At 36.0% G+C, this 72,089-nt stretch overlaps 4 protein-coding genes across 15 annotated transcripts in view; all 4 read right to left on the bottom strand.

Moving 5' to 3' along the window:
* LOC116162715 (carboxypeptidase N subunit 2-like) overlaps nt 1–88 on the bottom strand; it is a 9,516-nt gene extending 9,428 nt beyond the window's left edge. The window contains exon 1 of the mRNA XM_031476405.1: nt 1–88. This exon is cut by the window's left edge and continues 47 nt beyond it. The gene's annotated coding sequence lies outside the window, so the exon portion shown is untranslated.
* Nucleotides 89–13,541: 13,453 nt separating this feature from the next.
* LOC116162713 (protein artichoke-like) lies at nt 13,542–50,904 on the bottom strand. Of its 12 annotated transcripts, none has more exons than XM_031476392.1 (3): nt 50,779–50,902; nt 38,007–38,091; nt 13,542–16,607 (listed from the first exon to the last, which is right to left on the bottom strand). In XM_031476392.1, the coding sequence occupies exons 2-3, from the start codon at nt 38,058–38,060 to the stop codon at nt 13,674–13,676; spliced, it is 2,988 nt and encodes a 995-aa protein (XP_031332252.1). In that variant the 5' UTR covers nt 38,061–38,091; nt 50,779–50,902; the 3' UTR covers nt 13,542–13,673. The 12 variants fall into 12 exon arrangements, with proteins under 12 accessions (XP_031332252.1, XP_031332255.1, XP_031332254.1 ...); XM_031476395.1 differs by having other exon boundaries at nt 50,804–50,877; XM_031476394.1 differs by lacking the exon at nt 50,779–50,902 and adding an exon at nt 48,392–48,438.
* An 8,945-nt stretch (nt 50,905–59,849) lies between these two features.
* LOC116164246 (toll-like receptor 6) lies at nt 59,850–66,559 on the bottom strand. Its single transcript, XM_031478392.1, has 2 exons — nt 66,371–66,559; nt 59,850–61,841 (listed from the first exon to the last, which is right to left on the bottom strand). Exons 1-2 carry the CDS (start codon nt 66,398–66,400, stop codon nt 59,871–59,873), a joined length of 2,001 nt encoding a protein of 666 aa, XP_031334252.1. The 5' UTR covers nt 66,401–66,559; the 3' UTR covers nt 59,850–59,870.
* Nucleotides 66,560–68,765: 2,206 nt separating this feature from the next.
* Nucleotides 68,766–72,089, bottom strand: part of LOC116165001 (receptor like protein 23-like) — a 9,940-nt gene continuing 6,616 nt past the window's right edge. The window contains exon 2 of the mRNA XM_031479265.1: nt 68,766–70,816. Coding sequence (XP_031335125.1) covers nt 68,825–70,816 — 1,992 coding nt within the window. The 3' untranslated portion in view covers nt 68,766–68,824. The remainder of the gene's footprint in view (nt 70,817–72,089) is intronic.

The following is a 72,089-nucleotide window of genomic DNA, read 5'->3' as shown; positions in this document are numbered from 1 at the left end:
CAAGAATAAAGTTCATAAGATAGTCAGCATTTAGCGCGTTTCTTCATTTGCTTACAATATTATCTGTATATAAAACAGTTGAGCTTGCAAGAAGGAAGTGATATAAATAAGTAAGTAATATGAATGAACAAAATGCGTGTGTTCAGGAAAACGGAAATGCCTACCAATTGCACGATTAAAATGTACGCACCTACAAAATACATAGTTCGAAATTTTGTCTATTGGGCCAATAAGTTCCTCTTTGTCTGATTTAAATAGTACCTGCTTCCTATTGTTCTCAAAATCACCCCCCGATTTTGACTTTTAGCACAACTTGTTCATTTTAAGTTGGGTTTATCTATGAATAAGTGATCCATACTATGAAACTGAACTTCAGTTGTTGAAAAGCGTAAAAGGGACCGATGCATCATGCGTGGGAAACTGTCCGTCTCACTTTATAGGGTTTATCGATCCAATTCTACATGCTTTTCGCGAAGTCATTTATGACAATTCAAAGCCATTTCGTTGCCCAATTAGTCATTTGAATGGCCCTCAAGTTCGAGAAGTTAGTCCCTCGTTTATAAAATTTTGCAATTGTACTTAGAGTTCTGGAGGCCCCCATAAAGCTCTAAAGTTTTTGATAATTCTTACAAAGAGTTCCGACAGTCACGTCAAAAGCGGAGTTTTTTTCGAGTTCTGATAAAAAGATCATCAATTGTTTTAAAATCCTTGGTAAGTCCTTAAAACAGTTCCACCATTCGTCAAATTTACAACGTTAAAAATCCTTTTAACAAAATTCGATTACGGAAAATTCTTAGTTTCCAACCAAAACCTTATTAGACAAATTTTCCAAATTTTGTGGTGCTATCCGGAAGTCTAATCGAACTCAAAAATTCTAATCAGAAACAATCACGAATAATCCTTTAGCACTTGAAATGCGAAAAAAGGGTCACCACAATTCTTTAGTGAAGGTTTCAAAACTGTCCAGGATTCTAATAAACAATCTAACGCTTCACCAGCAGAACATTTTTTTTAATGGCAAAATTAAAATCCTCCATCTTTCTTATTATAGGTCAGAAGTCTTGAGGCAAAACCTTCTTAGAAAAACTTTCAGGACTCTTGGGGAGCTACCAGGAACTCGAATGAAAAGATTTTACGAAAAATGGTTAAGAATATGGATTTGACACTTAGAATACGAAAGGCCTTTTAATTTTTTTACATAAGGTGGCCCATTAGTGCGTCCCCATGAATTATTTCCTGAGATGCTGTTTTTAAAAGTAAAACGTGCATAACCTTTACATGCAACACCCAATTGGTTTCGGATTTTGCATACGTATGCCTATAGTGGTGCCAAGTAACAGTAACAGAAAATTGGGGGCGGGGGGAGGGGGGGATAAACACACGGTTTATCCTTCATGGTATTCTAATGAAACGTCTAATGAAGCGACTTTTTTTCAAGATCAGTGGTTGAAGAGGCGGGGGGGGGGGGGGTTATATACATTAATTTTATTTTTCATGGTATTCTCATGAAAGGTCTCAACGAAAGGAACTTGATATATTCCTTTATATATCCAGAACAGATTGTCGGAAGAGGGTACTACTCACAAAGGGCAGTTGGAACGTCTAGAATCCATTGGTGATATCAAAAATTTAAGAGCGAATATCTGGAAAACGGTTTGTCGGAGGAAAGTACTCTCAAAGGCAAAATAAATAGACTGGACGCGACATATCTATTGGTGAAGTTGAAGCAAATACATTCACAACGAAGTGGCGGAAGAGGGAACTCATAAAAGGCAAGTTACCTACTTCAATTGCGTGTTAATCGTGGACTGGCATTGGACGGGATAGCCAAAAAACAAATATTTTATTAAATCAAGACATTTTACTTTTCATGAAAAACATTTTTTTATGAAATTCACCCTATTTTTGATGTTTCAACGTTTATTGTTGTGCGCGAATAAAAGCAAACGACTAATTAAGTGGACTGTATGGAAAGCAAATCTTTCTTGTGCCTTTTCTAATGAGGAAATTGAAGAGAAATGTACGCAAATAAACAATGTATTAATTATGTACAAACGAAATGCAATCACAATGATAAAACTAATACTCTGTATTTTCTTGGATGAATAACGATTTTGATATGTTTTGATCAAAATACATGTGACCCCAGAAAAAAATTTAACATCTTTGAATCTCACACACGCGGTTATCATGCGCCAAATTTCAAAATGATCAACCACTTTTAAATGGAAACGGAGGGATGGACGGACGGACGGACAACAACACAAAAAAGGATCTAATCGATGAACGAACTAACGACACAAGTTGGTTGCTTGGGTGGATTTCTAGCGCGCAATTATATTACAACGAGATGCAACATACCGCCTCAATAATATCAAAAGCCAATTCTAAATTATTGTGATGGGAAAGCGCATAATTTAACTAGTGGACGGCTGAGGTTTGATTGAGGCTTTTATTAATCGGTTAAATTCTCGATTGGCACCAACAAAATTTGTGCCACAATTACTAAAGATTTGTACACACCGACCACGACGAGCTGCAGTAATCAGTAGATAACGAAGTAGCACTTCCTCAATGGACCACCTTCGTAGTGAAACAAACGAACACGCATAAATAATTCGTCGGAACGTTTCCTCCGCGAATCCTCTCGCACAAGTAACGTTAAATGGAGCAGCAGTCACAACCTACGACACTGAATGGCTTTATTTAACTTACCCTGAGAAAGGGCAGATTTCCAGTTGGGGGCGATAACGAATGGGATTAATGCGAAAACAGCGGATATAATCCAAAAATTTTGCTGAAACAGATATATCGTTGTGGTAATACTACAGCAATAGCATGATAGTAGCGATTTGGCGCACCACCAAATTCGTAAGACGATGTAAGCGCGGTAATAGCGCAGGTTGCTTGGACTCAAAAGGCAATGATGAGTTATCTAACCAACAACCTGCACGATTATTTGGCGAGTTTGAAATTGCCAATGGCGTAAAGGGACGGAATCTAACACTTCCATAAGATTACATGTCTATTTACGAAGCTCAAAATAACCCAGAGCGAAAAGATTTACTAATTCTACAACGACGTTTCTAGCATCATCTATTGATGAAAGGCCACATAGCAAATTATCAACATAAAGGCTAGTGCGAATGCCTTGAGTGGCCAAAGGGAATTGTTCTTGACCAAGGTCTGCGACTTCTAACAAAGTTTTAATGGCCAAAAAGGTGCAGAACAAACACCATACGAGACAGTGTTTAACTGGTATGTGGTTATGGGATGCGTAGGTGAGAGTCTCCATCGAATGAGGTATTTACGATCCTCAGGGCGAATAAGAATTTAATTGACGATACTTTTGGCGAGCGTCACAGGCACAGGCCCAACGAGAAGGGTATCTGTGATTTCTGATTCTGACCCAAAATCCAAACTGATTTAAATTCAGCCGAAACTTAGTGAACACCAAGACCAGCGCCCTTCCCCTCGTGAGATGCAAAGAATTAAAATCTTGGTGCAGTGCAAGCCTCAGGACACTTCCAATTTTGGAAAAAAATGTACCAACATGTCGTTTTTATCTAAAAGATCAATCGTGGATTGATAAAATGAACGGTTCAATATTCAACTTTTGGAGGGGTTATTACACATCGTAGCAGTTTTAAATGACTGAATAAATTCGTAAGCACTAGAAAAATGCGAAAATAAATGAATTGGTATTTTCTTCCACTACACGGATGTTGTAGGTAAGTACAAAGCATCAACACACCCTTTTTATAAAAATATATATTTGCTAGATCATGCAACAGTAGTAATGTTAATATAATGCACTTTTTCGTAATTGTAGCAGAGCTAGACATTGATTTTATTGTGTGATTAACCTTATTGTAAAATATTTAAGATTCGGCAAAACTGTAAATGGGTTTAATGTTCGAATTAAGAATAAGCACTTTTCAATTTACAGTAAAGAGAAATGAAAAGTTAATTCGCCTATAGGGTGTATTAATGATTTTTTTAAATTAAAATTCGTTTTGTTTTAGACGAAATGCGTTTGGCATACATTAATCAGTTAATTTACACAATTGCTATCGCTTTGAAAATTTCGTTCCAAATAGGTAGAGGAAAATTAAGAAAAATTCGTTAATCCGCTTGTGAGCAAGAGGCGAAGAGTGCACTTTTCATTTTAGGTACTTTAGAGTTTAGAAGACGTTACAGGTCTGAAAATGAGTGACCAGTTTTTACAGGCTTTAGAACCGTTCTGATCTATCGGTTATTTAGCTCATTGATATTCCCCTTTCAAGATCTTGACCTATTTATGAACAGCGTTGAAACGAACAAACAATTGTGACCAACTGGAAAAATGCGGGAAGAACGGGATTAATTGCTTATTGAAGTACATTGGGAAACTATTTTATAGGGTGTACTCGTACTTTAAAAGTGGGTAAAAAAGTTGAGTGATCGAAAGGACCCATACACAAAAATTTTTCAAATAAACCAAAGGGTTCAAAATTCTTAACAAATACAAAGTCTGAATGTGTTTCCTAATGTTTTTGTTAAATCAAACCCAACTAATAGGGAATATGCATGTAATTTTTTTAATTTTTTAATCGCTTTTTTACATCGTTCTAACATAGTAAAAAGAGTAAACACTGTTAGAACAATTCAATTTAACTTGTAAAATAATATTTAAAACGTTGACTTTATTCGATGTGTCCTTGGATGACGTCACAAGCCACGACCAGTATTTAAGTGTTGATTTATTTAAACAGATTTTCAGTTGTAATAGCTATTCAGACCATGGAAAAAGCTAAAAAATCATTTTATAGGTATTGTCTTGTACAAAAGTGCAAAAACACTATTAGAAATATTGCCGATAAAGTGTATTTTGCAGTTCCAAAAGGACGACTCCCAGAGCGTTCTCAATTTTTTTTACAGTTAGTGAACCCTAAAACAACCTTTTTCAACAATTATGCCGTTGATTCTTGCAAATCTACGGACTATGCAATTTTGTTTCAAAATCCGATGAATTTTCTAAGTTAACAAATGGAATAATTTCCAAAATACTAGTCCAGTAAGAATAGATCAAAAAATGGCAAATAGAGGAACTAAATCATGTATTACTAATTCCTTCGGAAATGTGTAGCAGAAGGTTCCCTGATCAACATATAATAAAGTCCCCCCGACTTCCGGGTGTGCTAGAGGGGTGAGGAGGAAGACCGTGGTTTTGATGGTCACATTGTATAGTTTTTTACTTACAATTCGAAAACGCTGCGTCATAGAAAAAAATTCTTTTCAATATAAATACAAGCTCATTAAATTTGCTATAACTTTGATTCTATACACTTTCTTAAAAAAACCACCGTTTTTAAGTTTTTGATCCACCAAGATTGAATATGTGGATTATACACATGCATGACCGTACTAGCCACCTCGATACGTATAGCGTGATTCACCCTCAACAGCGGTGGGGTTGTATGAGAGGAGAGGATCGAATGCTCCACCTCATCAAGACTAGCGACCCGCCAGCACTGGCCAATGTCCTGAGTTGCATCTTCTGGCACTGAACAACTAGAACTGGATGGGGTCCGAGGTGTGGGTGTGGTAAGACGGGCATCAACTGCACTTCAGCTTGTGGATGTGAAAGTGCGTCCTTTAACGGCCCACCGGTCCTCCAGGACGGCGATGAAGAAGACATCACTTTTTCGAACAGCGAAAATTAGTCTTAGGTATTCTTAATACGTGTTACACATTGTATAAAGCACGATCCACTTTCGAATTACTACCCCTCTTTTATGCAGTAGTTATGATGAGGTTTCTTGGAGGGAAAAAACCAAAGGAAATCAAGATGTAGTAGGTGTTGGTCATATACTACATTGATTGTATCCACATATGAAAATATTCAACCTTGGATAATCAATAACATGAAAACGATGCGTTTTTTCCGTTTTTTTTTAGGTACAAAATTTTTTGCTATAGCGTACCTTTTCTACGTTGTAAGCAAAACACTATAAAATTGGACCTCTCACTCTCCTCTTGCCTTTAGCACAGCCGGTAGTCGGGGGGCCTTTACTTTATGTTGATTAGGGAAACGTCCCTTACACACTTCTGAAAGAACTGGTAATACATGAATTAGTTCCTCTATTTTTCCTATTCTGACTGGGCTATACCACAAGAAATGTAAATCTATAGTAGGCGAATGGAAAGCTCTCGGAAAGACCTACATTAAAAAAATACGTCCAAATCCGAGTTCCCGAGAAATCAGCTTTTAACTTCGGACTTTTTTTTTTTTTTTTTTTTAGGGGGGGAAATGCTCCTTATGCACACTCCAGGTTGAAAGGTCTGGAGTAGTGTGGGGCTCTCCCTTACTCGGGTATACCCACTAAAACCCTACCTAAGGCTTCGGCTTCTATGGCAATTTGCCTATTTGCTCAAAATATCACAGACTTCGTTCTAATAGAATATTACATACAGGTAGGTCGACTCACATACAATACAATATTTTCGATATGACAAAGTTGGTAACTGACAGACAACAATAAATAACAATTAAATAGACAGCAATTATATCACAGTTTGTGCAACATTTCCACACTTTGGAAAAATCTTATCACCCTTCGACACCGTTCATCGCTGTTAAAGTTACCTTCCCATATCGGGCATATCCCGAAGTTGTCCCGTATATCTTTGTATCGTGGACAGTTACAAAGTATGTGCTCTAGTGTTAAATTAACCTCACAGTTCGCACATAGGGGTCTAGGTTTACCTTCCAGCAAGGCGCTATGGGTTAATGCGGTGTGCCCAAGTCTAATTCGAAACATCTTCACGAATACAAACCGACCCTCGCCAAGAAGAAATAGCGGCCCCAAATCGGGTTTGACCCTTTTCAAAAATGAATCGGACCTCGCCCATAAGTCGCCCCAACGCTCATACACCCGAGCCCTGACGAGTGTACGTCGGGTTACTGTTGTCTCATTTGCAACATCAAGGTCATTTAGTTGTAGATACGTTAGATCCTCTCTAGCCCTTTGGCTCAGCGTTCTGCACCTATTCAGCCGTCGACGCGCAACTGCGCCTGCCATCGATACGTGATTCGGATGTTGTTCATCCGAAATTACTTTAAGATAATAGTTTACAGCAGCCTGTTTACGACGGAGGACTAGAGGAAGGATGTTCGCCTCGACGTGAAGCGCAGCGACCGGACTCGTTGGAAAAGCTCCGAGGGAATACCGTATGGCGAGGTTTTGGATTTTATCGAGATTCCCAAGCATCGCACTGTTGTCACATGTCAGATAAGCACAGCACCCATAATCAATTCTCGATAAAATTAAGGCCTTGTAGATGTCGAGTAACGTCTTTGGGTGAGCTCCCCACTTATGGTGGGCCAGGACCCTAATGACATTTAATGATTTCCTACACTTTGTGACAACATTCTGTAGATGCTTGGACCACCGCAGCTCCCTGTCAAAGGTAAGTCCCAAAAATTTCATATCTTGGGACACAGCTATTATACGGTCTTTCATAAATAGAACGGGGTCATAGTGTGGTCTTCGGAGTCGACAAAAATGAACCACCTTCGTCTTTTCCTCAGACAAAACGTACCCCACTGCATCCGCATTATCAGAAATTTTATTGATAGCCATTTGTAGTATACGCACAGCGGAACCAACGGTTTTTCCGGCACAATGAATCATTAAGTCATCGACGTATAGGGATTTATCGACTGTGTCGGCAACACCCAGGGCTATTCCGTTTATGGCAATTGCAAACAGTGAACAGCTTAAAGTCGAGCCCTGCGGGACCCCGTTTTCTAATACGCGCTCGTTTGAATACGCCTCTCCAATTCTAACAATAAACTTTCTGTCTCTTAAAAAAGATCTAATAAATTTGGGCATGTTTCCGCGTAAATTGTATTCAAACATTTTTTTAAGTATACCATACCGCCATGTCATGTCATATGCGCTCTTGATATCAAAGAAGACCCCAATCAAATGCTCGCCACCATCAAACGACTTTAGGATGTTATCAGTTAATTTAACCAAATGATCGACCGTCGACCGACCTCTCCGAAAACCGGCCTGATAAGGGACGATGATCTCGTTTTCTTCCAGAAAGACCCGCAATCTCCCATCAACAATTTTTTCCAAGAGTTTGCCTAGGCATGAAGTCAAACTAATTGGACGGTAGTGCTGCGCCAACAACGGATCTTTCCCCGTTTTAAGTATGGGAACGACTATGGCCCGTTTCCACTCATCGGGGTAGATACTATTTTCCCAACAAAAATTAAAGAAATCTAAAATCACTTGTTTCATCGGGTTGCTACAATGACGAAGCATCTGATTGTGGATACTATCGTGACCTTGTTTTCGACACAACAAAAAATGATTTTGCAAATCGGGTCGCATCGAACGATTCTTTTGGGTGAGCTTTTTAATGCTTCTATTTTACCAAAATGTATGCCTTTTATTAATCAGAACGCCAAGGGCCTATTATAGAGTTACCTTCCTTGTTATATTTCGGGAGTTATTCAAGTTAACTAAAAAAAATTCCACAGTCCATCAATTTGCAAGAATCATCGGGACAATTTTTGGAAATGGTTGTCTTAGGATTCCACCATCTGTAAACAAATGTAGAACGCTCTGGGAGTCGCCCAGTTTAAAAGACCAAGTAACGTTTTGTAAATTTGTTTATTTAATTATGCAATAACTATCAAATTTACGGTGATCGGGTTTGTCATATTGTTTTGTTATCAAAAGAAGTCACCAAATACGGATTTTCAAAAAGATCGGATGAATTTTACATAGTAATAACCAATTGATCATCTTCGGGATTGCTTTTTTATATTTTTCCATAAAAAAACAATAACATTTGAAAATGAACGTTTCATACCCATTGTATCTTATAGAAAATTCAATTCTAAACCAATTCATTTCTCTTCATTTTTTCCCTTAGAGGAATAGTTAACGAGATAATTGAAGTCAAATGCGAAAAGAAACGACATCTTGCCATTTTTTCATCGTTTTTTGTTTATACATAACAATATATTCCGGGAGTTTTCGGCTAGGGGGACTATGGTTTTCGGATTCAGGGGATCTTTTTACATAGAAGACACTTGATTTCGTTGAGTGAAATGCGACAACACCCAGCTCAATCTGCCCAAACTGTAATTTGACTGCACTAAGTACTTATGAATATTGACACAACAAATGCAATCGCGTGGCATTTGACGTCATTTTCATTCGTCCAATAGTGAAGCGTTTCGCAAATTTGAATTTCGTTCGCTTATTTTGCACTTTTGAATTACCATTTTTAGCAATTAAAAACAAACTAAATAAGAAACTAATGGTTTAAGTATAATGTCAGGACAATAAATATTTGCTGGAGAAAGAATCAAGTAAATTTAAACCACATGCATATTCCCTATTATTAAAAATGCACAGACTAGGTATAGCTTTTGTAAACAAACAAATTGGATTTACTAAAATAAAAAAGGTTTTCGCATTTTCAAAGCTGTGAAATTTGGTACGATTTCTGAACACCCACTTTACTCAAGCAAATATTGAAAGTACTGGGTCTATACCTTGTGCTTGCAAAGCGTAATTCATTTTAAGTATGAGCCAGTTTTGACAAAATCCAAATAATTCAAACACCATTCGACTTTTAAACAAATTATATTCGTATTTTGTCTTCGAAATCTGGTAAAAAGCTAGTTTGTTATTATTCTGCAAGTGATTTGTGATATTTACAATTGTAACCCAGGACCAAGCTTTTAAAACTGTACCTGCTCGTTAAAACATAGTATTGATATCTACCAATAATAGTATCTCCCGTGAAAGACTAGCGGAGAAATACACCTCTCCGCGGCAACTTCTGAAATCGCAGTTCGGCATCCTCGCCCCTTGAGCAAGGGCTTACTGTATCGTATAACATTCCGAACACGAGCTTAAGAAACCACGCTAGTGCTAGCTAAGGAATGAGAACACCCCAGCTTCCTTGGACGCTGAGCCGAGGAGAGCTTCTCGCCCCACCGCAGTGGGTGCATCGAGTCCCCCAATCATCTGATTCGTACAAATCCCTCTTACACATTTGGCAGTACCGAATCGAGGCACCAACACCCACAAAAGACAAATATGACGACAAAGTATTTGTACCCCGAGGAAGCATCGGCAGATCGCCACCTAAGGAGAGAGATGAGGCAGCCCGTGTAAGAAACCAGCTACGCCGGAAATGAAAACCACCGATACGGCGCCTTAACCACCTCCGAAATCGAAAAGAATATCTTCACAAAAGCACAACCCACCCAAACGAGACCAAGAGACCGACGACCAGGTGCCTCTGTACCTGATGGAGTCGATGTCCAAGAGTCCGAAAGAGCTGCTGGCACAAGCTAGTACTTGCCTTATGCCTAGACCGAATTGCGAAAGCCTCTTCCAAAGAGCCCAACTCAGTTTTACTACACAAGATCAAGCTACTATCAGAAAGCAAGTTGATGATATCGACAAGATCATGATATCTCTTACAACAATGGTGTGAGAGTCGAATCAGGTAAATTATAAACAGGCTATCCAGGCGATGTGCCAAAGTCCCCAAGCAACGTTTGCAAAGAAACCAGCGGCAAGTCATGGCACACACTCTCTCTGAGTATACAATCTGCGGGGAGTGCCCAGATCAAGATCCAAAAACGCCCGAATCCACGCCAAAGGTGGGACTCAGCTTTGCTGATCGACAAGACTCCTAAACCAACAGTTTGGAAAGATATTTTTATCACAAGGGTAGAAGTTGAAGAGGCGAAGGATACCAACGCAGCATTAAAGCGGCTAAGGGAACACGTAAGCGCAAAATAGGTGGGTGGTGCGTACGACCTTTTTAACGCTGTCATGTGACTCATCCTCATGGAAAGCTGGCCGAGTACGATGAGTGAAGTGAGCTCCGAACAATGCGAAACAACCATTATCTCTTTCGCAGCCGACCAAGTTTTAACCGTAGCAGGACCGTCTGTTAAAGCTTTCCAAAATACGTGGCGAGGGATGTGGACAGGGTGTCTCAAGTGGGCGGCGAGGCACAAAGCGGAGTACAATTCTGCTAAATCTGAAATCCTATTCTGCAGTGCAAGTAAAGTAACATCACTAGAACACCTGAACTGCAAATGACTGATACGAAGACAAACGCACAAGCCACAATCAAATACGTTTGGTTTAGGATGGACTCTAAATTGATTTTCCTGGAACACATAAAGGAAGTGAGAGGAAGATGGATAAAATATCTACCAAATTAAATTACATTGGTTGACAAACATAGACAAAGGTATATAGAAGAAGTTCATTAGAACCCTTTACCTACAGGCTCTGCGACCAGCCGTACTGTATGAGGTCGAGGTGTGGGGTCGTAAGGCCCACTATTCCAGAGTGAGAAACCAGTTGAATGCCATACAACGACAATTCCTCCTACGATTAAAAGAGCATACAGAACCACACCAATTAGTATTAGTAGTCGTTTTTTGTTATACGTACGTGGTATAGTGCCGGTAATAGTTTGAGGAGCGTAAGATTACATTATTATTACATTATATTATGTGTTGATCACTTTAAATCAATGCTTTTTTAAATGCCATCCACTTAAGACACCCTAAACAAACCTCAATTTTAACGAAAGATGTGAAACTAAATGTTTAAATTTTTGTGGAAGAGAATCCCATAAGAAACTTAAGGGAAATGGTCGAATTTAATATCTCTTCATCATAACTTAAACGCATGTCGTTTCTAGAATTAGAGCAAAATGCGTTCGCATGTTATTTCGGTTGCATAAAATTAGGCGTCTTTTATAAAGAATTTTTGTCGTTTAAAAGTAGACATAGGAAATCCCTATGTCTACTTCTAAATGAATAGCACTGTATATGCAGCCATCTTATAATTATTATTTCCGGAAATCGGTGTCGCTCTATTATTCGGGATTTTCATTGGATTCGGTTTTCTTCTTCTATAGGGCTACGTGATTAAAACTGCCATTTAAGCAATAGATTATCCCCATATCGTGGGATTTGGAAAATTTGCATTACATTCAGCTAGCGATAGTATTCATTTCGGGAGGTACCGCCAATCAGATTTGCTCTTAACAAAAACTGGTTTACTTGATCACTAGCAGCCATCTTGGAAAAGGCGTTCATTCACTAGTAAGGGGTTATTCCAGAAGATTTGAAAGTAGTTCGCGTTGGAGCCACCGATGCGAGTAGTGCTGGGTCCATAGTAAAATTTGGTATTCATTCGGGTCTGGGTTACCAGAGCAAGCAGTGTTTAGAAAAAAAGTAAATTTGTTTGAGAGATTTTCAGCGGGAAATTAATCCGAGAAAATTTTGGAAATGAATCCTTTGATCGCGCGAGTATTCATTCGCAGTTCCAAAGAAAAAGTTAAAAAATTATTCGCTTTTGGATAACGGGTTTGTTAACGTGCAGTAAAAAATACTATTGCACATCCGAAAACTTTACCAGTTGGATAAATTAATATACAGAAGAGAGTACTTGAATGTGTCAGTTTGTTATACTACAAGAATTGATTATTGTGCCATCGGATGAAATGAAGACTACCGTGAAATACGATCGTTTTAGTGGCATAAATTAAACGACCGCATTTCTACCAAGGACAAATTAATTAAGCGCGCCGGTATATTTTAGTTCGCATAGAGAGCTATTGTTTAAAAATTCAGTGTAGTTATTGATTGCTAGTGAAACCAAAAAGGGGACTAACCTGTATAGTTCGCATTCGTAATACTAAAATTGTTCTAAACATCTGTATCCGATCAACATTTATGAAAAAATAATGTGTACAATTTGGATACCGGGAAAATCCTTCTATTTGGTGATGGAAAAGCTTCAAAATAAATTTATAAAAACCCATTAATAACAAAAACTTTAATATTAATAACAGCCTAGCAAGCTTGCTTATAATTTAATCACAGAAGGTCACCGCTCGAAAAGATTACGTCCAAAGAACAATTGATTCGCCTAAGAATTCAAGCAGTGTTATTGTCTGACGGGAATGTAGGGCTCCATTATTTGATTTTTCCGAAATATTGTCGATGTATAAGGACCGCCCGTTCTTGTTCATGTAATTCACAAAGACCGTGGCCACGAAATTGATCTAGTTACCTAAATATTCTGAAATTTATGGTGAAAGTTAGAAATAGGAAATCCTGTAAAGGTAAATGTAAATTTGAACCATTTTTTCTTCTTTAATATATTCAAAACTGTGTGATCAGTGATCACTTTACTCATTATGATCACTTTGAAAGTCATAATTTTATTTCCGACAAGGCCTACTCGGGAAAAATGAGCAAAATCTGTCCAATTTGGTGGAAGTGCCAACCTTCGAATCATCAGTCTTTTAGACTTAGATGTATGTACAGTTCAATAGAACCTTAATTCTTGCTGGTAAGGCTTATCAAGTCTTTATTGTAACTTTGAGGATTATTGCAATTAATTGTTCAGTCATGATTTAAACTAAGTCGATGGTTAACAATTGTTACTACAACCGTCATTGTCCATAATTGCATCAAGTTTCATGACTTAAGTTACCAATCATCAAGATTTATTAATTCAGTCTAATTAATACAGTATACATTTACTTATTTCGTACAAAGAACTTCTACTGTTCTACTGTTAAGGTTACAACAAAACATGTGTTCAAACGATTTTTAATTATTTTACATGCCTAACACAAATTAAAAACAATATCACAAAAATAATTACTATGATTATTGCATTCAGTATCACGATTTCTTGTTTAAAGTTGTTAAATAGTCGAACTAAATCGGAATATCGCCTTTGATGAGCCTCTTCAAAATCTCTTAGTAATTGACTGAAAACGGTGCTGTCGCTGAAGTTATTGCCATTGTGTACATCTTTGTCGGGTTTAAATGGGCGGAAATTAGCATTTTGATTCGATGAAGAGCTTACTATCGTATCCGTGCTAAAGTCTCGCATCGCCTTGGTTTTGGAAGCTTTTCGATCACAGCGCACGTTGACGTAAAAATCATCTGTTGAGTCTCGCGCCATTTCTCGCAACAGGGTGCAATTCCACAAATTCCCATGGAACTTAAAATTTATAGTATAGTGGTGGGAATAGGTTATAATTTCGCATGGATCTATGCACGTCAATTGGTTACTGTGAAGGTCTAAAAATACCAAATTCTTCTGCGTGGCAAATGTCGATTCTTCTAATTCCGTCAGATGGTTGTGTGATAAGTCGATATCTGCCAAATTGGTTAAATTGTAAAAAATCGACTCGTCTAAGCTTTTGATGTCGTTAGAAGAAAGGCCCAAGAGAACGAGTTCTTCTAGATCACGGAAAGAAGTTGGCGATAGTTTATGTATGCGATTCTTTCTTAAGTAGAGAGAATTCAGAGAAGAAAGACCCTTAAAGTCACTAATTTCCTCAATTGCGTTATCAGTTAAATTCAGCAACTGCAAGCTGCTGAGGCCCTCAAAGCATCCATTAGTTATATTGCTTAAAAAGTTGTTTTGCAGATGTAGGAGTGTAAGTTGGGGCAAATTTTGAAATAGTTTCGGTTGTAAATCATCAATCAAATTTGTAGAAAGATCTAAACCGACTAGCTTTGTGCATCCACTAAATGCACTTTCTGATAACTTTGCAATGGAGTTATTCGATAAATCTAACATTACTAACGACCCAAGGTTTTGAAATGCATCAGAGGATACATTTGAAATACCGTTGCTTTGCAAATATAAATTGGTAAGGCTCGTTAGACCTGCAATTGTTTCGGTTTTTATTGTTGTAATTAGATTATTGGAAAGGTCGAGATGCTTTAAGGATTGCAAGCTGGTGAAGCTACCTTTATCCATGCGTTGTATTCTGTTGCTTTGCATATGGAGCTCGATCAAATTTGACAAACCAAGGAAGTCGATTTCCTGAATCGATGTGAGTAAATTGTTTGACAGATTCAAATTTGCTAATCCGCTAGAGGACTTAGTTAAATTAGTCCCGTACGTATTAGAAAAAATTCCCTGACCAAGGCTTGTGAGATGATTCTCTGAAATGTCAAGCTTGGTCAGTGAAGAAAGCGTTTTAAAGGGCACATCTGCAAGAGAGGGTAGCTCGTTATTTCTCAAAATTAAATTTTTTAATTTCTTGGTCCCCACAAAAGTTTGCTCACTGAGATGAATAATTCGGTTATTTGCCAGGTTCAGGCTGATTACGCTCGACAGTCCGTTGAAATCCCCATCAGTAATTTGACTTAAATTGTTGTACTCCAAATTTAATTCTGTTACAAGCGGCAAAAACATGAACGAATCTTTACCTAAATCTGGCAATCTGTTGTGCGACAAATCTAATCTAAAAAGTGCCCGAAGCGCTCGAAATGTTCTCGGCCGTATTTCGTAAATGTGATTGTTTTGTAAGTGCAAATGATTAACTTTAATTAATCCCGAAAAATGTGTATCTTTCAATCGCACCAGTTCATTTTCAGATAGATCTAATACTAGTAGAGATTCTAAATCTTTAAAACAGGAAGCTGATAAATTCTTTATTTTGTTTTTGGCTAAATGCAATTGTGACAATTTAGAAAGACCTGTAAAATCAGTTTGCTTAACTTGAGTTAGTGAATTGTTTGACAGGTACAACTGTTCTAAGGCACTAACATGAGTAAAGCTGCCGGGAATAATGTCAGTAATGCTATTCGATTGCAATTTCAAAACCCGAAGTTTACTCATACCATTAAAAAAATCACCCTTAAGCTCCGCCAAATAATTGTTCTCCAAATTTAGCTCAATTAGGTTTTCGGCTAAATGTATGCTTTGAATTGGTGCACCACTATTGAATGGCTGAAAAATTGAAAATATTTCAGTGATTGTGACGACTACGCGAATATGATTCCCTTGTAAATTAAGGTAAAACACGTTCTTCATAGAGGGCCAACTAGTGACCGTTACTATTTCGTTACTAGCCAAATCCAGTACTTGCAAACTCGATGGAAAAATTGACAAATCGATTTTGGTTATTTTATTAAATGCGAGATTTAGGTTCAAGAGCGAGTTGTTCAGTTTTGAGAACATTTCCGAAGAAATGACTTCAAACGAATTTCCCAGCAGGTTAAGGGATTTTAAGTTCGGTACAAAAGTGAACGTTCTCGGATCCAAAGTATTGAGCTTGTTCCTATCCAATAATAACAATCTCAAATCGATTAAACCCAAAAATGCATCCCCTTCCACAGTTTCAATTTCGTTCTCCGAAAGCTGCAACAACTTCAACGACTCCAAGCCGAAGAAGGTATTATTCTCAAGTGTGGTTAAGCTATTCTGCTCCAAATATAATTCTTCCAGTACAGTTAAATTGGAGAAAGCATCAAACATGATTTGGTTTAGACCGCTGTTATTTATGTATAGCTGTTGTAGATTTGGAAACTTTGAAAAAACGTTTCGGGGTAATATATTGAGGTTACTATTTTCAAAAATGATCGATTTTATCGCTAATTTGTTGATTGAGGTTGTATCCAATACGTCTCCAGTTTTGAACTCTACACTTTCGCATATGAAATTTCGGTCCACTTGGTTGCAATCCTGACTTATGACTTCATGTCCAAGGAGTAAGATGATGATGGCAACGAAGTTTTCTTTCTGAAAAACAATAAGTATCGTTAATAGAAAATGCGCTTTTTTCATCTTTAAACTAAGGAGCATGTGGGGAAAAAGTGTTGAAGGTAATTGCTGTGATTATCCCTAGGGGGAAACAAGTACCATTTTTGGTGTACACCAAAAATTCAAATTTAAATTAATTCGTGTTAATTCATAATAATTCACGTAAATTCATGTTAATTCACGTTTATTCGAGTTAATTCCTGTAAATTCAAATTAATTCACGTTAATTCTAAATAATTCACGTTAATTCTAAATAATTCACGTTAATTCTAAATAATTCATGTTAATTCAAATTACTTTACGTTAATTCAAATTGAATCACGTTAATTGACATTAATTCTCGTTAATTCTAATTAATCCACGTTGATTCTAATTAATTCAAGTTAGTTCAAACTTCAAATTAACACAGGGGGGTGTACACCAAACATTCAAAGTTGTTTCCATCTAGAATTCTTCCAAGGCAAATTTTTACCAGGACTAGAGTTTACGAGTAAAATATTTCAACGGCGGATTTTTTCTGATGACAAATTTTTTACACACGTATACCAGGTAAAAATTTTCCAAGAGCAATTTTATCAATCTTGAATTTTCAAGACGAGAATTTCCTTAAGGCGAATTTTTCGGAGATGAGATTTTAAGTGCCAAATATTGCAAGGCCTATTTTGTTGGAGGCTAAATTTTCCGTATGCGAATTTTCTGGAAATGAATTTTTCCATGACAAATATTCCCAAGACGAATTTTGAGGGGACAATTTTTGTGGGTCAAACATTAATTCAAGGGCGATTTTTTACGTTTCTGGAGACAAGTTTTCCACGCAAGTTTCTGGGGCGAGTATCCCAGAGCATAAACTTCCGACGCAAATTTTTCTTTTACGATTTTTTGGGGACCAAATATTCGAAAGATGATTTTTTCAACATTTTCTGTAAAATGAATTTCCTTTTCTGGACGAATGTTTTAAGGGCAATTTTGGGAGCCTACATTTTCCGTGGGTAAATTTTTCGGAAGACAATTTTTCCATAGCGAATGTTCCCAGAACAATTTTCTTTGTAGTTTTTGGGAGTCAAATATTCCAAGGACGACTTTATTCGGTAGGCGGATTTTTTAGGAAAGAAGTTTTCCAGGAAGAACCCTCCCGAAAATTGTTGGGGGTGAAATTTTCACGCAAATATTACGGGAGGAAAATTCGTAAGAGGCGAATATTCCCTGTATGAATTTACGGGTTGAATCTTGCACGGAAGCATTTTAAAAAGGCGATTTCTTCATAGCGAATTTGTCTCGTATATTTTTTTCGAGTTTTGGGGGGTCAAATATTCCAGTGGCGATTTTTACGAGTCTTTTTTTTATGAGAGCGGTTTTTCCTAGCGAATTTTCAGGAGATTTCTAAGGGCGATTTTTTTACAGGAATCGCCGATTTTCGAGAAACGAATTATCCATGGCAAATGTTGTGAGGACGAGTGTTTGTGGGTCAAATATTCCAACGGAGATTTTTACGAGCCTTTTTTTATGAGAGCGATTTTTCCTAGCGAATTTTCAGGACATTTCCAAGGGCGATTTTTTACAGGAATCGGCAATTTTCGAGAAACGAATTTTCCAGGGCAAATTTTGTCAGGACGAGTGTTTGTGTGTCAAATATTCCAACGGAGATTTTTTCGAGACTAAATTTTCTGGGGGCAAATTTTTCACGCAAGTATTCCAGGGAAAAGTTTTCCAACAATGATTTTATCGTGTTTACATTTTCAGGACAAGAATTTTTCAATAGCGAATTGTTCCAGGGCGAGACGTGTCAAATATTCCAAGGGCGATTTTTTGGAGGCTAAATTTCCAAGACAAAAATTGTTTATACAATTATTCCAGGAAAGAATTTTTCAATGCGCATATCCTCAAGGCGACTTTTTCAAGCCTACATTTTCCGGAAGCGAATTTTTCCATAGGGAATTTTCCCAGAAGACATTTTCCGGGAAAAAGTCTGAAGATCAAACACAATAGTGATTTTTTCGAGGCTACACTTTCAGGATGAGAATTTTTCTATAGCGAATATCTCCAGTGAGAAATTTTTCGGGAACAAGCCTTTAAGGATGAAACATATCAAGGGCGATTTTTTAAGCGCAACCAAATTTTCTGAAGTGAATTTTCTGGGGATTTATATGGGCAATTTTTTCAGGAATAAATGATTTTTTAGAAACGAATTTTTCTTAAGGAGAACAAGTACCATTTTTGGTGTAAACGAAACATTCAAATTCAAATTAATTTACGTTAATTCATGTTAATTCACGCTAATTCAAATTAATTCAAATTAATTAACGTTAATTCAAATGAATTCACGATAATTCAAATGAATTCACGATAATTCAAATGAATTCACGATAATTCAAATTAATTCACGATAATTCAAATTAATTCACGTTAATTGTAATTAATTCACGTTAATTCAAATTAATTCAGAGGGGTGTACACCAAAAATTCAAAGTTGTTTCTCCCTAGGATTATCCTTAGTATGTTGACAATGAGAACTAAGCCAAATTTGAGATAAGTGGTCATTGACAAAAGTAATGATCTCCTAATAGGGTAAGCTCTGCAACATTAGCAACCACCATACCTACCTTAATTTGTTGGTTCGCATTTGATTTCCAAGTTGCACAATACATTCAAATGATGGTTATTGTGTATGCTACCTGATTTACATATTCGGCGATCATTACTTTTGTCAATGACTGTACATACAACTGCAAGGGGTTTGGTCGGTCCAGTTACAAGTATGTTGCCGAAATTAGGTAGCACCTGTAAGATTTACATTGCCGCCAATATTACTATAAATGCGCTTACAGTGACGAGTCGCATCCCGAATGTGTAGGGACATTCGTGACACATGTATAAGGGACAAGTAGGTAATTAGGAAATTACTTTGGTTTTGGACAGTAAGTTTATGACAATGATAAAAAAAATAAAATTCAAATTATAGTAATGTCTTTCACAGATACCAGTATGGCTTTCTTTGCGGTTCCCGCTAACTCAAAGTGATTAAAATTCAACATTTCCGTAAGTTTATGATAAGGTATGTTTTTGATCACTGAATTGTGTTGGAAGTTTCATACGCTCTTAAGAAAGTCGGCATTGCACAGTCTGCCGTTGTGCACTTCTGATTTTTACAATATACGATACGCTTATTTTTATTAGAAGCAACTGTGGTTAAAATTTCAAAAGCACATCTCCATAAATAAGAAGGTTGTACATTGAGCAGTTCACGTATGCGCATATTAATCGTCAAGATTTTTCTTGGTTGTGGTGCCAGAGATATAACATATCGAGTGCAAAAAGAACGAACTAAATATCTTGAAAACTGTAGGAGTATTTAAGATGGGCGGACGGACGGAGAAAGTGGCCATAATAGCGCTTTTCATCATGAGTTGGAAAACGCGCCAAAAATTTAAAACATGTGTATACCATTTAAGTGTCCAAGTTATAGAGCTAATGGGGGTATATCATTTTGAGCATTTACTATATGCGAAATGTTTGCCTTTACTAGAAGTAGGTATCTGTGATTTCAATATATTAATAAATACAGTAATCGTCAAAATTTTTCTTGGTTGAGATGACAGCTATAAGCTACCGAATGCAAAAAAAAGCAACTAAATATCTTCAAAACTGTAGGACTCGGGCGCACGGACGGGCGGACAAAGAAAGTTGGAAAATGCGCTTAAAACGCTATTTAATTATGTAAAAATCTCGTTCGCCCTCATTAGTCAAACTGCAAATTCCTGAAAAAAAGTATCACTTTCAAAACTAGTTGTACAAATAACTACACTCATTTTATTTTTATTTTAATTCAATTTGTTGATCAGCTAAAGCTGTGAATACTTATAAGTTATATGGAATATGAATATCGTTTATTTTTGGTTGTACTTCTTATCAGATTTTGTGTATTTTCGGTTTGCAACATTTGCGATTAAACCGAATTTATTTTTACATATTTTAAGATGTATTTAAATTTTTGTTAAAGTCCGTTTCAGATGTCCGTGCAGTAAAGGAATGTGCATATAGCGAAAAATTTTAAAGAGCCGCAACGCAATTTCCTTTTGAGAACCAGTATTTAAAAGCGGACAAATAGGAAAAGTACGTTCCATAGCAATAAGGGTTTGAAAGGATCGCCTAGACAATAGTTAATGAGCTTATAATGGTTTTATTTACACCTTTAAAATGTTCATGGGCGTGCAAATGGGTAAAACAATTGCTCAGGCACATTAAGTACAAATTATTCAGAATGCATTCCAAAAATATATGCAATTAAACCAAGTGTAATTACCATGTATAATCATTAAACATTAAAATGTATATAGATATCATATTAGTAGAATCGTATTAGATCCTAGCTGAAACCCTAAAGTATGTTGAAATGGTGCGCTACTGGAAAATAGCCGCAGGCGCATTCCTTTACTGCACGGACATCTGAAACGGACTATAGATTTAATCGATTTTAATTTGAATTTTTAATACATTTTTGCGAATTTTTATAACGTTTTCGTAAATTTAGTTTGAAAACCGTATCGTATTTAAATCATCGATCTTTTGTCTTTGCCGTTAAGCCACAGGGCCGTAGTCAGAGGCTCCGAGTGAGGGGGGGTGTATGCAATAAAAAATGCCGACTTCAATAAAAATTCAAAATAATACACCGTACAACATTAAACGACGGCATTTTAACGCTGCCCGTTGTGACACTATTTTTTTCCAAATGTATACTGTCTGCTATATCTTTTTCTGTCACCTCTATGTTGAGAGCGCGATCATTCCTATTAAATGAGTAATTTTTTTTTAATATAATTTGTAAAACCACAATGATTCAACTTTTTTTTTTCTCTCATGTTTCATAATTATCTTCATATTTTTATTTTTTTGTTAAATTGTTTTCGTTAAAGTATTACGCACTGTTTTAGCACGTTTGTACCCTTGTAATAGGAAATTATAATCCTTTAGATACAATAAAAGAAATAATAAATAATAATAAAAATATATCTTTTTCTGATTACTTAGAACCAGTAAAGCAGTTAGCCAATTATCCGCCATAGAGGAACGCAAATGATTTTTAATTAAACTATATAATAAATACCAAAGTAATAATAATAATTATCATTTTATGATTTGTCATTATACAGAGTGCTCTTTTTTCGCGGCTGTCATGGATATGGATTCTATTTTATTTCTATTTGCACGAAAACCGAGTCGAAGTGGGACGTTTAGAAGACTTTTACAGAGGAATTTGATAAATATGGCCAGAATGGCAGAACTTTTTTTTTGCTTTAGGGTCGCCAAATTTCATCTTATGATCTTTCATCAGAGTTATTTTTCTCCTCGTTTTTCTCTGTCGTGCCATAGCTTTTAATTTACTACTTTGATTTTACCAAAATACCTTATTATTCAATTTTCCCGACAGTGCTTTAGAAATTGCAGTCAAACTCATTTGCTGATTTGCTTTGGTAGTTTACATTTATAATCAAAATAATTAATAAAAATGTTGTTTTAAATGTAGTAAAGCGTTCTTTTGGCAAGATTTTATTATATATTATTATTAAGTTAAAAGTAGTAATCTATCCGAAACCGATTTTTGTCTAAAAGACACTCTCGTGACAATTGAATAATTAAGTGTTATATTTAAAATGTAATATAGAAATCCATAGTAAATTCTTTATTAAAAAAAATCTAAAAATTCAATGTGACTCCTACGTTCAAAACAAATTCAAAAAATAATGTCCTAGTCTAAACCGCCCATTTCTCAAGTAGGTATACTCGTTTTTTTAAGACAGAATTATTAAAACGCAGAATTCAGTTCTTTTTAGCGCATTTCCACAAAAATAAAAAAAAAATGCGCTATTGTGGCCACTTTGTCCGTCCGTCCGTCCGTCCGTCCGCTAACTTTGCGACGCTACTAGTTTTTTATCTTAAGAGCTATTGCTCTACTTTTTTCGCTATTTGGTTCGTTATGGTGTCGAGTCTTGTACCAAGGAAGGAATTTTTTCTGTACCGCTTACAAAAAAAGTTATTGTAAAAAAAAAAAACCGTTTTTTACATGTTCCATAATTTTACACTTTTGCCGTTTATTAACGATCCTAGAGATCGTTTATAATTTTGCATTGATATCTGTCGCCTGCCGGTTGGTCTCTCCGTCTGTTCCTTTGTCTGTCTGTCCATCTATCTGTCCGTGTGAACGATAACTTTGTTTAGAAATGTCCGATCGCTTTAACATCTCCGTTAGTTATGAACTGAATTGCATGAAATTCAATATGGGCATAGCCTTAGCCATATAATACGCAATGCCAAAAGTTGAGTCGAATCGATTCAAAATTCACAGTGCCCTTTTCGCATCTCGACCATTTATAAACCGAATTGCAAACTTTTTTACTTATAAAAGTATTTGAATGAAATTTGATACATAGGCACTTGGGATAAAGGAAAATCAAACGCCAATTTCAAAATTTGGTTTTGCGCATGCGCAGTGCCAACTTTTTTATTTATGGAAGAATTTAAACGAAATTTGATACATAGGCACTTGGGATAAAGGAAAATCAAACGCCAATTTCAAAATTTGGTTTTGCGCATGCGCAGTGCCAACTTTTTTATTTATGGAAGAATTTAAACGAAATTTGATACATAGGCACTTCGAATAAAGGAAAATCAAACGCCAATTTCAAAATTTGGTTTTGCGCATGCGCAGTGCCAACTTTTTTATTTATGGAAGAATTTAAACGAAATTTGATACATAGGCACTTGGGATAAAGGAAAATCAAACGCCAATTTCAAAATTTGGTTTTGCGCATGCGCAGTGCCAACTTTTTTATTTATGGAAGAATTTAAACGAAATTTGATACATAGGCACTTGGGATAAAGGAAAATCAAACGCCAATTTCAAAATTTGGTTTTGCGCATGCGCAGTGCCACCTTTTTTATTTATGGAAGAATTTAAACGAAATTTGATACATAGGCACTTGGGATAAAGGAAAATCAAACGCCAATTTCAAAATTTGGTTTTGCGCATACGCAGTGGCAACTTTTTTATTTATGGAAGAATTTAAACGAAATTTATCCATAGGCACTTGGGATAAAGGAAAATCAAACGCCAATTTCAAAATTTGGTTTTGCGCATGCGCAGTGCCAACTTTTTTATTTGTGGAAGAATTTAAATGAAATGTGATACATAGGCACTTGGAATAAAGGAAAATCTAGCGCCAGTTTCAAAATTTTATTTTGCGCATGCGCCGTGCCAACTTTTTTATCTAATCTATGGAACTATTTAAGTGAAATTTGATACTTAGGCGCTTGGAACAAAGGAAAATCTTAGTTTATTAGTTATGTAAGAACCATATTTTAGGGTAGTCCTTAATAACGAAAAAGTAAAATGTCAACGCAACCCCTATTTGATAAATGTGGCAAGCTGACTGGTCAAGTATGCGCGATTCTGCACATATGGGTGCAAGGGTCTTAAGGGATCGTGTTAAGGCAGTTAAGTTGCGTACACGCTCTGGTCACGATCGTATAAGGGATGCTAGGTAGAGCATCGGACGTTAGTGAGTTTGGTGTAATAGCTCTTTATTGTGAGTGTCTCCCACGCGTAGGTGGTGAGTGTCTCCCACGTGTAGGTGGTGAGTGTCTCCCACGTGTAGGTGGTGAGTGTGTTGTGCAGGCCATCGAGCTGGTCGTGCTTTGTTGTTGGGCTATGGTAAAACCCCTGGCAGATATCCGGATATATTCCTAGGCTTTTAGAGTGCATTATGTGCATGTGCCTATGACGCGGTCCCGCGGGTAGCTCCCGTTGATTATACCGCTGAGTGATCTACTCGCTCGAGTAGATCATGGTGTCGACCCAATACGAAACATAAAGGCTTCATTGTTAACACAAACAGTTCGGGGGTGAGCTCGACCTGGATGTCGTTCCCAGGTAGGGCAATGAGTGACATAGATCGACGTTACTGATCTATTGGCCGAGGGTCCTAGTCAGAGGACCAAGGCGGGATGTGTATCCTAAATAATACACGTGCGCGCGGCGTAACCCTTTCCCAAATAGGTATGAGCTCCATCTTAACCCTTCAGGAAGCCATCTTCAACGACGCATTCAACTCCAATCGCCAACCGGAGTGTTCGGAGATCCAGGAGCGCTTAGTGCCAGTTCGGGGCTAACGCCCCCCGGTGAGTTACTTAATTAATTGGCGAGGATTGCGGTTAAGCAGTCGCGATATTTGTTTACATGACCCTTGAGCGCGGGAGACGACCAGTCAGACTGAATGCTGCCATACCAACCCCTTACGCGTAGATTACAGAGGGACGTTTCTAATGAAAGGTGAGTTTACAGTAGATTTGTCGCATCTTAATAATGAGTTCTGACCAACAATTGGCTCCAATTTAATTAGTGACTTCCCTTGTTGACATATAACATACCCCCCCTCTTACAGTTAGTTATAGTAAATTAGTTTTAAAATTTAGGTTTGCGCATGCGCAGTTCCAACTTTCTTATTTAGAAAAGCATTGAAATGAAATTCTTCTCATAAACTGAAATTGAAGTAGCACGTCAACAATGGATTGCCCATGTGCAACGCTTTCATATTTGTGGCCGGATTTTTACGATTTTAACAGAAGTTGCATCTTACAAATGGGAAATGAATGCAAGTGGAAATACGCTTTATGTAAATCGTTTACGATTACTTTTTAACTTGTTAATTATTGAAACTAAAAGAGTTATCCCACAAGTGGCTTCAATTATTGATTCGCATTGTAAATTTAACTTTATCCCAATTTGAGCATTAGTTTTCAACGTAAGAGATCCCATCGTCAGGCGCTAAAAATGACCACCCTGTATACTTATGTACCATCTATCCCTATCGCAACTTTTAGATCCATGCAAACATAACGGCTAGAAAAATTTGCGGAACATTTTTAAGCGACCTTTAACCATGAAAGGTAATATATTTACAGCAAGTGAGTGTGAGGGGGTAATAACCAATATTTCTTCATTTTGCGTGGCAGCGGCGGCTACAAAACGGTTTTCCGGCCTACCGATGTATTTCACGCAATTTTTAATTTAATTAATTTAATTTGAATAGCGATTTGCCGAGTGCCGACTAACTGAAGTTTTGCCGACTATGGTCACGCGGTCATTTGATGGTGTCACTCCCCCCCCCCCCCCCCCCCATCAATCCGGCTCTGTTAAGCCAGTTACATTTGTAAGTACCATATTAAATTTTGATACTTTCAGTAAATGGATTCATTAGTGCCATACAAGATTGTTTTCTTGGAACATTCAGTTTACCATCTCGTATTTGAATTTGATTTTGATATTTCCTTAAATTTAGTTTGCATTCTGCTTTACAATTAGGTATAAATCACCGCACCGCATTTTCGCGTTTGTAAACTTGTAAACTTGAGTCAAGTTTCTTGACCAATGTAAACGGAAATCGAAAGTCGGAAGAATAGGGGATTACGTAACGTTTTGATTAAAGCGAAAGTTTGCGCTTTTATAAATGTAAATGCTATATTTCTCGGTTATTCTTATTTAATTAACATACTCTGTGAAAAATAATCCTATAATATTTTCCTATAATATACACCATGACCATGGTAACCTGTCTAGCAGTTTTTGTTTCAATTAAAACCAAGGCTACACTTGTAATAAGTCCAAACCAAAGTGTATTGTGCGATATTAGTAATTTAAAATTATTTATTTTTAAAATGGATATAAAACAAAGTTCGGCAAAAATTATCGAGTTAATTATACGTAAATTTACTAACAGACCCAGAACGAGAATACTTTTAACTTATTTGAAAGAATAAAACAGTAATTATTACTATGATTTTTACTACTAAACGTACATACCATTAGGAACATACTGCGGATGTCAATATCTCGGCTACCACCACAGATAAAACAGCGAAATTATCTGCGCTACTACTAAATAACCTACGTAAACTAATATGACATGAATGAATGTACCAGTGATATTGGACTTGTGGAAAAACCACTCAGTGGGATTATTCTACGGTGACTTCGAGCACACGATTAATTCCTATAATAAATTTATAAATAATTTATAGACTGCTTTTTAACATACACAATGAAAACAAATTTTAACTATAAATATAAAAGAAAATATTGTTCTCATGATTATTTTTGTATAGGTGGGGAAATGCACCTTATGCACACTCTGCAAGGAAGTTCCAGAGTAGTGTGGGGCTCTCCCGTTTGCTGGGAATACCCACCAAAAACCCCACCTAAGGCTTCGGCTGCTGAGGCCATTTGCCTATCGCCCTATAGACAAAGATATAGACGTACAAGACGAAAGAAGAACTAGGCAACATTTACGTACATACTAATATCACAGATTATCACAGTTCATTCAAAATTCCGATACCCCGTATGAATCTTAATATTTTTTGACAGCAATCCTGACTAGAAAAATTGGTTTCCCATATCACATTAATTTTAAAGAGATCGCGCTCGTTTCGATACGCTGCACAGGTACAGAGTATGTGCTCAGGTGTTAAGTTGGCACCACATCTATTACACAAGGGTGGTACTTCACCCTTCAGTAAATAACTATGCGTTAGAGCAGTGTGTCCCAACCGGAGCCGATACAACTTTGTTGAGTGCAATCGTTCCACGTCTAGTAAAAATAGTGGCCCAACTTTAACTCTTTTCAATGATGTGGTCCGCGTCCACTGCTTCTGCCAGCCAGCGCTCATACACACAACCCGCTGGACCTAGCCCCCCCACCATTGTGAATCAATTTAAGAATGGTATCCAATTTATGAGCTATTTAGGAGCTTTTCATATCGCAAGCTTAAAATTTTAGAGCTCGCTTTAATCACTAGGAATCGAACATATCTTATGGGGTGGCCGAGTCTACTTGGACTCAGCCCCCCCACTGATCAGAATTACTTTTTTCAAATTAAATTTTGTACTGGAATTACGAGCTATTTAAGAGCTTTCATTTACAATCAATTTCGATTTTTGAGCGCCACTCCTAAAAGAACAAATAGATATAATCGATGGGGCGGCCAGTTCCACTTGTGACTGTGTTAGAGCTTCCTAGTGCGTTTAGTACCTCTGTGTGCATCCAAGGAAAAGTCCTGAATCGACTACATATGAGTCTAATTCTGCACTCGGTGCTTTAATTGTTGTCTGTTACTCTAAAGATTTTCCTTTTAGTAAGGTTTTCTGTTAATATAATTGAGCAACTGCAGTCAGGATTGCGTATACCTCGGCTTGGAGCACGGTTGCTTTTTGTCCTAGATTCTGAAGCCCTGTCAATTGCTTCCGTACACTCCACAGCCGGTGCCCTCCGTAGTTTTTGAGCCATTTGTGTAATGCACGATTCCATTCAGCTTTACCATACTGGTATAACCCTCCCATTCGTATCAAGCGGGGATTATCATCTTAAACAGGTTTTTTTATCACAAACTGTTTTGGTTATCCTCTCAGTTATCCTACCCTTGACGATTCCTCCTCTCCATTGACTCTCAGCCAGTATGCCTGTCTGAATGCCTCTGCTATAATTACCAGGTGTAGTGACGGTCAGTTCATATAGTCTCTATAGCTACTGTCAGGGACGTTATCATTGTCCTCATAATTCTAAGGCAAGCTTTGCGCTGCAGCTTGATCAGTATCTGTATGTTCTTCTGGGCGAAGGTCTGATTCTACCACACACATACGTAATAACTGGTATTATATTAGTGTATATCCAGGGACCTTGTGTTGTGACATTGTTCGCTATTTTTTCCATTTGTGATTTGAAGTTAGGCGCTTGGCCAAACGCAATGCCCAAGTATTTACCTTCTCTCACTACCTGTAGCTTGGTGCCCTACATTGCAACGTCCTTTAGCTTTGTCGGCCCTTATGCACGTGAGAAAAGCTAATGAAGTTTTTTTTCTGTTGAATTAACAGACAAGCCCTCTTCTTCGCACTATGTTCCCACTAGATTTAAAGCTCCTTGCCTCTTAACTGATACGGTCTCCTCAAATCCCCTACGTACTACAATCACTATGTCATCGGTAAAGGCAACACTGTGGTGTAGCCCGCATCATTTAATCCCCAGCATTTTGGCTTTCGATCCTTTTCGGGATCTTCTCAGGTTCCACTTGAGGATCCAGGCGTGTGTCCTTACGGTCTTCGTTTCGAAGAATCAAAAATCTCGCCCCCCCCCCCCTGGAGCTGCTCTCGCTAGCTCTGACCTCAAGCTGTCCACCGAAACCTGGTTTGCGCATGTGATCAACAGCGCTCTCCCTCGTGCCGACATTCAGTAAATTGGGGAAAAGCGTCGACTCTGTCAAGGATCCAGGCTTTGATCTTACCGAGAGCCTCCTCCTATTAGCTTTCGGTGCGCCGCTCCGGAGAGTTTTTTAGGCTCTTTAATGCCGGTGCTCTCGGAGTAGTTTGTTGTGTTTTCTGTTTTTTCTTGGGCCATAAGAGTGCCACGAGTATGGGGGAAAGAAATGTCCACAAGCGTCGAGCCCCCTGCACACGTCTAAGGCGACTTAATACAACGGTGTGGCGCCCGGTGCTCCGAAGTTGGAGCCAGTAGTTGGTGATCATCTATTCAGCCACGCATCTACTTCGGCCCTCTGACTCTTGGAATTTAGGTTTTTGCGATCCAAAAGAAACACTTCTGGATTCCGCAATAGTTCAAAAGAAGACATAGATCGGTCCGATTAGCTGCTAACACTGATGAGAAAACATTCAAAACCACCCCAAGTTTTCACTTTTAACACAAACAAATTCACTCAAAACTCACAGAGAGTACGTGCTGATGCAACTAACCGGTAGCTCAGAGGTAAGGCTACTGTGAAATGGACCTGGCCGCCCTCAAAGATTGACTATTTGACCTATTGAGGGTTGAGCTCCAAAATTAAACTTACTTATATAATTATACTCGTCATTCATGGACAAAGATTAATTTGTAATAAATAAAGAAAAACAGATTAGGGGCTACGCCAGAATAGACCTGGCCGCTCCCAGGATGACATCTATTTGCTCTTTTTAAGAGTGACGCTTAAAAATTGCAATTACTTGTAAATGAAAGCTCTTAAATAACTCGTAATTCATGCATAAAAATTAATTTGAAATAAGTAAACCATAACACAGGAGGGGCTACGTCCAACTGGAGCTGGCCGCCCCATCGATTATATCTATTTGCTCTTTTAGGAGTGGCGCTCAAAAATCGAAATTGGTTGTAAATGAAAGCTCTTAAATAGCTCGTAATTCCAGTACAAAATTTAATTTGAAAAAAGTAATTCTGATCAGTGGGGGGGCTGAGTCCAAGTAGACTCGGCCACCCCATAAGAAATGTTCGATTCCTAGTGATTAAAGCGAGCTCTAAAATTTTAAGCTTGTGATATGAAAAGCTCCTAAATAGCTCATAAATTGGATACCATTCTTAAATTAATTCACAATGGTGGGGGGGCTAGGTCCAGCGGGGTCATACACACTTCGCTTCACAGCCACCTTCGTGAGGTCTACAATGTTACCGTCCTGCAAATGTAACTCCTCTATACATTGGGAATCCTTGACTTCGATCTCAGTTTGTGGATAACTCCTATATTATATACCAATCGTTCACTCAACGCTCTAATCCAAATCCATCACCTCTAAATTGAAATATGTACAAGTTTCTAATTGTTGGACCTCCGAAGTCAGTTCGGTTCTCAAATATGAATAAACATATTTTAACATATAAACCACTCCCAATTAATTGTTGATAATAATAAGTCATGAAAAAATGGTCACAATATAGCTAATGTTAACTTTAAATATACATGGTGTTGTTGCGAAGCAACATCGAGCGTATATTTATCCAATTAATGCTTATTCTGAAGTACTTCCTGGACCATTAAATTTGTGACATCCTGTATATGTATATGGTATATAATGGGGTTTCTGAACATAAAGAACTGACGAGGAACCATATCAAAACTTTCATTTCGTTGAACTAAGTTAACCAAATCTTAAACGGTTCTTCAAGTTTTATTATTTAAACGGGTATTTATTTTTTTCATCCCCCATCCTTCGAACCCTCTCTTCTTTGGCGTAGCTTAAGAACGATGCTATTTGTGCGTTCGTTTTATGGTCCCCTCGTTGCAAAAAAATTAACATTTTTAGGGGATCCAATTTAATGTTACACTTATTATACTTACTCGGAAAGCTTACGTTATACATTTTATTGACGTATTGCTCCATATGTAAATTATTTAGGATATATTAATGTAGCAGGTAAGTAGAGACAAATAATTTAGTTTTTTTATTTTCTTATAGGTTATCGATTTCATCATCAGACCTTGCTGAAATATAAATGACTAGTTTTACATAGAAAATTGAATAATATAGCTTACCGTCATTTAAAATATTGAATGAAAATGGGTACATCTGTATGAAGGATCGTATGAGTTACATTATATTCTGATGGTAGTTGTGAATGATATACAAATTTGGAACATAGTGAACAATTTTATATAATTTTAGATCTCGTCCATAATAACTTCCAAATTTGTATATCATTCACAACTACCATCAGAATATAATGTAACTCATACGATCCTTCATACAGATGTACCCATTTTCCCCCTCTTTCCTGATATAGCGTTGGCTATTGTGCCCATCAATAGGTATGTTGGTAAGTATGAATTAAATACTATCCCTAGATTTCCAATGTACGTGTGTGAATTTTTATTTTATTTTTGAATTTTTATTTATTTATTTTTTTTAGGACCCTACAGAACTTCACCAGACACAGACACTAATCGTTACTTGATTTTAATCCGTGCGATTAGTTAACCAGGCTAGACCTGAGTTCTCACAAGAAACACCGACCATAATAATAATGTTTATTAATCCAATAGATCACAATTTCTGGATATAGGACAAGTCAAATTAAACCAAATGTAACCAATAAAATACGTACATATAACGGTAAAAGACAATAATATTCTATAAGTAAGTAACAAACACATAAAGAAATCACAAGAGTTAAAATGAATGATTGAAATACTCTTCGATGGAATAAAATGCATGGTTGACTAGAAAGTTTTTTACTGTGTTTTTAAAATGGCGTCCGGCATGCGGTTTTATTTCCATGGGGAAGTTTGTTGTATATTATCGCGCCCATATAATACGGGTTCTGCCTAAATAAATTAGTGTGATGGTTGTTTATAGCTAGATCATTGCCGTGCCTTGTGTTATAAGAATGAAATTTAGCTCATTGAAATCTCGGATACTGTTTTTAACAAATTTCAATACTTCCAATTTGTATATGCACGGGAAAGTAAGTATCTTCTCTTTGATAAAAGTCTCTCTGCATGACTCACGAAAGCTTAGATTGAACATTAGCCTTACTGCTCTTTTCTGTAGAATAAATATTGAAATATTCGTCTAACGTTTGTTGAATTACCCCAAAGAACTACATATCTCAGTAATGATTCAAAATTTGAGGAATAAAAAGTTTTGACTACGTGCAAGTCAGTGATTTCCTTTAACCTTTTCAAAACATAACAATTCTTAGCACAATTTTGTGCAACAGTACACACTTGTTGTTTCCAATTTAGAGACATATCAAGTTCAATACCCAGTAATCTCATTGAGGCTACTTGCTCTATAGATTTGTTATTTTTCCTGATTAATGTTCTTTCCGTATAAAGATGTTGACGCATAAGGAATTGCATTGTGTAGGTTTTATCAATATTTAAAATTAGTTTATTTTCGCTAAGGAAAGCATCTAATGTTTCAAGATATGGTGATATCGAATCTGTCAGGGATTCTAAATCGTTTTCCGAAAACAACAAAGTTATATCGTCCGCAAAAGCTGTGTAATGGGAACTAATACATTGACCTAAATCGTTGCAATAGAGTATAAACAGCAGGGGCCCTAAGATGCTACCCTGGGGCACACCAACATCAAATTCACGCAATGCAGATGTAGCTTTTAAATATTCTACAAATTGTTTTCTCCCGTTTAAATAGCTTTTTAACAAATTATTTATTTTGCCTCGCAGCCCATACCGTTCAATTTTTTGCAGCAATATTGTGTGATCCACACAATCGAATGCTTTTTGCAGGTCAACAAATAGTGCGAACACTTTGTTACCGGAATCAAGTTCGGTGTAAATTTTGTCCAAAATTTTGCAGAGAGCAAGTGATGTAGATCTAGATTTTCTAAAACCGTCTTGCTGCGGTGAAAATAGATTGTTTGTCTCTAAGAAGTTAGTGATCTGTTGAGTCAAGAGTTTTTCAAAAACTTTAGAAAAAACAGATAACCTTATAGTTACTCATCGAGTATGGGTTGCCTTTTTTGAAAAGACAAATTACTTTAGAAATTTTTAGTTCATTTGGAAAGTAGTCATTTTCAAAACATTCATTTATTAACAGTTAGTGGTTTTACTATTAGAAGTGCGCTCTTTTTTAAAATTGAGACAGGAACTAAATATGGACCAGAAGAGTGCGTATTTTTAAAATTATTAATTACATTTAAGACTTCTGTTTCGCTAACCGGTCTAACGAAGAAAGATTTCGGGTTTATGGAATGTAAGTACTTTTGCTCAATATCCAGTGAAGAGTGACAAAGGTCAGTTCTGTTGTTTTGTTGTGACGAAAATAGTTCTTTCGGTAAATTGATAAAATAGTTATTAAATTCATTAGATATGAGAGTCTTGTTTGTAACTTCGATTCTGTCGATAGTTATGCTGGAGACATTATTTATTTTAGATGGTTTACTATTTTTATTAATGATTTTCCACAGAGTCTTAGATTTGCAATTTGAATTTAAGATTTGTTTGTTAAATGACAGTTTCTTCGCAGTTCTTATTGTTTTTCTATACATATATTGACTTATATTTCCGGTAATAATCAGCATCAATTAAACCATACTTACTTCTTAGATGTAATTCCTTTAAATTGGTTGCTGAGATTATTAAACCTTTTGTAAGCCAGTTCTTATTGCAATCATTACTAATTTGAGGTTTGCGAGTGACTTTAAAGCTCGTTTTGAAGTAATCTTTGACTTTATTGTAGAAAAAGCAAAACTTTTTGTCAATCTCATGATTTGGATTAGGTATACACAGGTAACCACGTTTTCTGCTTTAACAAATTCAAAAATATCTCGATATTTTTATTTGAAAAAGATCGATATTCATAGTTAGTGTTTTGGTGGGGGTGAATATTCGTGAGTAATTCAACTAACTGTAACGTGTGATCTGATAATCCGTTCTCCACAACAGCTTTATTCGTAATTTGAATATCTGGATTTGCAAAAATGTAATCGATTGCAGTAGCGCTTCGTTTTGTAAATCTGGTTGCTTCAGTGAAAATGGTTTCTAAGCAGTATGAATTTGTAAGATCAAATAGAGCTGTTTTGTAAACGATTTACTGAAAGCATGATGATACACCACTGCAATTAAATAAATGATCATCAGTTAGTACCAACTTCATAATTTTTTTGATTTGCGGGAACTTCAAACTGTAATCACTTCTAATGAATCATTCGGTATAATGTTACATACTCGTACAAAACACAAACCAATTATAAAGAAATTCAAAGATTACTACCTGCAGTAAAGCTTAAGCTGCACGACGTTTTCGTGGCGAAAGTTAAAACGAAGATGTCGTTACGTGGCTAGCATTCGCAACCCTACGAATCTGAAGAATCCGACCAATCGGACAAATCAGAAGAAGAAGAAATGGAATTAACTTGAAACATCCAAGGACGAAGAATTTGAAACTGAAGCATGGGATTAATATCCATGAAATGAATGATTTTAAAGAATCTTACGAACCGATAGAAAGAAATGCGAATAATCCTATAAATTCGAAGCATCCGAAGTCGTGTTCGAAGGGTTGTAGAAATCTGTAAAATCTAGAGCGCTGGTCTAACGTTGGTGTTGCACGCCCTCTACTAACAGTCACATAAAGTAACAGACGGAATTTTGGGACCTTCGAGAACCTCTCGAACGAAACATTTTGTTCCTTGAATAATGGATTATTTAGAAAGAGTGCTTATTTTGGTCTGCTTTTCTATCCAGTTTATCATACAATGCATTTGTGTCAACATTTCCCATTGCTGTGGTCGAATTTGATACCGAGGGTAACATGTATTGTATAGTGTCATACACAAAATACAATCGTAGGCATGAGAACCCATACAAGAATTCATATAATGTCCTACACAGTTTCTGGTACAAAAACGTTAAAACATTATAAAACAGTGTTATACCGCCCTAATAAGTTTATAGGTTGGAAATTTTCAAATAATTATATACCACGGCAATTACATTTACAACTTTTCGAGTGTATCTAATTGGTTAATTTTGTATGTCGAATTTTAGGTTTGGGCTTTGGTTTGGGGTAACTGCAATTGGAAAGAAAAAACTATAATCCGTTTATTCAAGGTTCCACAATTCTATTAATCTTTAGGAAAGAGACAATCAGAATTACATTTGTAAGAACACATTTATTAGATTCGTTTTTAACAATTGATGTAGTGGTTTCCACAATATTAGTCTTGTTCCCAACTGCCGTGTCGTAGTCATAATCAAAATGAAATTTTTTGCCACTTTCAGTAGTTTGCGTCTTTTGGATCACATATGAATCGCAGTCCACATGTCTCGTCCTCTCGGCATTCTGCATGAAAATGCATTCCCATGGGTTTCCATCATGAGTCACAAAAATACCGCGTCCTAAGTGTTGAGCGATATGGCAGGGATTGAGACATTGTAGTTTATTATGTGACAAATCCAACACTTCCAACTTCTCGATGCCAGCAAATACGTGTTCGTCTACTTTCGTTAAAGTATTATTTCCCAAATACAAATGTGTCACTGAGTGTAGATCGTCGAAAAGTCCAATCTCCAGTGAGCTAATTAGATTGTTGGTTACATTCAAATATCGTAATGAGGCGAGATTGTCAAAGATGGTTAATGGGAGAGCTTTAATTTCGTTATCATTTAGTAGTAACCAAGTTAAGGATCGCAGTAGGACAAAGGCGTTAGTTGAGAGCAGTTCTACGGAATTATTAGACAGTTGGAGTACCGATAGAAATTGAAGATCACGGAAATGATCACCTATTGTTCTTAAGTGATTATTTTGAAGGTATAAATATCTTAAATTGGCCAAATTATTAAAAGTACCGGGATCTATGGAATCGATGAGATTATCGGCTAGATTTAGCGATGACAAGGATGTGGTATTCTGGAATAGACTACCCGGTATGGATCGAAGAAAATTTCTTGACACGTCAATTAAAACTACGGACACTAGGTTGTTAAAAATCATAGGTGGTAGGGTCGTCAATCGGTTGGCTTCCAGAAACAACTTTTGAAGCAACATTAAATCGTCAAAGACGTAATCTGGTATACGCTCGATAAGATTTTGAGTCAAATCCAACTGGACTAGAAGGCTGAGTTTGTTAAAGGCATCCGAAGATATGTTTCTGATCTTATTACCACCTAAATAAAGATGCTCTAGCTTTCGCATACCCTCAAAGCTCCCACTCTTGATAACTTCAATGGAATTGTTCAGCAAATACAAGTACGCAACGTTTTCCAAGTATGTCATGTTTGGTGCATACCCGATTGCATTACCATAGAGATGCACTTTGGTTAATGAATGCAAATTAATAAACGCGCTATCACTAATGTGACTAATTGAATTGTGCGACAAATCTAAAATTGAAAGGGAAGGGGTGTGTTCGAAATGTTGACCGATCGTACTAAGGGAGTTATTCTTTAAGGACAGATAAGTAAGCTTCGACAATCCCGAAAATGAAGCCTCGCTTAAATTGAGTATGCCATTATTATTCATGTCTAACGTTTCTAAATTAACAACGAATTGTAAAAATCCATCCCCAATAATTCGCAATTGATTGTTTGCAAGGTCTAGGTACTGAATGGACGGAATATTAAACTGTTCTTTAAAGATGAATTTGATCGAATTCTTCTGCAAGTGCAAAGTGGTCAGGGATGGAAGGTTTCTAACCCATCCCACTTGCAGTTCTTTAATGTTGTTCCCTTCCAAATTCAACAACTGAAGAAACACTAAATTTGTGAAAGTATCACGAGGTAACATAGCGATTTTATTGTTTCTTAAAATAAGTTGTGTCAGTGCTTTGGTATGTTTAAAATGTTTTGAAGAAATGTTATTAATTTGATTGTCGGCCAAATAAATGTTTTGGACATTGGTTAAAAACATAAATATATCATCAGGTAAACTGCGCAGGTCGTTGCTCGACATATCTAGGGTGGTTAACATATGGAGATTGACAAATGCTTTTTCTGCTATAAGATGCAGTTTGTTGTAGTTTAAATGAAGATCTGTCAAACTGTATAAATGAGCAAAATCGGCGTCCGTTAGCGACACCAACAAGTTATTAGACAAATGTAAAACGCGCAATTCTGTAAAATATGCAAGAAAATCTTCGGGAATTTCACTTAAACGATTATTATCAAATTTTAGACTTTGTGTACGCGGATGAGGTTCAGTGACATTTGTGCTCAAGATATTGAAAATAGAGAATATTTCTTTCACACCTCTAACATTGGAGATAAAGTTATTACTTAAATCTAGATCGACAACATGCGTTGGGGGCCAATTTATAATACTTGTTAGATTATTGTTCTGCAAACTGAGAATTTCCACTGTCATTGGAAAAGCAAGCAAATCGATTGTGCTTAAAGAATTTGAGGAAAGAGAAACATTTCGCACTTTTAAATTGGAAAATAAAAGCGAATGTATAAATGATATCGAATTGTCGGATAAATCTATATTTTTTAGTGCATTTAATTCAAAGAAAGTTTCCGGATGAAGGTTATCAATATAATTGTCGTAGAGTAAAATTCGTTGCAGATTTTTTAAATTACGGAATGCTCCTTCTTCAATACGCTCCACACAGTTTTCTGATAGATCTAATACTTCCAATGTCTCTAATTGATCTAATGTCTTATTTTCGATGAGTTTGATGCAGTTGTTCTGCAATCGTAGTTCTTTTAGACCATTAAACAAAGAAAATGCGTCTTCGTGAATAGTAGTAATTTCGGCATCTGTCACGTACAATTTTTCCAACTTGTTGAATCTTTGCAAGAATTTTTTGGGAATGTACTCTATGTTGCTATTTATAAACCTAATTTCTGTTACATTGGCTTCTTCGGTTTGAGCTGTGATGTTGTCCGTTTCTGTGAACGTAATGTTGTTACAATATATTGTTTCTTGATTATCTCCATTAGTAATGCAAGTGAAGGTTTTGGCGTAAGAAATCCTTGCAAATATTGCGAATATGAAGATATAACACCAAATCGCTTCCTATTAAAATCAAATTTGCTTAGGTATATCGACATGACGCGAATTTTATGTATAAGTAGGTACTTTACCTGTTCCATAAAGTGTAGAATTTGTTTAAACGTCTTATACCACGACGAGATCATGCTGACGTAAGTTGGCAGTTAGTATTTACACCTGAAAATGAAAATTGTTTATGAAATAGTAATGTGCTTGAGTTTCAGGACGTCTTGAGACTCAGGATTATTTTTAACAAAACATTTTTAAATAATTGTGAACTAACAACTAAAAACTGTACGTTAATAGGATCGATTAAGTACTTGTTTTAATGTAAGCTTTTCAAGGCTCGTAAGCTATCCTTTATGAAAAAGAAGCTAAATATACATAGAATAATGTTTACATATTAGTTCCTTAGTACATATAACTAGATTGGTCGACCGATTGCATCTAAGAATTTAACAATGTATTCACAAGCAGTAGAGACTGCCTTGCCTCTGCGAATATTCTTAATTAAATTTAATCTTTGATTGTTGTAAAGGTCATATTGCCATAAAACACGATTTCGACCCACATGAAATAATTTGACAAAAATGTGTCGACAGTTAACGCCACGTTAGTGCTCTTTAGTAGTGCTCGAAGTTTATCGTTAGTGCTGCTACATAATATGAGAAAAATTGACGGGCTCAACTTCACACTCAACTTTTATTTATTGAAATAACGAACGCACACGGCGTTAGTGATAAAACAGTAGGTATCTCAAATTCTTTCGCTGTTCCTAAAAAAGTCAAGTGTGAAATTATCCCCTCCCATGCATTTCTAATTAGATGAAACCACACGTGATTGTTAGTGCTCAGTTAGTGCTGATTTGTGCTCAAAAATTCCGATTCCAGCATTTCATATTTCCAAGAAAAACGAAAAAAATTGAAATATTTTGTGAAGTTGGCTCCACCCATAACTCGTTTAAAAAAAAAATTAATAAGATCATTAGTGCTGTTTTGTGCTCAAAGATTACGATTCCAACGTTTTTCGTTTCCAAGAAAAAAAAAATACTAAACTAATCTCTCAATCTTGTAGACCTCAAAAAGTGGCAATGAGAAAGTGTTTTTTTGTACTTCGTCAAGTACGTAACATAAGAAATAAATATAAACGAAATCGGCAAAATTCGGTGTTTCTGGCTTATCTTCGGATGTAATCGGAATTTTCTGGATTTCTAATAACTCTTTAATTCCGCATCTTATACAGGGTGAGTTTTTTTTTCATTTTAAGCATTAGGATCTCGGAAACCGTAAGAAATAGAGATTCGGTTAAATGAGGAAAGAGTTGTCGTTTTAACAGCTTATTCAAGATATGCTTTTGTTTTTTGAAAAAAATCCACGGTTCACTAGATCTTGAGCGAAAAACGGGTTTAGTGATTTTTCTTTTAGATGTTGTAGAAGCGTTAGTATTAGAAATACAGAAATATGCAAAGAACAAAAATTGTAGATTTTTTTCCGCTTAATAAGATACATTTATTAATATTTATTCTTCTTTTATAATTTTCGAGTTATAACGCAAACTTACATTTTTTTAAATGGTAATCATAGTTGGCTGTGACATTTTTAAAAAGTGCATTTTTTTCTGTTTACAGTGATATAAGTGTCATTGTACTTACTTTGACAAATAAACATGATACAGAACTGTTTGTATTATTAAGAGTAGTAAAAACAGATTTTGCCATGGGAAACATTTTTGTTCTCTTAATTACTGTCTATTATAATATTTAACTTGGAGTTAGTTGTGCGGCGGGGCACCGTTGTGTTGAAACCAGCTTAAATTACGTCGTGTTTCCAAATCTAACTCATCCTACATATTTTGAAATTCATTTGGTAGAAAATGAAGATAACATTGGCCTGTTCAATTTTCAATGTAAATGAAAGGTACCTATCTCACTAGATATTGTTTTCCAACTTTACTTACCTCTCAATATTACGAAAATTACTGCAGGGCGTTTATTTATTAAAGTACATTTAGCAAGTCTTATATCGTTATAAAAAGAAAAATTTGTCCTTTTTAAAAATGTCAAATCCAGCTATGACTACCATTAAAAAAATTAACGTTTGTATTATAACTCAAAAATTGTAGGATCTAAAAACAAATTAGTAAGTTCATGTTAAGCATTAAAATGTCTAAAACTTTTATTCGTATCATTTTGTTGTATTTCTAATAATAACGATTCTACAACAGTTAAATAAAAAATCACTAAATCTGTTTTTCGCTCATATCTAGTGAACTGTGGATTTTTTCAAAAAACAAAAGCATATCTTAAATAAGCTCTTAAAACTACAACTCTTTCCTCATTTAACCGAATCCGCATGTCTTATGGTTTCCGAGATCCCAATGCTTAAAATGAAAAAAAACTCACCCTGTATACAGTGTATTTTCTGGCAAGTTGTTTATTTGAACATTTCGCTTTAATTTATTGTGAAAATACACATTGCATTTTATGATTTTAATAACAACAATGATTTTCATTGATTTTGATTAATTATCATAAAAATAAGGCACTACTAAAATGCCCTTTGGAACTTAAAATGAGTCAAAAAACATTAAAATTTTGAATAAACAAGGAGTAAGAAGGGGTCCCGAAATCCCAGTGGCTACAATGGTCTTGCCACGCCACTGATAAAAGATTTACTGTGATAGTAGCATAGTACCAGACTTTACACTGGCACTGTATAGCATGAAGGTCGGTAAGTTCATTTTCCTCGAACTAATTTTTATTAACAAAAAACGCATTTCGTTTGCGGGCCCTCTCTGGGGATATTCATTAGGATGACAAAATTACCCTACAATCATCCCGAGTCTGTTATTCCGCGTTGCGCAGTTGTCTATATCATAGATATATATCTGTTGGGCGCAATGCCCGAAAACGGCCAATGATCGATTTTTTTGCTCAATCTTAGGATTGGGCTATTTAAAACGACCAAAGCCCGAATTTCCTTTCAATTTCGGGCTTCGGCCGTCTCCAAACAGCCAAACCTAGGATCGTGCAAATATGAAACGACCAAAGTTTAATAAATTCGGTTCCAGTGCCAGTGTGAGGTACGTATGACATTTTAAGCATTGGAGACGTAGAAACCTAGACCAATTTTGAGCAACAACGTGAACTCAAGAGTGCATCAGGTGGATCTTATATAGATATGCAAACAGAACCAGAGGAAGACTATCAATTTATTTTAAATTATCAGGACCATCTAACAAAATTAGTGTTTTTAAAACCTTTGAAATCGAAAAGAGTTACGGAGGTATCTTACAATCTTTTAGGCATTTTTTGTAGAATAGGCGCTCCCTTACATCCTCCAATGTGACAATGGAAAAGAGTTCACCGCAGGGTGTTAGGGACATTTTAGTGTCTTGGATGGCAGATACCAAGAGGACTAATTGGGCTAACGGATTTCGATTTGTTCAACTAAAAAAAATGGATCTTTTCATACAGATATAAACAGAAGTCCGCATTAGGTGATGTTTGGGGTTCCTATACGTAATGGCCTATTCGATTCAAATATACCTCGTGAGGTCCTTCAAAACATTACTAGAGAACAAGACCTGAAAAATATATCAAATAGCAATTCTAATGCAGACGTCTCTATAACAACTAAGATGAAGAGGAAGAAAATCGTGCAATATCACACAAAACCTAAAGCGTTCAAGCCAAACAAAAAGTAATATTTCAACTGTTAAAGTAAAAAAAAATTAATAAAATTTTAAATAAATTACTAATTATATTTTATATATTCACGAAAATGTTTTTTACAGTGTACCTGCACACCTGAAAAACCTTGTATGATTTGCAAATTTTTAATTATTTTTTTTAATAAAATCAAAATAAAAAATTGTACATAAAAAAGAGGGGTTGGTTTTTAAAGTGTTAATGTGATTTTAGAAGGGGGATAGGCAAAACTGTTATATAAAGGGAAGGGGCGGGGATCAAAATTTCGAAATAAGTGCGTTACATCATTTATGGGTTGCCTCTCCAAAAATTTTGAATGTTACTGAATTTCTATTGAGTCACTAAAAATGTGTGTTAGCTTTGGTTATTTCCTAATTACTCAATCTTAGGTTTGGCTGCTTCAGGACGACCAAAGCCCGCAATTGAATTAGAATTCGAGCTTTGGCCATTTTAAATAGTCCAATGCTAAAATTGAGCAAAAAAACGACCATTGGCCTTTTTCGGGCTTTGCGCCCAACATATCTATGCATATAAAAAATTTCAGGAAATTTTAAAAATGCTGTAACTTTTGACCGGTTAACGTTAATTTGGGAAAGCGCTAATTTTTCAAAAATTTCCGACTTTCCGAAGCTTATGTCTCGGAAACGGTTGAGAATTTCGAAAAAGTATATATAATCAATATTGTACACAATTTTATGAGTTTTCATTATGCTAATAGGCAATTTTTTCCTACGACGCATCGTTTTTCAGATGTCAGCGAAAAACCGAAAATGTTGACCTTTGTGCCTCTCCTCCCGGGAAGGCTCCAGTCGGAATCCTGGGGACTTTCAGTATGATTAGTGGTTACCTCCTATGTGGTCCAAACAAGGTTCTTAAGTCGAAACTTCCGCTTCCAGCCATACCGGGCACACCCCCTTTGAGCACTCGTAACCTGGACTACTGTGACATACCTACAGTGTAAAAGCCAAGTAGTAATAACATCAGTATATTTTGTCAACCTACTTCCCAGTAATGGGGTGGTAGAACTGATAGAACATCGTGAGAAAAAGAATAAGCACCTTATTATCGGGTGTGTCTCAAATGCTCACCATACTACATGGAGGAGAACTTCAACCCTACTAACCTAGACATTCTCAGTCAGGGCAACGATAGCGAACCCGAAACCAGACTGTGATTCATTCGAGTCTGGCATCATCGAGTATCTCTGACCATATAACAAACTGGCAAGCCACACCAGAAGCGATTATGTCAAATCAAACAATAATTTCTTTTGAAATTAATTGCAAGGGATCAGTCCAAAAGGGTTATCGCAACCCCAGATTGAGAGGCTTATAAAGTAAACCTAAGGCTATATAAGGATATTAGAAGGCGTCAAAGAGAGGCATGAAAGAGTTATTATAATTTCAATTTTTATACGACGAGGCCTAATGTGCTTGTAAATTACAAGATGATATGTGTTTGGCTGGTGTTGCGGTTCACAATAATGAAACCACCGAGTATATTCGATTGAATATATTTGGTAACCAGACGAGAACTGTATACAGAATGAAAATGAAGCTTCTTAAAAATGTTTTTTGGACCTTTTTACCTGCTAGGGCAGGAGGTTGAAATATAAAGTGAATGAAAATATCAAAATAAAAATATAAAGAAAATTTATACAGTTAATTCTATAGGTACGCTGCAATTAGAAATAAAATAACAATCTTAAGAAGAATATAAGTAAAAATATCCAAGTCTATCGTGCATTGATAATAATACTAATACAAGAACTTATATACATGCAAACGGTGAACACAATAACAGCCTTAACCTAATAAATGAATTAAATTAACTCAGTGCACATTTTATCTTGTGTTTTGTAGCCATTAGTGGTAGAGCACATATTTTGTTAATGGCACGTTTCACTATACCATACCACCCTTGATTTTAACCGAAACTACACACACCTTTTTACTGGGCCACTGCGTAACTCTGCGACTCGTCCACAGAACCATTGCAGTGGAAGAAGGTTTTCTGGGTTGTGTTTCGCAATCTTCTATTTGGTTCGTTGTTGTAGATGGTTCAGACGTTTCCAGCGTTTCCAATAATGCTGTTTCACTTGTGCTAACTGCCATCGTGATAACGTATTCATTTTGAACAGTTTAACATCTGTTTCTATTGGTACGACAAGTAGGTAAGTCTCCAATAGGGAAGTGGCTTGGGGATAAGGCTCTTAAGTCATTAGGGTCGTAAAAGGATTATTTGTCGGGAATTTATACACCCCTCAACTCCCGTCAGAACTGTGTACATCTCCTCAAAGGTAAGGTTCGCGTTGCCTACTATTCGTTTTAAGTTTGTTTGACTTAGTCGCTTTCCAAAGACCACCTTCATGTGGCGTCTTTTGTTGAATAAAGTGCCAATTGATATTTTGTGTTCCAAAATTTAATACAAGTGAGTTTTTTAACGCTCAATAGTTTTTGAAATTCGCGTTTTGCTCTTACCAAACTCGTTCCGTTGTCGGACTATGAAATCGGTTACGTCAAGTTTGCGCGAAATCACCCAAGAAACGACTCTGTGGTCAAATCTCCAACTAATTCCAGATGAATCGACTTGCTGGCCATACAAACAAACAACTAAATGTGACATTTAACTAGCCTTTTCCTTCGCCCCTTGCCCTCCTTTAATGATAACGGACCAGCATAATCAACTCCGCAGCGAATGAACGGTCGTGCGGACATAACGCGAACAATGGGGAAGTTAACCATAAATTATTCGAAGGCAACAGGATTTACTTTGTAACATTTCACGCATTGTTTGAGTACATTTTTAACCTGATCTATTCCTGCAATGGGCCAATACTTTCTTCTAATCGAGCATACAGTCGTCAATTGACCAGCATGTATTTGTTCTTACGGATCAATGCGCCCGCAGATTATGTTTTGATATTTGACTCAAAGGGTAGATTGGGATCACCATTTCTTTTCTTAAAATGTCAGATTGCTTTGGAGCTTCAACGTTAGGAATTCTTAACAATTCTGGCCCATGCCACAGATGGAATTTCGGAAATTCGCTGTGTAAAGTACTACGTGAAGTAATGTCAGGAATTCCACATCTCAGTATTCACTAGAATCTTTGAGACGCGGTTTGCAACGAAAGTTCTTTAACCTATGAGGAGTATTTATCCAAGCCAACAGCACGATAGTCGAGTCGGTGTATGATTTGATCTGGCTAAATTCTATGTTTATCGCGTGTATGATTTTATTAACTAAGCGGGATCGTTATAGTTTTGAGCGAGGCGACGATAGTGATAATTAGAAATTGATTTTATGTACAGGGTAGGCCCTTAGTGCGTGGGTGGAAGTTTATTAAGGCACATATTTAAAATTCACTGAAGGACTAACCTAAAATTTTTTCAACGAAATTGCATATGTTATACAGGGTGATTTATATCAAAGTTGCATTTTTTAAATAGAACCCCCTGTATATTATTGCGAATGTCGATTAGTTGGACAATTTTAGTGGGACTATGCATTACGTATGATATTTAAACTGAGTGGTTGAGCCGCAAATCGTCATGTCTAGTAAAACAATGAGTATCGTAGTTATCGTAAAACTTCCATTAAAAAAATTAAGTTACGTCAAATTGAAATGTTGAAAATTGACGGAGTAATTTCTTTTAACACAAAATAGTTTTACTTTGATCGTTCGGCGTATATGTTAGTACATTTCATGATCAGTAACAATACAGAGTCACGGGCTTCTAAGTCTTATGGTAACTGCGATATTCATTTTTTTACTGGACATCTAATTTTTCGAAAAAAAAATGACGATTTGCGGCTCAACGACTCATTTTAAATATCATTAAAGTCACAAAAATGTGCAATAATATGCAGGGCATTCTATTTAAAAAATGCAACTGTGATATAAATCACCCTGTATAACAGTTGCCCTGTCGATGAATTTTGCGGCAATCTTCTACCCACGCACTAATGGCCCGCCACTAATGATCTCCCATGTGTATTGAGCGTGTAGGTGCTTAAAAATTGATTTTCTCACTGAGTTCACTTCACTTCCTCTAATTCCCAAAAGCGTTTGATATTGTGATTGAGCCGAGGCTTACAATACTGTTTGTACGATCATTTAAGGGGTATGGTAATAAGACATTCCCGCCAAGTATCCAGCCTAAGTGGGTGTTTTGAAGCGTTGGTTGGTTGTCAATTTTGAATTGACCGTCACGTAAGAGAGACCAATAGATCTCCGCTCCTAACAGTAAATCGATAGTGGACGATTTGTTAAAGTTATTATCCGCTAATTTGATTCCCGATGGAATATTGAACAAACTGCGATCAAGATCAAAACTCGGTATTGGTTCTGTAATTTTAGGTAATACTACGCAGTTGATATTTGATTTAAAGTTGTTATGTTTTGATTTGATGGTAACGTTTACTAGTTTATCCACGGACAGTGCGTTTTGATTGATGATGCTAATAATTTTCCAATCAATGTGAGTCGAGGGTAATTGTAACTTGTTCGCGAGATCATTTGTAATGAAATTTGAATGGCTAGCTGTAACTAATACAGCTCTGCATGTGTGAAATTGGCCTGCAGCATCTAAAATTTGCAAACACGCAGTTGATAAAAGCGTGTACACATTTGAGTTCAATTCTTCTCGAACATCACTCCACGTGGCTATATTTGATTCTTGTGGGTTTGCGCTAGTAGAGGGTTTTTTACCGTGAAATAGTGTACTATGTTTTTTATTGCAATGTTTACATCCACTGGACCTACAATTCATGCTACTATGACCTTTCCGTAAGCAATTAGTGCAGAGTTTTAAACGTCTTGCTTCCTGGAAGGCATTTTCCGCTGTTAGTTCTTTAAATATTTCACACGAGTATATGAAATGGGATTGGTTGCAATAAGAACACTCAATTTGGCTAGGATTCTGTACTGAGAGCGCCCCATTATTTACGTAACGTTGATATGTAGGTTTTGAGCCTTGATTAGAGCTTATTTTGCTTCCAACTTGTAACGACTCTAACGATTCGCACTTATGCTTTAAAAAATCAATCAGGTCAGATAATGCTGGAATATCTGTGGTAATGTTCTCTTCCCAATCCCGGGCGGTAATATAATCTAGTTTACTAACAACCAAGTAAATAATTAAAGCATCCCATTGCTCGGTGGGTAACCCTAAACTATGTAAAACCTTTAGATTTAACGATATCGTATTAATTAATTGGCGCATTGCAGTGGAATTATACTTTGTAACGGTAGGTAACGCAAATAACGCGCTTACGTGATTTTTAATTATTAATTCTTTGTTATGGTAACGTTCGACTAGTAAATCCCATGCAATCGAGTAATTTTCGAATGTTGTGGCTAGCGAATCTACTAGTTTAGCTGCTTCGTCTTTTAAACAGGATTTTAAACAGTGAAATTTTTGAATATCTGTGATGGTTTGGTCATTATGAATTAAAGTTTTGAAAGTTTCGTAGAAGGGCAACCAGTGGTCGTAGTTACCGTTAAAGGATGGCAAATCTCTAGCAGGTAGTTTAAAGGTGCCATTGTTTTCGAATTTAGTGGAATTATTTTGGGTTTGAAGTAAATTGGTAACCGGTTCTAAGCATTCTTTCGCCATCGCAACGAGTTTGTAATATTCATTTTCGAAACTTTCTCTTTCTTGCTGAGCTAACTCATCGGTATTTGTATTTATTTCGCACAAAATATCAATTTGATCTTGTAAAATGTTAAATTCGTCTAAAATTCCCACTATCTTATCGAGTCTTATTTTTAGTTCTGCTACTTTTGAACTGTCGTATGAATTTATAAACGTGGAAAATCTCCTTAATTGGCCTTTTATAGTACCGCGTTTGGCAATTAATAATTTTAATTCCGCCATTTTGAGAAGATGTATACAGAATGTGCACGTGAAATCAAGATGTGAACTTGTAATAGAGGATGTATGTAACAATAAAGGAAGGAGACTTACGTTAATATCGTGAATGCTGTGTCGAGGGATGATTAATTCTTCTTTCGATGATTGCACTGGTATTTACTACAATGATTTAGTAAACTTGAACTAATGCCACGCTTGAAGGACAATGTTGCGCAGTTCACAATAATGACGATTGAATATGTTTGGTGTTAACCAGACGAGAACTGTATACAGAATGACAATGAATATTAAATGTTAAAATGCGTCTACCTGCTAAAGCAGGGGGTTTAGTTTAGTTGGGGTACGCGCCAACAGTTGGCTAGGTTGGCTTTTACCCTCATTCCGTTTCAAGTAAATGACAACCTCCCCTCCCTTGCCCTTCAATGTAATCAAATTGACCGTTATTTCGGAAGGTCAAGGGTACTTTAAGCACACTCGTAAAACTAAGCCGGGGACATATTCAAGTTAGTCTCATATTTTTGATTTCTTATAGAGGAGTACATTCAAGGTTGATGCACTTCAAAGTATTTGGCCAGAGGCTCCTGAGGACCAAGTTGACAATCGCAATGTAACCCCCGAAACAGTGCAGCTCTTCACTACGTTTACATAATTACATTGCATGGTTGAAGGTTTATACTCGGGTTTACATAACTACCAGAAACTTTCTAAAATTAGTAGATTACTCACGTCCCGATAGGATAGTAGGTACTTAGTTACTGAACCTTCATTAGTTTAATATTGTAATTGTACATTGATATCATAACCATTCCCGTCCTGCAATTTTTATTTAGACATTGATTACAATTAGGAGGCGAGCGAAATGTTAAAAAAAACCTAGCCTAGGTACATACCATTGCCTGCACGTAGAGCACAGAATTATACGTATGGAATGTGAGTGTTTGGACTAAAACTTATTAATTATAAATCTGTATATTATTTTGATATGGAAAAACCACAAGTATGACTAATACCAACACAAACGATTTTAGGATGGTCAAGAACGATAAAAATTACCTACTCAATATTTAATGAGTTCTTTGAGATTTGCAGCGGGTTAGTTGCATTATTTACCTCGATTTACCTTTTACAGTTCAGAGAGGTAAGAATTTTTCATCCGTAGCAGAGATGGGAATTTGCTTAGATGTAGATCGGGTTCGAGCATTCTGCCGGCTACTTCGAATTAGGTTTTCCTGCAGTTTTTCTAATTCGCACGGTCATCATTAACCGGAGTAGTATATAGAACAACTTAAGACCTTCTGCAGGGGCATCTCCCACTGCTTTGATCTCCAAGCACAGAAACAGAAGTGCAATATAATTTACAACTGTTGTGAAGGATTTGGGCGGTTATTATCATTTTTAGGGAAGGACTTTTTCACAAATGTTTACGTTTTGCGAATTTTGCATAAAACGCGTCGTAGTAACGTTCATTTAATTTTCGAATTTAGTAGTGTTTGAGGTAGTGCCAGAACTAAATGATCTGTGAAGATGGCAACGTCTAATCAGCCTATGGAACGGGCTAAAAAGCGCCAACATAATTTGTTTAAGGTTCCTCACCTTTGCAACAGACAAACCACAAGGAATACGTATATGCTGATTTTAAGAATTTGTCACCTAGTGACTATTGGAAGAGAGTTATCTATATTCCAATTCTTAACAATTTAATAGTTGACCTAAAATCTCGTTTTGGAAAAAAAAAATTGTCAAATTTAAGCTTAAATCGAGGTTTAAATATATTAATAGGTACTCCATGCTCTTCAGGTCGTCACCGATGATAACGTTTTAATAATAGGTAAATGAGTATGGAGATCTGCTAAATAACCCGTCGTTAGCACAACTTCTGGGTGAAGTGCAGCTTTATAAACAGAGTTTTTGCACCATGGACATTGTCTACGATAATGCATTACAAGCTCTTCAAAATTGTGACGAAATTTATTATCCTACCATTAAGAAACTTTTACAAATGTATGTGCACTTTTATAATTTCTGTTGCAACCATTGAAAGGAGTTTCTCAAGCCTTAGATTGTTAAAAAGTTATTTGAGATCCAAAATTGTATGCGCCCCTCTCTAGACCAAATCCTAAATCCGCCACTGGTGGTTAACAATCTAAGTTTTCGACCTCCCACCCCTTGTGCTTCCCCCGTACCACCCCCAAAACCCCTGAAATTTGGTTGGTTTCTTAGTTTTTCAATCATGTCTTTTTAATGGTTCACTTTAGAAAAAAATATTGTTATCAGAAATTGTAGACCATAAAATTTTACATAACTTTGATACACTACTTTTTTGTGAAATGTTTATTAAAAAAGATATAGAGTTTGAGAGTTGGTTATATTTTGAAGAATTCTGAAATTTCTATGTAGATGTTTTAACCAAATTTCATACTTTATCTCTATAATTAAGAGTTTTATGAGAAAATATCTTGAATTTATTGTGGTATAAATCCCTCTACCCTGCACCCTTACCAAAGGGGATGCATAATAATGAAACTTGCAACCTTTGCTAGTGAGGATAGGTATTTGAATAACTGTGAGATAGTAGCGCTTTCTAATATACTTTTGAAATTAAAAAATTGTCTCACTTCAGTTCAGTGGCGATAATAATAATAATAATAATAATAAAGTTTATTTGAGCTTTAAGAATAAAACAAAACAAAAATAAAACAAAAATACAACAACAAAAAAGAAAAAATAGCCCAAAAAAGGAATGAATTCGGCAATGCCGATTGTGAAGTTAGTCAGAGAGTACAACGCAGTTGGGGTTACTCATTATAAACAATAGTAAACGTAAATAATTAGTTCTTAAATTGATCTCGAAGAAATGTCTAAAATATCATATTATCCATGTAACCGAGACTTCGCATTAATTCTGGCCAATGAAATTACTAGATTACTAACTTGTAAAATTTTTACAGGTCAGCTGTCAGTTTTACAAGTCATGGAATGTTCGGGTTTGAAGCATTAGCTTTTTCTCACAACTTGTTTCCTAATCTTCCCGACTAGTAGGTAGATATAATTAGGAACTTGTTTGCGTAATTTTAGTAATTGCAAGAATATTTGCTAAATTGCTGAGAAAAAACTTTCTGAACATTTTCTTTTAAATAAACCGGTACATAAGCTGATGCAAAACTTGCGACAATCGGTGTGTAAATATATACGAACAGATTTCCTTGGACAGGTTTACTGTTAGCAGTAGTAGTAGGTGCACAAATACTTAAAATAATGAAATCTGTTTTTTACTCACGTTTAAAATAAAATTGCAAGATTACTTGTGGGAGTTCAACAATGAACCAGTGGCACTTATTTGGTGTAATCACGTACGTCTAGGAATAGAAGGAGCTATGGAACTACAATATGATCACAAGTTCTGTTCAGATTAATTTACGTTTTTAGACAAGGAAAAACCACAATATGCGAATATGTAATGACTAATCATTATAAGTTACTCTCGGAACCAGAAAATTTCCACTTATAAAACAATGTTAGTATAGGGTCTAGTACATTTATGTGCACGAAATTAATTTTTATCCATCCTCATCTATCTCTATTTTTTATAATAGAATGGTAAAATACACTAGCAGTTGGCCCTTGGAATAATTCAGAATTGTGTTTTAACAGAAGTATGTGTAAGTACTTGATATTTTGCTATTACATATTCTTAATTTAACAGAAATCCTTGGAATTTTTGTGCGTTGTTCATCGTTCCAACAACCGCTACAATATGCGTAGTCACAGTTGCCTATTGATCAGCATAGAAGGTAAGTAATAAAAAAAAACATCTTTGAGTTTGAATATAAAAATGTCAATGGTCAAAATCGGCATTGGGAAATCCTTATAATTGGAGGAGTAATGCTTACTACGGAGACGATTGGCTCCGTTAACTTAGCACCACCATTTCAAATTTCTGACTAAAGACAGATTGCGCTAGAATCTCTATGGCTAGCGCCAGCTAGCGCCACTTTGAGTTCAGCTAGCGCCATTATAGATTTTGCAGAAAAGCCCTTGACTTTCGGGGGGTGCTATGTTAACGCTAGCACCACCATTGCGTCCGATCACTTCCAAAAGCAAGCGCTGTGTTCGTCAGGCCTAGCGCCAGCTAGCGCCACAAATTGTAGAGCTAGCGCCACCCCCCAATAGTGAGGGGAGCAATTTTTCCTAGCACCACCATTTTGTCTTTTTATGTAAAATTTTGACGTTTTGTGTTCTGCTGACCTAGCGCCAGCTAGCGCCACTTTGAGTTCAACTCGTGCCATTATAGGTTTTGCAAAAAAGCCTTTGACTTTCGGGGGGTGCTATATTAACGCTAGCACCACCATTGCGTACGATCATTTCCAAAAGCAAGCGCTGTGTTCGTCAGACCTAGCGCCAGCTAGCGCCACAAATTTTAGAGCTAGCGCCACCCCCCAATAGGGTGAGGGGCAATTTTTCCTAGCACCACCATTTTGTCTTTTCGTGTAAAATTTTTACGTTTGGTGCTCTGCTGACCTAGCGCCGGCTAGCGCCACTTATTTTAGAGCTAGTTTTATAATTTTGCGGTGTCTGTCCGTCTGTCCGTTAGCACGATATCTCGATAACGAATTGACAGATTACGATGAAATGGATGGATTCTTTATCAAATTTGTAGATCGGAGTTGGTGAATTGGCAATATAGCCCAAAAAATAAGGAAGGTTCTTTTGACGTCTCTGTGAGTTATGAACCGAATTCTATGAAATTCAATATGCGTATAGCTTTAGCCATATAAAACGCAATTTCAAAAGTTGAGCCTAATCGATCAACATTCACAGTGCCCTTTTCGCATCTCGACCATTTACAAACTGGAATGAAAACTTTCTTATTTATGGAAGCATTTAAAAGAAATTTGATACATAGCAACTTGGAATAAAAGCAAATTTAACGCCAGTTTCAAAATTTGGTTTTGTGCATGATGTGCGGTGCCAATTTTCTTATTTATGGAAGCAATTAAATGAAATTTCATACATATACACTTTAAATAAAAGCAAAACTACCACCAAGTTCAAAATTTGGTTTTGCACATGCTGTAGCCAGGAGCTCGTTTTCTATATTTATTTACACGTCGATGCAAAAAGGGAACTGTGACTGTTGATAGATTAGGCACAACTTTTGGAATTGCGTGTTATATCGCTACAGCTATACGCATATTGAATTTCATGCAATTCGGTTCAAAACCCACGCAGATGTCAAAAGGGCCTTCCTTATTTTTTGCGCTATATTGCCAATTCACGAACTTCGATCTACAAATTTGATAAAGAATCCAACTACAACATTTCATCGTAATCGATCCATTCGTTATCGGGATATTGTGGTAACGGACAGACGGACAGACACCGCATCTGGGATGGTCAAACTCTTTACCATTTTTAAACCCGAATGTGCAAATCTGTCCCTCTTAGGATCGGAAATATTAAACAAATTATTTTAATTTGAAATCCTTTACTTTTTGGATTGATCATTCTGTTTAAAGTACAAAAGTTCCAATAAAAATACTAAAATTTGTATGTAAAGTAGCAAGATTGTAAATATGAACATCCCTTCATTTCAAAGTAAACAGACGGTGAGGTATGCAGGTACAAACTTACTTAAACCCTTTATGAATGCGCGAAAGTTGTAAATTATTTGTCACATCAAGGGTTTACAGGCGCGTCAATTGTGTAAAGTTTGGTATATCTGTATTGTTAAAAACAACACCTTTAGATAGTAGTCGACGCGACGTACATACATAGGTATATAATTTATCGGGAGCAAATATACAAGAGCTTGATTTTTAATCGGATAATTTTATTCTTACACGAAAGTTTTGTTGCCACCGAAAAAAATCGAGACCAAAAGTGTGATAAAATCACGACAGTTTTAGCTGGAGCAATTTTATTAATATTATCCTTTTCGAGAGTTTTTTCCAGGAGGCAACAAAATTTGAGTGAATTAAAAATAAAATTATCCTGACTTAAAATCAAGATCGAGTGTATTTTAGGGAGATTAATAAAAGACAGTAAATTTTACAACCACTACAATTTTAGAATTTGAAACAATCACCAAGCTGATTGGTCGTATATTAATGGAGTGTATTAATCATATAAAATACATATGCCTTATGGTTATTATTTGCACATTACACATAAGTATATAAGAATCTGCTTCTTTGTTTTTTAGCAGAATTAACAAATAAATATGCTGATTGATGCGAATACTTTCAAAGGTATTCAAATACTTTCAAAATATTCTAATACTACCAAAGATATTCGAATACTATAAAAAGTATTCGAATACTTGTCACTCAAATACATTAAAAATTTAAAATAGTACTAGATAAAAGTCTTAATAATACTTAAAAAATGTCAAGTTATACTTTGTATAGAGGCAACATGGAAGAACAGCGTTTTATGCACTGAAAGTAGTCCCTTTCCCTGAGCTGAGGTTAGCTTTTTTTATATTTCTATTGTTATATACAAATTTAAGGGGAGTAAAAGCGTATTATTGTTATTATATTATTATATAGGGGGTACCAGAACCTGTCTTATATCAGTTATATCCTTAAGAATACGTGTACCAGTTTTCAAAGCGATCGTACGTGGTGCACATGACACGTACACCTTTCTGAAATTAATTCTAGCGATTTTGAAACAGATCCTTTTTTGTCCGTCCGTCTGTCCGTGTGTATCGGGTCAAAAAGTTTCACTCCAGGCTCGTTCGGTATTCATGTTGTATCGGATTTTTATATTTAATTTTTTGATAACGGAAACTTCCTCTAAAAATTTCTAAATAGTTGTCAAATATTTGAATTACTTAAAAGTATTCAAATACTATACGAAGTATTCGAATACTTCTCAAAGTATTCAAATACCTTGCGAAGTATTCGAATACTTTACGAAGTATACAAATACTTTGCTAAGCATTCGAATACTAAAAATTTGCAAAATTATTTGAGTTACAAATACAAATACTGCTTCCATAAAAGTATTTAATTACAAAGTATTTGAATACTAAAAAGTATTTACAAAATCGAATACTGCCCAGCTCTGGTTATGGTTATTTTGTACTGCGCTGTGTTCTAAACGATTTAGCTCGCAATATTGTGGTAGTGAAATTAATACTGTGATTTACAAAAAGAATTGTGTAGTGAGTAGAGCACAAAACGGAAAAATTTCACAAGAAACAGTAATACCTATGGAAATTTTAAAATTAAAAATTCATAATAAATGATAATTTTCTTTCACGGGGATCGTAGTCCCCATTACACTGACTGGTCGCGTTATCTGCACGTTGTATGGCAATACTTAAATTTGTCGTAAGTAAGTGGTAGCTCGGGGTTCCCCAGTAATATTGGTAATGCGTTTTCCCAGGTTCCATTGTCTCTACTGCGAAAGGTATAAAAATGTGGTTCTGTTCTATAATTGAACTGTATTTCCTTATTTTTATACTTGCCGCAGATTCAGCTACTGCACCACTCGTTTTACTCGAAAATGAATCCAAAATATTTCAGTGGCGCCAAGTCATAAAGCTAGGAAAAACTGTCCCAGACTACTTGGGTGTGGCGCCAACTCCTAAGATTTTGACTCTATCTGGGAGATATGTCAGCAAAACACAAAATAACAAAAATGTTGGGGATTGGGCGCCAGCTCTGCAATTTGTGGCGCTAGCTGGCGCTACGTTTAAAGAACACAGCGCAGCGCTTGCTGTTGGTAGTCATCGAACACAATGGTGGTGTTAGCGTTAATATAGCACCCCCAAAAGTTAAAGGCTCTTTGCAAAATCTATAATTGCACTAGGTTATCTTGAGCGCTAGGTCTACAAAACAGAATACATAAAATTTTTACCCGAAAAGGCAAAATGGTGGTGCCCCCTCCCCCACACACTATTGGAGGGTGATGGAAGCTCTAAAATTGTGGCGCCAGCTGGCGCTAGGTCAGCAGAACACAAAACGTCACAATTTTACCCGAAAAAACAAAATGGTGGTGCTAGGAAAAAGTCTCCCCCGCACTATTGGGGGGTGGCGCTAGCTATAAAATTTGTGGCGCTAGCTGGCGCTAGGTTCGATGAACACAGCGCTTGCTTTTGGAAATGATCGGACGCAATGGTGGTGCTAGCGTTAACATAGCACCCCCCGAAAGTCAAGGACTTTTTTGCAAAATCTATAATGGCACGAGCTGAATTCAAAGTGGCGCTAGCTGGCGCTAGGTCAGCAGAACACAAAACGTCAAAATTTTACATGAAAAGACAAAATGGTGGTGCTAGGAAAAATTGCTCCCCTCACTATTGGGGGGTGGCGCTAGCTCTACAATTTGTGGCGCTAGCGGGCGCTAGGTCTGACAAACACAGCGCTTGCTTTTGGAAGTGATCGGACGCAATGGTGGTGCTAGCGTTAACATAGCACCCCCCGAAAGTCAAGGGCTTTTCTGCAAAATCTATAATGGCGCTAGCTGAACTCAAAGTGGCGCTAGCTGGCGCTAGCCATAGAGATTCTAGCGCAATCTGTCTTTAGTCAGAAATTTGAAATGGTGGTGCTAAGTTAACGGAGCCGACGATCTCGTGCCGAAAATGCCCCCAAATATCTGCAAGTTGTAACGTATTATCATAGTATATTATGGTATTATGTTACAAATGCCTGGAGTTCTTTGCGTTTGGCCAGCACAACTTACCAAGAACTCAAAAAAAATGATGTTTTATGTTGCACCACCGATTCAGCTTAAATTACGCCAATAGTCAGGAAATGAAAAAAATGAATACACTAAACTAACTCATAGAAATTTGAGTCCCAATTGGCGGTTTTCTCCCATCGGAACTGAAACCATATTCTACTTATCTTCGGAGTAGTAGCTGACTTATCTTTCATTTTTTTAATTAACGACATAATTCCTTTCTACTTGCTCGGACACATTGGCTCCTTTTCATCTACCAAATTCTACAAACAAATCTTGTTCAGTGGTTACTTCGACCAAACAGAAAGTTCGGAAGTTTTCTAATAGAATCAAACAAAATTATTTTTTTGTGCCTTTTGCAGTGCAGTGGGAACTCTTCTGTGCTAAAGTTTTGCAACTCACTAAAGAACTTGGTAAATTGCTTTCCATTAAAACCGGTGATGTAAGATCCACATACATATTTCTTTATCAAAAAGGTAGCCTCGCCCTACAGGCTACAAAGGGGAAAGGCATGCTCCGTCATGGGAACCTTTCCTCAACTAATGAAAGTCTTTTCTGGCTACAATTGCTTGTTAAAAAAGTAATACAAGTACAAACCTTGACACTGACAGTATTTTACATTTTAAAATGGCGAAGTTAACAAATATTAAGCGTACTGCAAAAAATGAAGTTAAATGCCCTATAGGTTGAAATGATGCCGACAATAAGGGTATGGCTTCCTGAGTAACATAAGTAACACAAGTAGCGGTCCGAGTTTAAGAAATGGCAAGCGAGACACCCTGTATTTAACATTATTCAAAGGTTGATCAGGAATTTTGGTGAAATTTTGCTGCAAATAGGTAGGTACATCATTGATATGATGTATTTCATCTAATTTTATTGTTAGTTTACGTTTGCTTTATTTTTCTATAATAGTAGTCGTTGCCGTTTTATTTGTTTGTGTAATTTAAGAAGTAGAAGTTAATAAACATGCGTGTAAATGAATTATTGCGTCTATTCTTTGACTTTATAAATAAGTACAATTTAATTGATTGGCGCACTTGCTGTGCAAATTTTGTAAAGGAGGAAGTAGGTACGATCTAAACAAGTGCTCGCATTTCGTGGGCCTTTGTCAAAATTCTAAGTTTAATCCCGGTTTTGAAGCACTTCATCGCATTTCTCCAAAAGCACTAGACTGGTTACAACAGCTTAAAGTCTTATACAATTTAATTTGTCCTGGTAAGAAATTAAGAATTAGAAGTGTAAATATTCATACTGTCACTTTACACTAATTCTAATTCTTAATTTCTTACCAGGACAAATCAAATTTTGTATCCAGTCTAGTGCTTCTGGAGAAATGCGATGAAGTGCTTCAAAACCGGGATTAAACTTAGAATTTGGACATTCCTCAACTATATGTTGGATGGTTTCTTTAGGATCCCCGCATAGGCAGGCTGGATTGTGTTCTGGATTCCATTTGTGTAATATATAATTGCATCTTCCATGTCCTGTTCTTATACGATTTAATTTGACCCACATTTTTCTTGGAAGATCAAGTCCTGCAACTTCATTGGACGGTTCTTTGATTAAATTTCGATTAAAAATTGTGTTATTATGCTGTATCCAAAAAATTTTCCAACGTTCTTTAATGGAATATACATTTGAATGTATGTAGTCTTCTTTCCATAACGGGTTTCGTGATTTTAATCGATAAAAAGGTAAATTATTTAGATCTAAATTTATGGGGAAATCAGCGTTATTTTTATATTTTTCCCACAATTTTTTAAAAAACAATTCTCGTCTGATATTGGGTGGAGCAATGTTTATAAGAGAACATGTAACCAAGGTATAGGAGTAGATTTAAATGTGCCGGTAATTATTCTCATTGTTGTATTCAGTTATGTATCAACCCTTGAGACATGGTGACTATTTTTCCATACTGGGCAACAATACTCTACAGTTAAATAAACAATAGCTAAAGCAGATCTTCTTAAGGTTCTAGCATTTGCACCCCAATCTGTGTCGGCTAATTTTCACAAAATATTATTTCTAGTTTGTAACTTCTGACTAAGCTTCTCAATGTGTACCTAATTTATACGTTAGTGAACTGTCCAATGTTACTCCCAGGTAGATTGGTTGAAAATTGTGTCTTAAATTAACATTATTTAATAATACAGTAAATTTTATAGTTTTTCTGGTGATTGTTTAAATGAAAACAGGTTACTTCAGTTTTTGAGGAATTGGGGAAGTAATCTCCATTTCATGAAATGTTGGGTATTCCGTTAATTTTGTTTCAATTATTTTAAAGTCATTATGTTGAAAAGTAATCGCTAAATTATCCGCATAAATGAATTTTCTTGAAATGGCTGTTGGAATATCATATATGTAAAGATTAAATAAAAATAATAAAGGAGATAATACTGAACCTTGAGGAAGTCCGTTGTTGAGTAAACGGATTTTGCTACTGTTTTCTCCGACAAAAACTCTAAACTTGTGGTTTGATAGCATTTTTTCAATTATGCGAACAATTTTACTACATATTAGTACATCATATAGTTTTGATATTAAACCGTCTTTCCATACCGTATCGTAAGCAGCCGTAAGATCCACAAGGGCCATCTCTGTTTTAAACCTTTTTGGAATCCGGCTTCTATATGTGTTGTTAGGGCGACTACTTGATCAGTAGTGTCTATTAGTGCGGAATCCTGCTTGTTCATGTGGTAGAACTGCTTCAATGATAGGTTGTATTCTACCATACATAATTCTCTCGAATAATTTGTAACAAACACTCAATAAAGATATTGGTCGATAATTTGAAGGGTCATCGTTAGACTTGCCAGTTTTTAAAATCGCAATAACTCTACTCTTATTAAATTCCTCTGGCAATATCTCTGTTTCTAAATTATTGTTAATAAAATATGTTAGCCAATTTAAAGCTACTTTTCCTAAATGTTTTATAAATTCAGGGAAGATACCATCAAATCCTGCAGCTTTTTGATTTTTCATTGTCGCAATTGCTAAAGTTACTTCTTCTAAAATAATGGGAGTAGACAGTTTTCCTGAAATCGCAGCGCTCGTTTTCTTTTGTTGAATTGACTTTCATTCTGCGAAGTGTATTGTTGCTTAGTTTTATTGAATTTGATATCTTAATTAAACAAGAGGCAATTTTATTCGGAGAAATTGTTGGAGTGTTATGGGTATGTGTACTAGCACCTCCTAATTTACGAAGTAACTTCCAGATGTGTGAAGTTCATACTTTCCATCATATTATTCCATTTCATTATTATTATTATTCATTATTACCGAAGATGAAAAATGGTGATGGAGATAGTCGATATATCTTTATAATATTAGTATAAGGCAAAAGTATTCTTTCCCTTTGAAAGATCCCGACCCGGTTGGGTCATGGAATAAAGGATGAAAAAAATACACGCCATTGATGTGGGATTCATATATTCGCTTAAACTTGGTATGTGTTCTCACTATAATCGCGGTACTCAGGATGGCAATTATAAAATGCAATTTCACTTTACGAATGGACCCAAAAAGCTGAATGTCGTAGGAAGGTATTTTTGTATTATTCTCACTGGAATCCTTCAATACAGTTCTTCGCTTACGTGTTGAAAGTGAAAAAAAAATGTGATCACTTTTATTTATAATTATTTGTAAGTTTACTCAGAACAAAAATGATTTACACAATTCTTAAATCAATTCCAACTGCGCATCGAACCACGTGCTTTCTTCTTTGCGTTTTTGCAACAACATGCATTTATCGATTGAGCGAACCTTTAGATACAATAAGACAAGCAAGACAGTAACAGTAACAAGCACAATTAAAACCAGTATCATGAAAACGGTAACTTTGCCCTTAAAAGTACCTAGAATCTCATCTAACCTAGATACAAATTTATCGCTGTCCGAAGGACTTGGTGGATTTGATTCCAAGCGCTTTGGAATAATCTTGACTTTCTCGTGTTCCGCATTTGCACAGTACTTGCTAGTATGACGGAAAAAATCCGTTTGATCAAATTTGATGGTAAAAAATTTATAAAAACTGGTACTTTTGAAGCGGGCATCTAAGTTTTCAAAATTTGGGAACGCATGAACCGAAGAACTTCGCAGTGTATCTTCAAGTTGATGAAAGTTGTTGAAGAAAGTATTAAAAGTTGTATTAATATTTTCAGCGAGGGAGTCGAAGTATGTAGAGACGTTGGGCATATTTGGAAGTAGAAACTTTTTAGTTGTCGACTCTGCTGTGCTAATATATTCGAGCGGCTCAGTAAGGTTGTTAGTATAGCAACGTATTCCATTGACGTGCTGTGCTAATGTTGTAGGTCCGCGTATAACGGTGACTTGATATGTTTCGAACGTTTTAACCAGCTTGCCTAAAATTAAACAGTTCCATGGGTTGTTATGTAGAGATATGGTTTTTAAATATCCACAGTGAGCCTTTAGGTAGGGCGCATCTATAGACTTTATCAAGTTATCAGATAAGTACAAATGTGTAAGATTTTTGGTGCCATGAAGGGTACTTTCTTGGAAATTACTTAAGCCATTGTTGGAAATATCTAACGTGTTCAAACGTTCCAAATTCCCAAATGTGCCAAAATCTACTTCCTCAATCTTATTCATTGACATATTAAGGAATATGAGTGATTGAAGGTAGTCTAAAGACCCAATTGAAATTGCGGAGATCAAATTATTCGCCATGTTGAGTTTAATAAGGTCTTGCAGGCTATTAAAAGAATTCAGTGTTATGTTTGGTATTAGATTGTGACTTATATCCAAATCGATCAATTTGTAAGTGACCGATGTTTCAGTTTGGTTTTGAACGGCGAAAAAAATTTGAGTTATTTTGTTAAAACTAACATCCAACTGTAACAAACTAAGAAGATTAGATAAATTGCTTACCTCAGCTATAACATTGTGACTTAAATTTAAAAATTGCAATGAACTGGGCAAGTGCGAGAAAGTTACATTCTGGATGCTATTACAAGACAAATTCAAATATAACAGCTGATTTGTTGCAAAAACGTTGGATGTTATTTCAAGTAAATAATTCTGTGATAGGTCTACGTACTCCAACTTTTGCAAATTTGCAAAGGTATTCGGTAAAATGTAACTTAAATTATTGCTGTGCAGATCTAATTTCATTAAATTAAGTACTCCCAAAAAGGTATGCTCTTCTACACTTTCCAATACATTGTTCGCCGCGTTTAGTATTTCTAACTTAGATAATGAATTAAAAATCCCAGCGGATAACTTTGTAATATTATTATCTTGTAAGTATATTTGATTTAAGTTGGAAAGGCCAGTAAATGCACCCGGTTGAATCGTTTCCACTTCACTTGAATTTAAATACATTTCTTGAACACCTTGTAACGATGCAAATATGTGAACGGGAACTGTTGTGAGTTTACTGTTCTGAAATATTATATACTTCAACTCTTCTGATGTGTGGATATTGATTTTATAGTCGGCGTCAACTTCACCACCTTCGCATATTGCAAAACTGTATAACTTTTCGTACACTTCGCTACTGTCATGATCATAGTAGAAATCGCTTAGATCATGCTCGGACGGGGTCGACGATTTTACTTCTGTTATTTCGCAGGATATTTCGGCTAATACTTCATCAATACACCCAACCAGGATAACCGTCCATATTAATACCTAAAATACAGAAAGACATGGTTAATACGTGAATGTTTGCAAATATTGGCGTAATAAATATCACAAAATTTTGCCATCAAATATGGTAGCCTTTTCGCAAAAATACAAAAATAATTGTTGTTTACTTAACAGTCACGAAAAATAACTCATTACTAGCGAGGAAATTTTGAAGTACGAATCCCCTTTCGGGCCGAGTACTTTCAATTTCCGAGTCAAGTAGTGTCTTTGTACTGACGAGTGTTGTATTACATTTTTCCGAAATTGCTTTTTCATATAGAACCTTTGAATATCAAATTTATATGCAAAGATAGAACTTTTGATTAATATCAATGTCAGTTTTGAAAGGAGTCATGTTACCAATGTGATATGAGGCTGGAAAAGTAATCAGGTAAAGTGTTACTACTCTTGTTATGGAAACTAAAATTTCCTGGCATAAAGTAGGCATGATAATTAAGGTATCATGATGATGTCGGGAAATACTTATTTACATAAAAGGCAGGAAAATGACACATTATTATAAAGAAACGAAACAATCCAGGGTTCAGAAAAATTTGAATTATCTGATCAATTTACCTTCCCAAGAAGTTCCAGAAGAAACTCAAAATCTGAACAAATCGAGGCATCTGAAGAAGCAGAAAAATTTGTAGAAACGGAATAACCTCTGAAGGATCTCCGAATCATCCGAAGAAACGGAAGAATCTAAAGAATCTGTATTAATCGGCAGATTTGGGAGAATCCCAAATATTAAAATTCAGATTCGGAAAAAGTGGTACGATCTACGATATTCAAACAATGGGAACTCAAGAACTGGAAGAAGCCAACAAAGTCAAAGAATTTCCAGAATCTGAAGTCCGACGAAACTGAAGAATTGGATTATCCGAAGAATTGACCCCTAGTAGAGGTATTTCCTCCAGAAGCCAAGCAAAAATTTTTAATATTTTTTAAATTGGGAATGGAAAAAATCGATCAATAAAAACTGTCTACTATATTCATTGTCTTCTGTCCACGTCTGGGTCACTGTTGACATGCAAACTGTTAGTACTACCACAGATATACGTAAATATATCTGTGCTGAAAGTAAGCATCAGGGTGAAAAATGTTAATTACAAAAATGATGTGTCTTGAGAAAAAAGGCTTCTACACTTTTTGCGTCGGGTTCAAAATAAAGGCGCTAGAGGCCATTTTCTAAATGTTATACTATGACCAAATATAATTGCAATGACTGTTTTAAAAGTAGCCGGAAAGTCAAGTCAGGAGGACAACTAGTTTAAATTGGGATTAGAACAAATCGATCAATAAAAACTGCCTAATATATTTATTGTCTTCTGTTCACGTCTGCGTCACTGTTGACATGCAAACTTTCGTAGTACTCGTACTATCGACTCCATGAAATTGGGTATTTGCGCATTCATTCGTATAATGTGGTCGTGCTGCTTATATCGTCTTGGGTTTCAAAGTTTCCTGCGTTCAGGATTGCTCGAACAGTTTGTAACTACAAAGTCAAACTTACATTCCAGTATGCAATATTTGTAAAAAGATAGTAACTTTTGGAACATCCTCTATTTTATACGATTGGAAAAATAGAATTACCTACACACAAAAATACTGCAATAAAGTGGATGAAAAATACAGGGTGTCCTTGTCCCACGACGAATACCGGCTATTTATATCTTGAAAAGTCGGAATATTTTCAAAATTTGACAGTATACTACTATACTTAAATAAAAATATTTTCAAGTTAATGATATTTCCGGCTATACCGGAAGTGCATGTCAACGTACTTATTTTAAATGGAACACCCTATATTCTATTGTATTTGTAATTCTGCTTAAAATTCTAATACATTTAGATCAAAATGCAGAGCCGAGGATTTTGAGTGTATAATGTTTTTAAGGGGTCTGTTTCACTTTGTTGCGAGTTTTTGTTTTCTCTGACTCATTTAATATAACCGTTTTTTTCAAAAATGTTCCCGTGTAGGGTCGGGAAAGAATAACCTTACCGCATGGGCACTGGGCACATGGGTAACAATAACTCTTAAAAATTGGATAATTGTGAAGATTTTAAGAGATTGGGAAAAATCGAATGAAAACAATCTGATAAACTTATAAATTAAAAGGATCTGATGAGTCTAAAGAGTCCAAAGAAGTGGAAAAATCAGAAATATCAAAAGGATCCGCAGCACATGATGAATTCAAACAGAGCATAGAATTTGAAGGAACAAATGAACTGGAAGAATCGGAACAGAATCATAAGAATATGGCGAATTTTAATATGCAAAATCGAAAAAATTCGAAGAACTTTTAGAATATGCAAATTCTTGTAGGCCTGAAGAAATTTTAACAATCAAGAAATAATCGGCATAATTCGAAGAAACGAAAACATCCATACAACCCTACGAATTTGAAACTCAGCTTCATCCAAGGGATTAGAAGAATATTAAGAATCTGAAGAACTCTGAAAAATTTGAAGAATTTGAAGATCTTACATCTGATAGAAGGATAGATCTGGAACAAAAAAAATGCAATTTCGAGGCATAGGGATAATCGAAAAGATACGAGAGTGTCCGGCAATGGTTTGGGAGTCAGAAGTACGGAAAGATTAGCTCTTCCAGCCTATTTGGCTTCGATCTTTTACGTGCTTCCTGTCGTTTCTCAGATTATTGATTTCAATGATGCAGAATGGATTTCTGATACAATTAACCAATGGAAGATACTTGCTGAATCTCAAGAACCTGTTGAAGAAATTCGTCACATCCAAAAATCTTGGGACACTCCTTTGGTTGAAAAGTTATTCGATCAATTGTTCAATAAATTCGTGAATGATCCAGTACACCAAGCAAGGCTGTTAGCACTGAAAGAAAAAGAGTCAGGCGCTTGGTTACAAGCTCTTCCTGCAAGGCAAATCTCCACACATCTTGAAGATTCTGTTTTGCAGATAAGTGTTGCTTTACGCTTAGGTGCTACAGTTTGTACTCCTCATATTTGTAAATGTGGTGCCAATATGGATAAGTTTGGGCATCATGCTTTATCTTGTCAGAAGAACACAGGAAAGTACAGTCGCCATCGAAACATCTTAGAATGTCAGAAAAGAGCATTCCATGAGGCTGGTTATTCAGTCATCTTAGAACCTGCTCGTCTTTTTGGAATTGATAAAAAACGACCCGATGGGAGAACTTTAACACCTTGGATGGAAGGAAGATGTCTGGCATGGGACTTCACTTGTGTTGATACCTTATGTCCTTCATATCTCTTCTCCTCGGTGAAGAAAGCAGGTTCTGCAGCCGCTTTAGCTGAACGCAGAAAAAAAAATACTTACGCTGCTTTAGAACCTACATTTATTTTTAACGGATTCGCTGTAGAAACCATGGGTCCGTGGGGAAATGAAGCCAAAATGATGACAGCGGCAATTGGTAAAAGACTCAGGCAAAAAACAGGAGAGTCCCGCTCAACCCAGTTTATTTACCAACGGATAGGTATAGAAATTCAAAAAGGCAACGCCGAATGTGTTTTAGGAACTTTACCTTTTTTTAGTAATTCTTTTCATGAAATTTATTATGTTTTAAAACCTCGTTCTTATATGTAATTTGTTCTTGTTCTATTATTTTCATTAAACAATTTGTTCCTTTCAAAAAAAAAAAATTTAAAGAGTTGGAAAATAATATCAAGTATGAGAAAAAGTGTAAAGAATAAACAAGGAATAAAGAATTTGGATTTTAAAAATCCTAATAATTTAAAACTAAAGAATATCAAGTATGCCAAGGAATATGACAGACTTTGAAAAATCAAAAATGCCAATCATCTACGTAATTATATTTATTTGTTACTCAGTTGTAAACGTTGATTAACAAGACAAAACGCAAACGGGTAAACGTCATCTTTAAACGCTACTGACTTGTAAAACTGACAGCAGACCTGTAAAACTGACAGCAGACCTGTAAAAATTTTACAAGTTAGTAATCTAGTAATTTCATTGGCCAGAATTAATGCGAAGTCTCTGTTACATGGATCACATGATATTTTAGACATTTCTTCAAGATCAATTTAAGAACTAATTATTTACGTTTACTATTGTGTACAAATGAGTAACAAATAAAATATACATTATACGCCAGGTAATAGTTTTTACGGGCCCTAGGAGATGACAGGCTCGCCTAATGGCTCGCCAGTCAACTTCTCCTATCGCCAGTAAAAACTCACTTACCTGGCTAATAATGTAAAATACTATATCTTTCACTAATTGGTATGCGGGTGATTGGCCTAAAGGTGTGAAGTTGCGCGTTATTGTTCTTTAAATAGGTATTTAGATATAAGTTTTAATTTAAATTCTGTTGCCACTGCAAAGTTAAAAGGGAAGTTGTGCAACAGTTTTCAACAAGATTATGAAATACCTACAACTTTTCCTCCTTTACGCAAATTTTCTATCTTTGAAATTTTTAGGTACATAATAACAGCAAACAACAATAGAACAACATTAGAAAAACTGAAGTGTATAAATAAGACATCTTTTAAATAAAAAGACTGAATACGTACGTTTTTGTTCATGATGCTTTCGAAGCACATAACTCACTCAACTCTCTGATCTGGTCTGTCAAAGGAAATTATTTATACCTTCAAACATCTGACGTTACTGATATGCGGCATCGTAAGGGTGGGTATATAAGTATAGATTAAATTGGCGATACGAATGTTCTACGAGCGTATCTTTTTCCTTGATGTTTCCTAGAACCGGCATTTTCTATTATAGGTATTGCGTGGTATGGTATTCACTTCAACAAAACATTAATTGTTCTTGAAATTACCCTCTCTTCAGAGAAAAAGCTATTGGTACCTTATTTTGGCTGAAGAATTTTTATCGGGAATGTCGATCATACATTTAAAATTATTTGGTCACTACGATATTTTTGAGCCACCATCAAATTGAACACTTCGTACGGGGGAAACACAAATACCTATAACCATTTTCACTGGTGCGGCTTCCCTTACGAGAATTTAAATTGTTTCCTTTGCTCTTCCCCATCAGCGAGTCTTGTTTTGCCAAAATTCTTACTTTCTTTTAATTCTGGCAGAGCAACATCTTAATGCGTTATTTTGGTCGATGACATGGTACCCCTTCATTTCCGAATCAGTCACAATAACGATAGTGACCGTGTGACAGGTGTACATACATAATCGCTAACTGAAAAGTGGTAATTATGATTAGAATATTTATTAATATAAAATTTCGTAATTTTAACTACATTGTGTATTTGTACATTCTTTGATTCTACAAGCAATTTTACGACCTTATTTTTTGTAATTTATATGAGGTTGGTCGGAAAAATATTTAAATTCAATTTTGTAGTTCAACTGCAAAAATCCAGTTGGCGTTATTTATATCCGAGGATTTCAATAATTTATGAAAAATAGTTTTAGACCGTTCATTTTTTTGAATAGGATCACAGTGGTTCAAAAGATTTAAAAAATCCCTTTCGGCTCGGCCGATCAGGTGTAGGTAGATTCCTTGGCTGATCACTAACTTGACCGGGATAGTTATGAGTGACACCAACCCTTAAAGTTTGGTCTAAATCGGTTCATTATCACCAAAGTTAGAGTGTTTCTTGGAAGTGATATACTACTGGCTGTTTCACGCAAACCGTTACTTAAAAGTGACTTCCATTAATAATTATAATCTGAAAATTTTCAGCATACAAATATAGTTTTTCGTGATCTTTCGAAAAAAAATTATCATAATTGTTTCACTTCCGGTTTACCCTCGGGTTTACCGGATGTGGATACCAACTTTCTTATTTTAAATAGAACACCCTATATTTTATTGCATTTTCGAAATGAACATGAAAATCTACGTCATTAGATACCACATTTCCCTGCACCTAGCATCAAAGGTTTTCAAGTTATTCGATTTTTTCAAATTTTTGACGTTTGACTGCTTTTCTTTAGCGTCCTGTACCATGGCCTCGTCGGATTGAATGTTAAAAAGTCTGCCAAAATCAACAATACTGACGTGATGCTACATGAAATTGATTTTTTCAAATGAAACAGGGACTGAATACAATTGTAAGGAATGTATTTTTGTAATCGTCAAATATTCTCACTGAAATCCTTCAATACAATTGCTCGCTTACGCGTTGAAACTAAAAGAAAAAACAAGTATAAATTGTGCACAACTCCGGTGTAGATAAAGCGCATTTTGTTTAAACAGAAATAGCTTAGTAAATGGTTGGGTTATAAGGTAGTAAGCATGCTATCATTGTTTACTTTCTTAGTAGGTGATTAATGGGGAGGAGGCAAAGAGCCACCAAACATTTAAAGACCGTCTGGCACACATTAAAAATCTTCCGACACTCCATTCTGCAGATATTTGCAGAAAAACTTTGACATCACCAATAGATATGCCTTGTCGTGACGCTCCACTTGCATTTTATGAGTACCCTCTTCGGACACTTCCGTGTCAAGGTATTTGCCTCGACTTCACCAATCGATATGTCTCGGCCAGTCGATTCATTTTGCCGTTGAGAGTACTTTTTTCCGACAAACCGTTTTCGATTTTTCCCTCTTAAAGTTTTGACATCACCAATGGATATATTTCTTCCAGACGTCTCCATCGTCCTTTGTGGGTACCCTTTTCCGATCACGGTAAGGGGTCGAGGAGGACTATGGTTGGCAGAAATTAATTCCTTTCATTGAGGCCGTTCATTAGACCATGGTTTTAATAAGGGGTCAGAAAGAAGAGCGGTAGTTGGTAGAAAACGATCCCTTTCGTTGCCCCCTCCCCCTCACCCGACAGCGAAATTTGATGGCCGTTTGGCACACCTTCAAGGTTTAGGCTACTTACTGCAACAAATTTCAGGACCATTCCCCTAAAAGTAGTTCAAAACGGCAGAAATCGGTCGGACGGACGGACAAAACGTAAACAATAGTAAAAAAATCAATTTTACATATATTTATTTGTAAGTTTACTCAGAACAAAAATGATTTACACAATTCTTAAATCAATTCCAATTGCGCATCACAGCACATGCTCTTTTCTTGGCGTCTTTGCAAAAACAGACGGCATTCGTCCTTTGAGCGAACCCTTAGATACAATAAAACAAGCAAGACAGCAACAACAACAAGCACAATTAAAAACAATATCATGAAAACGGTCACTTCGCCCTTAAAACTCACTAGAATGTCATCTAATCTAGAATTATTTATATATTTATCGCTGCCCGAAGAACTTGGTGGATTTGATTCCAAGCGGTTGGGAATAATCTCGAGTTTCTCGTGTTCTGCATTTACCGAGGGTAGCTTGCTAGTATGACGGACAAAATCCGTTTGATTAAAGTCGATGGTAAAAAATTTATAAAAACTGGTATTTTTGAAGCGGGCATCTAAGTTTTCAAAATTTGGGAACGTATGAAAAGAAGAATTTCGCAGTATATCTTCAAGTCCATGGAAGTTGTTGAAGAAAGTATTAAAAGTTCTATTAATATTTTCAGCGAGAGAGTCGAAGTATGTAGAGACATTGGGCATATTTGGAAGTAGAAACTTTTCAGTTGTCGACGCTGCTGTGTTAACAGATTCGAACGGCTCAGTAACCTTGTTAGTATAGCAACGTATTCCATTGACATGCTGTGATATTGTTGTAGGTCCGCGTACGACGGTGACTTGATATCTTTCGAACGTTTTAACCAGCTTGCCTAAAATTAAACAATTCCATGGGTTGTTATGTAGAGATATGGTTTTTAAATATCCACAGTGAGCCTTTAGGTAGGGCGCATCTATAGACTTTATCAAGTTATCAGATAAGTACAAATGAGTGAGATTTTTGGTGCCATGAAGGGTACTTTCTTGGAAATTACTTAAACCATTGTTGGAAATATCTAACGTGTTCAAACGTTCCAAATTCCCAAATGTGCCGAAATCTACTTCTTCAATCTTATTCATTGACATATTAAGAAATACGAGTGATTGAAGGTAGTGTAAAGACCCAATTGAAATTACGGAGATCAAATTATCCGCCATGTTCAGTTTAATAAGGTCTTGCAGGCTATTAAAAGAATTCAGTGTTATGTTTGGTATTAGATTGTGACTTATATCCAAATCGATCAATTTGTAAGTCGCCGATGTTTCAGTTTGGTTTTGAACGGCGAAAGAAATTTGAGTTATTTTGTTAAAACTAACATCCAACTGTAACAAACTAAGAAGATGAGATAAATTGCTTACCTCAGCTATAGCATTGTGACTTAAATTTAAAAATTGCAATGAACTGGGCAAGTACGAGAAAGTTACATTCTGGATGCTGTTACAAGACAAATTCAGATACAACAGCTGATTTGTTGCAAAAATGTCGGATGTTATTTCAACTAAATAATTCTGCGATAGGTCTACGTACTCCAACTTGCGCAACATTGAAAAGGTATTCGGTAAAATGTAACTTAAATTATTGCTGTGCAGATCTAATTTCTTTAAACTAAGTACTCCCAAAAAGGTATGCTCTTCTACACTTTCCAATAAATTGTTCGCCACATTTAGTATTTCTAACTTAGTTAATGAATTAAAAATCCCAGCGGACAACTTTGTAATATTATTATCTTGTAAGTATATTTGATTTAAGTTGGAAAGGCCAGTAAATGCACCCGGTTGAATGGTTTCCACTTCACTTGAATTTAAATACATTTCTTGAACACCTTGTAACGATGCAAATATGTGAACGGGAACTGTTGTGAGTTTACTGTTCTGAAATATTATATATTTCAACTCTTCGGATGTGGCGATATTGATTTTAAACTCGGCGTCAACTTCACCACCTTCGCATATTGCAAAACTGTATAATTTTGTGAAAACATCCTCATATTTGTTGTATCTACCGTAACGATCATTATAGTATAAATGTTGACGGGTTGGGGTCGACGATTTCACTTCCTTTACTTCGCAGGATATTTCAGCAAATGCTTCATCGATACACCAGATCAGGATAACCGTCCAAATTAATACCTACAAAACAGAAGGATATGGTTAATAGGTGGATGTCTGCCAATGTGATCAAAATTTCCTCACTAATATTGAAATATTCGTTATTATATTATATCCGTTAACAGAGCTGGGCTGAATACTTTTAAAAAGTATTTGAATATTAAATAGTAAATACTTTACACAAATCAAAGGTATTTGAATACTAAATACTTTTACGTCCAGCACAAGCGAATACTAGATACAGATACATTGAAAAGTATTCAAATACTTCAAAAAATAAATATTCAAATACTTTAGAATGTATTCGAATACTTTCAAAAGTATTCTAATACTATCAAAGGTATTCGAATACTTTGAAAAATTATTAACTTGCTTTGAAAAGTATTCGAGTACAGTAAAAAGTATTCAAATACTTGTCACTCAAACATATTAAAAATTTAAAATAGTATAGTATACTAGATAAAAGTCTTAATACTACTTAAAAAATCAAGTTATACTTGTAACTTCCACTGATGGTGTTTTTGTCCCACAACTGACATCTTTTATAAGACACCTGGCTGAGGTCCTTGCTGATCGATGGACCAGACCCCTATCTATAGTAATGGGTTGGCTACGTGCTAGAATAAGCATAGCTATAATCAGAGCCACCAGCATATGTATCCGTGGTATCCGCCACAAATGGAAGCCTATGAAGATGGAGCCGCCCTCCCCACTATCCCATAATAATCCACATTTATATTTACATTTATTTTTTTGTTATTTTTATATTGTCCCATTTATGGCTGTCATTTTTCAATTTAAGTGACTTTTAATATAAAAATGGCTGAAATTAGTTATACTTTGTATGGGGTTAGCTTTTTTTATATTTCTATTGTTATATACAAATTTAAGGGGAGTAAAAGCGTATTATTATTATTATTATATAGGAGGTATGTACCTACCAGGACCTTTCTTATACCAGTTATATCCTTAAGAATACGTGTACCAGTTTTCAAAGCGTCGTGCACATGATACGTACGCCTTTCTGAAATTAATCCTAGCGATTTTGGAACAGATCCATTTTTGACCATCCGTTTGTCCGTGTGCATGATAGTTTGTTTAGAAACGTGCGAGCTTTGAAAATTGGTACACATGATCTTAAGGATATAAGAAAGGTCCCTATTGTTTTTAAGTTACGTAGACTATCGAGTCAAAAAGTTTCACTCCAGGATCGTTCGGTATTCAGTTGTATCGGATTTTTATATTTCATTTTGTAACAATGGAAACTTTCCCTAAACATTTCTAAATTGTTTTC

Source organism: Photinus pyralis, unplaced genomic scaffold (assembly GCF_008802855.1).
Source record: "Photinus pyralis isolate 1611_PpyrPB1 unplaced genomic scaffold, Ppyr1.3 Ppyr1.4_LG2, whole genome shotgun sequence".
NCBI classification, from domain to species: domain Eukaryota; kingdom Metazoa; phylum Arthropoda; class Insecta; order Coleoptera; family Lampyridae; genus Photinus; species Photinus pyralis.
Note: the sequence above shows the minus strand (reverse complement) of the source record. Positions and strands in the feature narration are given on the sequence as shown.

Excerpts from the sequence above, each read along its gene's own strand:
- LOC116164246 (XM_031478392.1), bottom strand. The coding sequence starts at position 66,400 with ATGTGCTTCGAAAGCATCATGAACAAAAAC. Across the intron at positions 61,842-66,370 it reads AAAGCATCATGAACAAAAAC|GTATTAATATGGACGGTTAT; the intron begins GTACGTATTCAG and ends TCTGTATTTTAG.
- LOC116162713 (XM_031476392.1), bottom strand. The coding sequence starts at position 38,060 with ATGATCTCGTCGTGGTATAAGACGTTTAAACAAATTCTACACTTTATG. Across the intron at positions 16,608-38,006 it reads TTCTACACTTTATGGAACAG|AAAGAAAACTTCGTTGCCAT; the intron begins GTAAAGTACCTA and ends ATTGTTTTTCAG.